This window comes from Hippoglossus stenolepis, chromosome 19 (assembly GCF_022539355.2).
Source record: "Hippoglossus stenolepis isolate QCI-W04-F060 chromosome 19, HSTE1.2, whole genome shotgun sequence".
In the NCBI taxonomy this organism is placed as follows: domain Eukaryota; kingdom Metazoa; phylum Chordata; class Actinopteri; order Pleuronectiformes; family Pleuronectidae; genus Hippoglossus; species Hippoglossus stenolepis.
In genome coordinates this window covers 13,311,610-13,383,698 of record NC_061501.1, presented here as the reverse complement: position 1 = coordinate 13,383,698, position 72,089 = coordinate 13,311,610, and the positions used below count along the sequence as shown (strand labels likewise).

At 43.1% G+C, this 72,089-nt stretch overlaps 2 protein-coding genes across 4 annotated transcripts; one reads left to right on the top strand and one right to left on the bottom strand.

Annotated features, from left to right (window-relative positions):
- Positions 1-30,923: 30,923 nt before the first annotated feature.
- Positions 30,924-35,723, bottom strand: zic4 (zic family member 4). Of its 2 annotated transcripts, XM_035142975.2 has the most exons (3): positions 34,398-35,723; positions 33,663-34,289; positions 30,924-31,492 (listed from the first exon to the last, which is right to left on the bottom strand). In XM_035142975.2, exons 1-3 carry the CDS (start codon positions 34,822-34,824, stop codon positions 31,053-31,055), a joined length of 1,494 nt encoding a protein of 497 aa, XP_034998866.1. In that variant the 5' UTR covers positions 34,825-35,723; the 3' UTR covers positions 30,924-31,052. The 2 variants fall into 2 exon arrangements, with proteins under 2 accessions (XP_034998866.1, XP_034998865.1); XM_035142974.2 differs by having other exon boundaries at positions 33,663-35,723.
- Positions 35,724-38,516: 2,793 nt separating this feature from the next.
- zic1 (zic family member 1 (odd-paired homolog, Drosophila)) lies at positions 38,517-42,147 on the top strand. Of its 2 annotated transcripts, none has more exons than XM_035142976.1 (3): positions 38,517-39,923; positions 40,379-40,542; positions 40,977-42,147. In XM_035142976.1, exons 1-3 carry the CDS (start codon positions 38,963-38,965, stop codon positions 41,178-41,180), a joined length of 1,329 nt encoding a protein of 442 aa, XP_034998867.1. In that variant the 5' UTR covers positions 38,517-38,962; the 3' UTR covers positions 41,181-42,147. The 2 variants fall into 2 exon arrangements, with proteins under 2 accessions (XP_034998867.1, XP_034998868.1); XM_035142977.2 differs by having other exon boundaries at positions 38,536-39,923; positions 40,980-42,147.
- The last annotated feature ends 29,942 nt before the right edge of the window (positions 42,148-72,089 follow it).

Sequence of the window (72,089 nt, the reverse complement as noted above, 5' to 3'; positions counted from 1 at the left end):
ATCCCTGGATCGTGCGTTGCTACGGGCCTCCTTCCCTCATTAATTCTGCTGATTCCACCAGATGGGAAACAAAATATTAATTTTATTCAGCCCTAGGCACATGGCTCTCTGTTAAGGTGTTCACTAAATCACCAGGGTTTCGTCCGGGATGCTCTGATACTGCAGCCCGGCTGTAAAATTGCCGGGGCCGGTGGGTGGGACAAAGGTTCAAATTGTCATAAATGTAATTAATTGTATGGCGAGAATGATTAATTTATCAGAAATGGAGGAGCGGACGTGACGAGCCAGGACGCCTAGCCATGCCTTCAAAGTGGCAGTACATGCTCGTTTGAATTATGCAAATTAATTGACTCTTTCAATGTGGCATAAAATGCTAGTGCAACTACATTGCATGGTACATTAGTCTGTTCATCCAATAAAACTGCATTCTTTACAAGTGAATCCTTGACTCAGAGGGCTCTGGGATACAATTCATTTTCGGCACAGATGTGAGAGTCTGGCAGCATTTGGCAGAAGGTTTCAGGCGGAAAGTGAGAGGGGTGGGTGGGTGGGTGGGCGGAGTAGGGGGTTGGGGAGGGGACTCAGAGGAAGATGTACTGTGCGGATGTATGTGTATGAACGTTTGGCCGCTGACCCCACTGGAGCCACACTGGCATGAAACCCTTTGCACGTTTGGAGATGTAATCTTTATAGCTTCGGTGCACCGTGCTTTTCTTTTTTTTAACTTTCCCTCCGTCACCCCTTTTGTTTCAGACCGAGATGACAACTCAGTTTGTTGGTCACATCTAAAGAACCATGGATCATTGATTTCATTGCAATGTTGCAGCGCTGCCCTCCCACCCACCGAGCCATAGTGGAAACTGGCAGTGACGAGGCATGTGCTCAAATGCACAGCACACAAGAACGCACATGCACAACACACACACACTCACACTCACACACACATGCAAACACAGTCCTCATTATAAGCACCGCTTTGCTACAGTCAAACTCCACCGAAGGGTGATGATTTTCCTGAAAAGCAGAAAATACACACAAATAGATTGTAGGATGTGTCAGTGAAATAAAAACCAAGATAATCAGGAGCAAATTTTCACATCATGACAATAAATCCTGACCAGGTTGGTGCAGGAATTGCATCATCAATTGCATCAATTGCACAGCATCCTCCTGCTTTCTACCATTCGGCTTCCACACCAGCACCATCCCTCTCTTTTCATTCTTATCTGCACCTCACTGCTTTACTGCAGAATAAATATCTTCATCTTCTTTGATGCTACACCTGCCGTTCACTTAGCGGCGAGCTGGACGGAGAGGAGGAGGAGGAGGAGGAGGAGGAGGAGGAGCGTTACCTCGCCACCGAATGAAAGCCCGGCTATACCACTCTTCCTCCACTGCCCTCCGCCTCCCGCACACCCCCACCTCCTCTGACAAAGCAACCTCCTCACCCCTCCAGCCGCTCTCCCCCACCCCCACTTTGATATACATGTGTCAAGGCAAAGTGACAAATAGCACATATTAATTAGGCACTAGGCCGGGCGAGATTGCTGTTATTAACGGTGGAAAAAGGGGTAAGGTTGGATTTAATTGCCTGTGACATCAAAGTCAAGTGACTGGTATTTCAAGCATCATTTAAAATGTTTGATATTGAGGCCATTGTGCTCACATAAAGAACATCTAAAAATATAAAGGAGACTGATGGGGAGGAAAATACCTACCTGCTTTTGCTGCAGCTATCTCGGAGCTAATAACATCTCTCTGCTGATAAATTGACTAGATCCTGATGGAAAGTATATTGTGGTCGCCCCTGGCTGACTATCGCTCCCTCTCTCCGATTTGCCATCTACTCTCACGTTCTTCATTCGCCTTTTATATCACTTGTTCTGTGTGAGAGAGAGAGAAAGAGAGAGAGAGAGAGAGAGAGAGAGAGAAAATCATTTCAACATCAGTACAGACGTGGAGTAAATTTGCTTGGTTGGTTTGCAAAGCAAATGTAATGGTGTTTTTATTACAGAGTGCATCTGCTAAAACTAAATGAAAAAAGACAAATGGGTGAAGCTGTCGTCCTATTACTTTGTGAGAGTGTGTGAGTGCTAAATAATAGGAGCTTTTTTGTGCAGGACGTGAAGATGAAGATGAGCCCGAAGAACGAAGGATGAAAAATGCATTAAATGTATTAAACGTGTGGAACATCACATGCGGAACAGAGTTGTAGAAATAAAATGAAATGTTTAACAGGTCAAAAATCGTGGATTTAACTCTTACCTAGATTTTCCAATGTCGAAGAGAAAAGACTATAATTGGCTGTGTGGCTGGGGCCCCTATCAGACTGTAGACAGTGCTTTTAGCTGTTAACTGTTGCCATGGCGATTCTGTTCTCCTGTTGGGCGTTCTGCTAACCCTGAAATTAGTGCCGAGGTGTGGCGCCACCCCAAACTGCGCTGCGCTCCTTAGCCGAGCCTGCCTTGATTTGCTGTCCGCGGCAACCCAAGACCTGTTGAAAAGATAAGCCCCTGACGCTCCCTTGGAGGCGGTTGCCGGCTAGACGCCCCCGCACGCCATGCGAGGCAGGTGAAAGTGATAAACGGCAGATAGACTCCAATAATCAGGACCATAACCATCACCCACCGTAGCCCTTTTAAAGGTTTTAAAGCTTTCCTCGGTTATGGGACAGTTCTAGATGCTTCTAACATCTGCATGTCACAGCCATTTCAATTTTACCATCAGGCCCGGGCTCTCTGAAACAAGCCCCACTGGGGTCCCTCCAGCAGTCCATTCAGACCACTGCTGTCACGCTCCTGTCTACATTAATCTGAGGCCCTGCTCAGTGGAGAGCTTATAAAAGCCCAACGCTGGTCATTACAGGTCATGGTGGCCATGTTGAAAGCGCCACTTCCTCTTTATCTCACCCCGGCTCCGGTCTCTCGTTTCGCAAGACGCAGCCACTTCATCCCACCTTCATCTGAACGGCGTCAGTACTTCCGCTCTGCATGGGAATAACCAAACCCGGTAGATGGGTTTGATGCCGTTTTCTCGGCACTTGTGCGCGCAATAAGACACACCAGGTGCGCTCGGTCTCAAATTAGCCGATCAACAGGGAGGCGACACTGGCATTCTGATGATCCCTGGCACCAGCATGGCACATCATTTAGAAAATGGCCTATTATTTTTGTGCGAGCATTAAAAATAATTTACTGTCTTTAAAGTCTTTGATTTCCCCGAAGACGTGAAAAAAACAAAGAACGTACAACAACTTGACATCGGGTTTATTTTGTTGGAGAAAAACAAACTAAAAGGAAACACTGGAGAGGAAAACACCTACGAGTGTGGAAGATGATGAGATGGGAATTTAATATCGCATGTGTTGGTGGAACTTGTTACTGGGAGCTGCTACTTAATAGCCAAACAACGCATAGGCTACACTTTTAATTGTATATCTATTGCAATATTGTTATTTATATGCAGATTAAAAGACACTTTTAAACTTTCTACTTTAACTAAATCTACATGCATGTTTCCTATCGTGTATATAGTACATAATATATAGGGGTTAATTCCTGTATTTTTTAATGTGCCGAACCAGTATTAAACATAATATTAGAGTAGTTCACTCCTCCATAATCCATTGGCATCACATATTAACCCTGTGTGAGAGTTTCAAGGTAAAAAATAGAAGTAAATATCACAAAATATGCTCCTTTCCCATTTGTGGTTATTGAACTATGTGCACAATTCAATCCTCCATACATTCTGTGTCTATATTACCACTCGTCTTTCAGGTTTGCATCATGTTTCTTCTGCGGATGAGTTGGATCCTAATTGTGATTATAACAATGAATAACTTTATTTAAAAGAGCCGAAGACGCAGAGCGAGACAGTGAGAGAGGCTGGTTTGCCACAGTGCCGTCAGGGGCCACTTGGAAAGGTGAAGAAGGGGCGAAATACATATTGATAAGATGTGGTGGTATAGGCCCCTGTAGTCCCTTTCCCAAGACAGGCCACAGACTGGAATTATAATGAGTGGGATTAACACTCCCTACCAGTGCTGCTTCCAACTCATCAGCCCCCCTGCCCTCCCCTCAAAACCCACACACACACGCACGTACACACACATTTGTTCCTCGCGAGCACTTCCACTCCACGGTCTGCCCCGCGCGCGCAGGACAGGAAGCCAAGTGCCAGCGAGAAACATACTGACGTTAATTAACAACATCTGACACAGATGCCACGCTTGTACTCGCTCGAGAGGTGGTCCAGCACATTATTTCATTTTGGTTATTTCCTTTCATTTTTTTTTTTTCTCCCCTTTTTCCTCTCCTTGCTTGATTCCCTCCTTAATCTCGTTGACATGCTGTCCTCTCTTTGCGTTGGGGATGCGAGCTCTGAACTGGCTCTGAATGCAATTAACTTTCCACTTGTCAGCCACTTTTGTTTCATTTTTTGAATAAGGCCTTTGTTATAATAATAAGGAAGCTATAAAAATCTGGTGGCGTAGATACACGTGGTGATATTCACACTTTGCTTTGCTCTAATCTAGTTGCTTTCCCCGACACCCCCAAATATTGTGACACCAGACACAACACAGAGGGCCCCCGAACTGCAGCTCTGTGGCCCCTGCGCGCCACCCAGGAGCACTTTGACAAAGAGGAGCCGCTTCACAACGCGGCTCGGGAGGCAAAAGTCAAGCTCTCAATCAAAAGGTGGTGGAAGAAAAGGCCGTCAGACGTTTGGTAATTAGCCGCAGCGTCGACTGTGCTGGAGTTGCACCATGCCAACACAAAGAGTGCAAGTGACACGTATGCTCAATCCTGTATCTGCACCACTAATCAGCCGACCTCAAACTAAAATAGACGTGTGACTTGCCAACTTGTCTGCAGGCGTGTTGATAAGTGGCACATATGTCAAACTATTATTTGTGATGCAACTCAGGGAGAGAGAGAGAGAGAGAACGAGCAAAGTGCTGCAGCCGCACACTCTCCAGGAACAAAGAGCAGAGGTGAGGATGGGTAATAATCCCCTCGCTGTCTTGAGGGACCATTCACCCATCAGGGGCCCCCTGCGTGCGGCCCTGCAGAAGACACGAGGAGAGATGTGGCATTTTCTAAACCGGCCCGACACTTTGTGCCTCCTCCACCGTCTCTCTTCAGTGGCGAGAATGACCCCGGACTCCCTCCTGACCTGCCTCCGGTAATGACCGTCGTACATCATGTCTTAAGTGCCGCAGTCCTCGTCGGCTGATGTCGCTGGCCTGTCCGCCGCTCATTTCCATCTGACCCAGCGAGTCCTGGACTGGGGCCACGGCAGGGAAATTAAAAATGCATCGCGTGATTCATCTTCTGAATGACTCCCGGCTCATGAGGGGACCTGGCCACCGCGGATAAGTCGTCACAAAGGACCTTGATGGCTGCTCCACGTCTGTCCAGGTGTCAACCAGAGATGCTTGGTTTTGATTTGTTTTACGAGCCCCCCCCCCAAAAAAACCATATTATTGTGAAAGTAGACATGTGATGAAAAGGACTTCTCACATGATGGGGATCTTTACTGACTGGAGACAGTGCAGGAGTTTGAATAATCAGCTCAGACCTGAGAGAACACACACGCAGGAGCAGCTTTGAATTCCCCCTCGTCGGTGATCGATGAGATTATATTTGCTGAAATGTTGACAGTTTTAATTTCTCCGTGAGCTGCAGGATGAAAACACCTGTCAATATTATACCAGAGAGGTCCACGGCCCAGAGGCTGGAGGGGTGGGGCCGCTCAAACGTTATGCTGCCGCCACCTGCTGGTAAGCAGCTTTTGAAGCCTCCCCCACCTCCTCCTCCTCCACCTCCCCTCCCTTCCTCCCCCTTTTCTGCCATTCAAACTCACCACCCCCTCCCCCCCTCCCCTCGGAGTAACCGACAGTAAAAGCCTCTCCTGCCTCATGCTTCACTTTACAAATCCCAAAGCCGGATAAGTGTTTATTTTTTCAGCCCGTAAAAAATATTTCCTTTCACCTTTTAAAAACCTCGTCTCCGTGTTTCCACATAATTCGAGGGGGGAAATAGGGGCCCGTGTAATTCTAGCACGGGTGCAGACAGGGTTACAGATATGAAGGTCAGTGCTCAGTTTGCATGCAGGTTAATTATTCAATAAGGAAACACATGGCACCTGATGAGGAGGACACTGTCTCCTGCACAAAGGCCACGTGTTTTCCCTTAAATAAGATAAGATAATCCTTTATTAGTCCCACAGTGGGGAAATTTGCAATATTACAGCAGCAAGAGTCAAACTAGGCACCAGTAAGTAATAAGTAACATTTAATACTTAAGTGTAAATCTCTCTGCAGTGGGCCTGAGTCCAGCAACAGACAAAGACACCTCTCAGCCATTCATCTTAAAGAAAAAAACATTTCCTTTCTCCTTTTAAAAAAACTGCATGTCTCCACATAGGTAGAAATGAGGGCCTGTGTAGTTCTGGGTGCACACAGGGTTGCACATATGCAGATAAATACTCAAGTTTGCATGCAAGTTCTGCAACGTTAATTATTCTATAATGCAACTGATGGCACCTGATGAGGGGGACATTGTTTCCTGCACAAAGGCCACGTGTTTTTCACATATTGCAGATATGAAGGTCAGTGCAGACACATGGTCAGTTAAAGATGGAGCATATCTGCTTATGCAAGGTTAATTATTCTCTAAGCAGAGTGATGGCCCCTGATGAGGAGGAGGACGTTGTCTCCACATGTTTTTCCCTTGAATCTTAAATCACATGTGCATCAGGCCTGAGTCCAGCAACAAAGACACCTCTCAGCCATTCATCTTAAAACATGTGAAGGTGCCTCCACCACATTACTCTGCAAACACGGTCTTTTCAATCGAATGAAATAAATTCTAGTGCTTCTCACTAATGGTCACATCGAACACTGACCACGGGAGGTAAGTCTAACAAAATTAGTATGCAGAGGAACCTGCCCTCGCGAGGCCTATAATTTCCCCCTGCAAATGATTTGAGGATGAAACGAAAAAAAAAAAAAAGAAAGAAAACCAGACAATGGCACTTTTGAGCGTGCACGTGCAGCATCCTCACGCACAGGCTGCATTTAAATAACTTAACCCCACGACAGCAGGTGGGAGGTGGTGGAAATAAGGTAAAAATGCAGAGTGGAGAGACCCCGACTCTCTGCATCTTTGATATTTAGCTGATAGGCTTTGGCGTGACGCCCCGACGGTGCGAGCCGGGGACAAAAACAAGCGCCTCGGAGAGCGTCGGCCATAAGAAAAGGCCCCGCGCTGCTCCTGAGGGCCACATTATGTGCCGCGGGCCAGGCTGCCTGTGCCATGCTGTGACATCTTTCTCAGGAGTTAACTTAATTAAACCTATATCCGCCTCGCATTGTTTTGCCCAGACAGACTTTAACTTACACATAAAGGCCTTTGAGGAGGGAAACACTTCGCAGGGGAACAAGCCACCATTTGAAGCAGCAGCAGCAGCAGCAGCAAAGTTGTTATAATGATCATAATAATAATTATTATTATTTTAACTAACTCCATTAAAGTATATCGTTTGCAGGGCTGCACGGGGCATATACGAGCTCCATGCTGCATTTATTCAGAGTCTATGAATGTTAATTGCACCGTTTCCGAATCATAAATACCGACATAAATCACCGGACTATACAATATTATGCTCCACTTTTTATGTCCCCTACGTGGTCCGCAGGAGCACATCCCCGTCCCCATAAATCACGTCCCTGCAGCCTCCACCACTGATGCTGTGCCCGCGCACTCTCCGCAGCTCCGAGACCGTTTCATGGTATTAATTTGAATGTACATAAAAGATGGAGCTGCGGGCAGCTTCACATGTTCGATGCCCGTGTTCAGTAATCAATCAGGATTTATAACGGAGCCCGCATAACGCGATATTAAAATCCGGCCTGGGTTCATGTAATTTCCCTGAGAAGTCACTGGAATAAAGGATGGAGGGGTTCGTTAGTAATAAAACAAAGAAAATGAAATTATTATTACTATAATTATTGTTGTTATTATTATTAATATTATTATTATTGTTATTCGTGTTATTATTATTTATAATAATAACTAGTATAATTCCCATTCTGAAAATGTTTTTTTAATATCAGATTTTAAAAACTGACTATTTATTTAATATAAAAGCATTTAACAATTTGTCCCAAAAAATTAACAAGGATTAAAACTGGCATAGTATTAAATGTTAGATATGTTCAAAATTACAGATGGATTTGTTCAAATCCAAATACTCTCTCTTGCTTAGTGTCCTACATTTGAGTTTTTGTTATTTCTTTTAAATTATTGAAAAGTATTAAAACCAATTTCACTTTTTAAATTTTGGAGTAATCATTTATTAATTCTTCTTCAAGCCAAGCTTGAACAAGAAATGTATTGAACCTGTTTTTACCTTTTAAGACACAATGTCTTATGCTTATAATGTAAGACACACCATGTGCATTCTATCAATCACAATAACCATCTTTCTAATGATTAAACATTTACCTTTAATGTGAAAATTACTTTTTTTTTAAAATACAAAGGAGAAAGCAGATTTTAAAGATGTCAATACAACAACAATTTACATCTATTTTAATTTCAAAACAAACATTTATTGTTGCATTGTGACTTCAACATTCAACCAAACTCCAGTTTAAGTTTGAGCTGTTTTTTAAGTCCCCTTGCACACAACAGCAGTGAGTGGGCGCCTGGATCCTCCAGTGTGCACCGTCTCTCTGTGTGTCTGTGTCATAACCTCCATCAGGGTTTCATATTTCCCTCTTCCCTCATCTGTCCCAGCATGGAGGCCTTAATATGCATGTCTCCGCACCGACACGCTCTGACTAAATGGCCACATTTGCACATCTTCTTTTTTTTTAAAAAGCCTATATGTCCAATCCCCTTGCTCAGTTAATGCGAGTTAATTTCTTCCCCTCCAAAATAATACTTTGGCAAATCATTCTCACAAAGTGCTACATCATTTATTCTGAGGACTTCGTGAACTTCTTTGAAAAATTAATGCCTTTAATTTTGGTTGATGGCAACATCAGTGCAGCTCTGTAAATTGCACTTTAATGAGATTTTGCTACAGGGGATAATCTGCAACTGACAGAAAAAACATCTTGAAAACATCTGTAGACCTATGATTTCACTCTGACGATGCTACCCCCCGTAAATCTCGGAGCGGAGGGATGAACAGAAAAATGGTCACAACTTTATGATCCAAACTGCTTAGAGTTGAATGAGAAGTGAACTTGGGAGTGTGAGTTATTACTAGTTGGAATGTGTAAATAAGACAGGGGGAGGAGAGGATTTTTGCTCAATAAGATGATTAAAAGAAGGGGCTTAATGGAGCCTGAGGAAAGTGAAAATAATCATTATCGACTTCTGTCCACCATAAAATGCTTGAATAAGCATAACTGACAAATCGTAAAGTTTAAAAACATCCGACGCAGCAAGAAGTGGTTTGCAAATTAAGTGCAAAATCATAAAAAGAGCAGAAACACTCCAGTCTGATGTGGAAATTAAAGGATTTCTCAAGAGTGTGAGGACAACTTTTGCATCGGATGACTGAAATAGAAGTTCCACATTGACATTTAACATTTGATCATAAGAAAATCACATCGATCCACGTTTGCAGCCGATCCAAATTGAGCCCATCTGAAGCTCTGTGGTGTAGATTGCCCTCCTCGGGGTGTCTGGACCCAGTCCCACGTCCCACTAACTCTTCCAAGGAGACAGATTTGGACGTCGCCCAGCAGCAGTATGAACCGGGTCATCTGCAGCCCCAGCTCAGCCAAAGTCCCCCAAATTAAAGCTGACACTTCCAATCTCATCAACATGGTGCTGTGTGTGTTTTTATGTGTTTTTCTCACACTGTCACCTGATCTCTTTACAGCACCATGACACTATGATAATCTCATTTCTTTTAAAGGTTTTTTCCTCTTTCTCTGCAGCTTTGACCCCACTGTTCTCCATTCAGAGGAGCGGCACACAAGCCCAAAAACTTCCCACCTGGTCTGTGTTTCCCTCAATCTCACTTTATTCCTCCGTCTATGTTTTGTCTGCCTCTTGCCTGCTCCTGTCGTCATGGAAACAATGGCTTGCTTGAGCTAATTTACAGAGCAGACAGCAACAAATGCAAGGTGGGGATGTGGCGAGGAATGCTCGTAATGAACCTGACGCCGGATTGGAGGTAAGTGATGGAGTCCCGCCCTGATCCGTCTGATCTCTGCTTTCTGAAATTCCTGACATTTAGTGGCCCGTCCTTATTCAATGTGTAAAGGGTTTAATGTTTTCCACGTGCAACCTCATAACCCTGCGGAGGGAGAAGACGTGTTCCTGAATGTTTCATGGTGAGGACGTGTCTCCTATGGAAGCAGCTCCTCCACTCAGAGTCCCCTGATAACAAAACATTTACACGCCCTATGATTGCAATTGCAAAAATGAAAAAAATACTCACTACAGGAGGCTGAGGGCAGATTTTGGGGATTGTATTGAACGAAAAAAAAAAAAAAGGGTAACACTGCTTGGTTTCATGTGGGCGAGCAATCATGCCTTTCACTTCTGTTTCCATCAACTTCTTTTTTCCCCCAAGAGTGACACAATTAAATCAGCTCCAGTGATTGGTGCTGCTGGCCGGTGCCAAGTCGGGATCACGCTCCCAGCACGGTCCTGGGCCTTCTGCGGTTTGAGCAGACAACTCTTGTCTGGTCGGTGGCCGAGCCGCGCTGTCGGGATGGCAGCACCTGTCAGAGCCGGGCCCATCATGCCAGCGACTCACTAGGAGCCCCTGAACCCAAAAAGAAATGACAGCCTTGTGGTGCATGAATGTGGCACGTCTCCTCACCGCAGACGCCCCGACCAAGATGCACTGAGCCCAGCCACAACCAGTACAGTGTGTGTGTGTGTGTGTGTGTGTGTGTGTGTGTGTGTGTGTGTGTGTGTGTGTGTGTGTGTGTGTGTGTGTGTGTGTGTGTGTGTGTGTGTGTGTGTGTGTGTTTCTTTCTCCATCTCTCGCATGATTTCCCTGACTCGGGCTCCCCGGGGGTCAGTCATCTTGGTCATCAGCTCCACTCGCAGGTCAATTGTAGCAGCAAGTGGTCGGCCAAACAATGCAGAAAAAAAGAGGGGGGGAGTGGGGGGGGTAGAAAAAAAAAAAAGTTATCGCCATGATCCACCACCGCGCTCGTGTCACTGGTGCATGAGGAGATCAGAGCAGCAATGTTGGCCCTAAACACGTCGATGAGAGGAGTGAGAGATTTGTTGAAGCACTCAGAATGAAGAGGAGGAGAAATAACATGCTATATACTGTAGATTTGCATCCAGTGGGTCTTTGTGCATCTCTGAGTGACTGAGCCGGCCTTTTTTTCCCCCCAGCTGATCTCCAGTAGGGGAAACAGTCCTGCCGGGGCAAATTAACCAGAGAGCCTCTGCACACAGGCCCCGTACACTAATGAAGAGGCCCAGAGGATATTTGCAGGGTCACACAAAGAGGTGGTATAGATGCTGGATGGAAATTGGGCATTAAGTAAGATGCCATGGGTGGCTCCAAACTACTGCAGGCCTCGCTTCCAGGGAACCATCACTGGGGGAAGGAGAAAAAAAAAGGAATCGCTTCTCTATCTTTTATTTATTAAATTACTTTCAAGAAATGAGATGATTATTCACAGAGTATCTGCATGTTTAGCAGAGGAACTGTCATCATCCCTCTTATACCCTGCAGACCCACAAAAAGAAAAATTAACATTTACTCAGGGCCACAGGACTTTTATTGGCTCCATACGCAGGCTGCAAACCCACAGGAAATTTCAATTTGGAGCCACTTAACTTCAACACGACTGCACTCATCTCCAACAATGAGCCGTTTATAGGTTTTAAGTATGGAGAGGGAATCCCAGAATGCAAGTGTCACCGCGCTGCGTTCCAGTCGAGGCATCACTGCGAACGCCGGCTTCCACTGATGTTTTACAGCGCCGCTACTTGCAGAGGGCGTCCAACTGCTTCTCCCAATATGAGGTATAAGTGAATTAATAACTCGGACCATACATTTTCTGCCAAGTCCCACGCGGAGATTCAGAAACCTGGGGTGTAACATTGCAGCAGAAGTTGATTTACTGTATTTGAGGGTTATAATAATATTCAAATCCTATTCATTTCCCCTCTTTTCATCTATATAATAAATAGCTATATACCCTTTTAGCTACAATCTTGTTTACGGTTAAGTTTCCTACCTCGAATGTGCTGCGTTGCCATTTTCCAGCGGAGCTATATTTTAATTGTTCATCTGATTTTTACACCTCTGCTTCTTTGCTCAGCCGCAATTACAGAATCCAACTATCCGTTTCCTTGATGAATTCTTTTTTCCACCTCGTTGTTTGATAAATAAGGAAATTCGTCAAACGCCTGCACTATTTATAGTAATTAAAGTGAAAAATACTGTCACAATGTAAATCCTTAATTGGACTCCCAGAGAGATATTGAAAATTTGTCTTTAATAATAGGTGATGACTGGGGACAGAAAAACAAAGCGTGTTGAAATGTGGCTCTGGAAGCTCCATCCATCACAACACGGAAAACAAGCAATTTAGCATTAGCTCATTCAGGGAATCACCAGGCCCAGGTAATGCACTTTTAATCATCCTGCTTAAGCATCGCACAGTAAAACAACAGTAAAACAGAGACAACTCTCACACACTCTGGGAGGATAATGTTTCTCTGGGTGCTGCAAAATGTTCCCGCATAATGGGACGCAATTAATAAGGAGCCCGTGAGAGGTCTGTCGTCCTGACTACACCAGTGTGACATTTGTAGAGCCACACCGATTTGGTTAAGAGCATTTCACACACATATCAGTATCAGCGTTCAGGTTTGCAGATGTGAAAACTTTTATTTTAGGGAATAAACTATGCAGAAGAGATGTGCATTCATGTTCACATCTTGTTCACTAAATTGAGAAATCTCTACGTGTCTGTATGTGGCTCGCATAGCTCAAGATCCGTTCATCTTATCGTCTTCACACTTGGCGTGTGTGTTGTTAAGGGCCCAAGGAAGTGTAGTGTCGGATTTTTAGCGATTCGGACACGCGATACATTAGCGACGGCGGCGGCGGCTGGGACTCATCAGTGTCAGTGACGTTGATTCTCCAGCTCGAGTTTCACTGAACTCCAAATAAACAGGTGAACGGCTCTTTGTGCAGATTCAAGGTTCGGCAGGCTGAGTCGGTCTTTACTTGCTGTGGCTCAACTACTGCAGGTCACTGGTACAGTTTTTAGAAAGAAAGCTGCAACCGGAGTTAACACAGATCAGGAAAACAGCTCATTCCGAAGAGAAGTGTTTAGAACGGTCACTGCAGCAGGCAAACATCAAGACACGATTTTGTTTCTTTATCATGCGGATTTGAAATCAACATCTATAAATATCGCCTCATGTATCGTATCGTACATTTTAAAAGTTAAAAAGCTGGTGAACACCTGAACATTGTAAATTCTCAGAGTACATTGTGTGTCAGTGAGTCCATAAACTGTGCCGGAGCAGCTCATGACCGGGACCTTATAAGCAGGGGTCAGTCAAATCAGATGTGTGAACTGACCTGACGTTCCGCCGCTTTGACGAGTGAAGAGCTGCGCACTCGGTAAAAACAATCTCACATCAGAGATGAAAGTTTTCTGCTGTTTACTATTCTCTCATTAACAACGCTGCCAGCCATCTGTGAAGTGCCGAAAACACACCTGCCTCACCCTGGGCCCGTAATGGCTTTTCTCAATGTGTGTGTGGGTCTCCGACTATCTCAAGGAGAGAGGGCTGTTATAGACCTGTCATTCCGAGATCATCAAGCAGACGCACAGCACCTTGTACTCCGCTCGCATAATTATGGATATTGTAAAGCTTTGAAAATGATCAATTTAGCCGCCTCTGTTACCGGAGGAGTTATTAAGGCACTTTGTGTTGATTTCAATGTTCATAATGTGGAGTATTAAAGCACACCCAACTGTGTCAATTTTGCAGTTGTGTTGCAGAGCGTGGACTCGTTCAGCTCGAGGCAGACGAAGTGAGTGTGTTTGCAAGGAGTCGTTTTTCCGCGAAAGCCATTTTGTTTGGGCCGAGTCCAGAATCTGTTTAAAAAAAACACATCAGTGGCTCCATCTCATCACAGAAAATCCATTACGTGATGAGGAGGAGAACAAAATTAGAAGGAGCTGGGAAAGCTAATGAGGAATATCTGAAAATAGGTCTTTGTTCAATACTAACACACTGAATGATCCTCAGGGTGGGAACATTACAGAGGCGATGGTTTGTTACTGGATGATTCATTTCGAACGGGAGCTCTCAGAGATGTTGGCACCTTTGAAGTCTCTCACTTAAACCTGAAATGCCTGACAAAACAAGAGGCGCTGAACCACATCAGGTGCTGAGATGAATGAACACCAGCAAATGAACTTTGGCGAGACCCCGTTGGATCCTTTGAACTTGCTATCAGGTCTGTTTCTGGTCTGTCAGGGGTACGCGCTGCGCCGTGGTCACTCTGTGGTATGGTCATCAGGCTCCTGGCCCCTCCGCTCCTCTCTGCCAGTGTATCTGTTTCCACATGGGACTGACGCAGGCCTGAGACGTACCCTGCTGAGGTCCTCTGAAACCAGAGACCCTTGAAGTGGACGTGTGCCTGTGTCAGGTCTGCTCCTAGAAACCCTTTCAGATGCGAGGGCTCCAAATGTGGCCCGCTGCATCGAGACATTTTGGACACCGCCTGGTCAGTTGGGTATATCCCTGCCCCCAAAGCCTTGGACCCTCTGCACACCACCACCTCTACCATGCTAACCACCAGCAGCCTCTTGCAGACCGGGGAGCAGACCACCCTGGGCTGGTCAGCAACCCCTGCTTACACCTGCCATAAAACTTAAAAGCTACAGTCTCATCCCCCAGCTTTGAAGTGTTCAAAGCATAGCTTAGTGACCTTTGATGCGACTTTGGCCGCAACACATGTTTTGCACCCATGTATAAACGCAGGCCTCTCAGCAGACAAGGCGGGATTGTTTACCTACATGTGCGAAACGTAAGGGCCAATGCATGGCAGCCATGCATGGAACCTTTATTCCCACATGTCAACTTCTCAACGGTGGGAAACAGACGTAAGTCGAAGCGGACGCTGCTTTGAGCCAACATTTTCACCTGCCATGTGTTCAGCATTATTTAAAACCACTTTCTCTATGTCCTCACATTATACACCAGGGCCACAGTCGCTCTAAGATGTGGATCGACGCAGCAGTCGGGTCACATTGCAAATCCAGAGATAAAAAGAAATGAAAACACATTTGGTTGTGTTGTCTTTCTTGATGCCATCCAAAATATCTGTGGCTCAGAATGCGACAGCTGCCTGTCCGGTTCTTAACTGACTCTCCAGCTGGATACACACAGCTCTGAATCAGTTTCACCCTGATACACACCACTTTATTGAGGGTCTAGTGTGCTGCTTGTGTTTAGACACCATATAAACAGATCCACAAAGTAAAAGTCCTGCATTAAAAATCTAGTATAAGTACAAGTATGAGAGTATTTTCTGAAAATTGCACCCAAAGTATGAAAATCTTCAAGCAGAATAGAAGTACTCAATCAATAATGATATATGTTTTTTAATACTTTACATATTATATTGTTGGTGTGTTAATGTGTAAGCAGCATTTTACCATTGTGAGGGGGGTGGGGGTGGGGGGGTCCTTTTCTAATCATATACTGTTGAGTGGTTTTATCTGTGCATAGTATTTCTTAAACCTATCATATGTTTTCAGTGTAAAATTTGGATTTGTCAAGCTGTCAAATAAACGTAGCGCCGTAAAGCAGTAAAAGGTATTTCGAAGTAGAAATGTAGTAAAAGAAATTTGACAATGTTTTATGTTTTTTAAATGAATAAAGGATTTATAACACTTTAAATAGAGGCTAAATTGTAAAACATTGTTTTGGTATTAGTAAAGAAAGTCGCTTCTCATATCGATACCGTGTCCAACAGTACTGCGCTTCTTCATTTGCAATGTAGATGTACTTCAATTTAGTATTTTCATTTTGTGCAACTTATACCTATAATATAATTTGAGGGAAAACTATTGTACTTTTAACTCGATATCTGCACAAGTGGTTACACAACCAATAAAAATGACACAAAGACATTTGATAAGCTTGTAAAACACAAATCATTCTGTTGGACTAACGTAACCCAAGTTTGTCAGGAAGCCGTAGTTCCACCTGATCAGATACAACATTATAACAGGAAGGAACCACAATAAAACTTTGAGGCTTTCACTTGTTATTACTTCTGAGTTTTCTTAATTAAAGGAAAATGCATGTAAGTTTAAAAACTCCTTCCTGCCTCCTGTGAAATGCAGCTCCCTTCCGTTCTGAGTCCCATAATATATGGCTGTTGGTTTTTCGCAGTCCAAACTCAAGTGCGATGAGTTACTGGTGTCTGCTGGCATCTCAAGCTTGTAACTCATAATCATGTTTACTGTGCACATGTCGGGGATCAGACCTCTTCCTCTCTCCGCAGATAACACGCCACCGTTCACTGTACATTATAAATAGCTGAGTGTTTCACGAGGCATTAAATATTTGACAGAACGTAAGCTCATAATTACACGAGGCCTCGGCTGTGTGTAAATGTCAAACAAAGCAGGCTGATATATAGGCGGCCGCGCGGTTTACATGCTTCACATGCTAGTGTCTGAATGGCAAGACTCGAGATGATGTAATTACAACACGAGCGACTTTATAAGTGTGTGCACCGTCACCGTGTGTACACCGAGCTGAAATAACACACACTTGAGTCTTGGAAGCAAAACACAGGAGTCCCTTCTGATTCATATGATGTGTGTAAGACCTGATGTGTGTCGAGCATACAATCGAGCCTAATTACAGTTAACAGTGCTTGTGGATTAGGTTGAAACACAATCAGGCAGCGGTGCTTCCTGATTTCTGCTGTTTTACTTCCTCGTCCTTCCCTCCACCAATTGAGGCCCCGTCCGTGCTGATGTCAGTCGTGTCTCCCACTCAGTGGAGCCGGAGGAGCTGTCCTTTTGCTAACTATAGACCGAGAAATCCCGAGCGTGTTTCTTTTTGGCCTGAGGGGGTGACTGCGTGGCCCACACAAATGTTGCCGGGGATGAAACGGCCCGTCTGTGTGGTGTCTGCACTGTGACCTATGGAATGTGCCTTCAAAGAGGATTCTAACGCTGCGTGAATTTCTCAGAGGATCTCGGTCCTGTGGCACAATGTTAAACCAGCATTTGCTCTCCCGGGTTTTACCCTGCAATTTATAGCACGAGGCTCTGGTTGTGGATGGTGCGACGTGAAATGCCATACCTGGGTCTGTGCTGCTTGCTCAAACGGATCCAAACATCCCTGGTTTGTGCCAGTCATCCTTCACGGAGCCCGGTGCCTGAAAAGAAGCAGATATTCCAACTATTTATTTGGCAAAATGTTGTAAACTTTCACACAGGTGATGCACGATGACCAACACATAAACTGTAAGGTTATTTAGCCCAGAATACCAGGACATGGACAGTGTGTCAGACAGCCAAGCCATAACCACCAACATTAAAACAGTATGAGCCGGGAGCTGTCAAGTGTGGCTGTCAACACCTCTATTTCAGCAGACATGACGGGCCCTTTAAACCTTGATGGATATAAATCAGGAGGCTATTTTGAAACAACAGGGTCATATTCAATCCCTGTTGAAAGTGTGTGTGTGTGTCCACATAAACCCTGCCAGCATGGGACTCCCCCGAGGGCACACGCACGGGCCTCCGACTCGCATCTCTGCCAGGCAACACATTGAATATCTGATTCTTCTCATTGTGGAAAATAATCCCTCATTACTGTTAATTAAAATGGTCGGCCTTTTGAATTTCTTTCTGCTGATTTCGTTTAAGTGTGAGGAATTGGTTTTTTGGGGACTGGAGAATTTATTCAAATCTGACTCAAGAGGGAAAAATGGAGGAAAAATACTGTATTTTAAATCCAGGTGAGAAGATTTTGCCTTTTACAACAAAATAAAGACAAGTTATATTTTTTATTAAAAATGATGCCTGTTGCACGACACAGAAACCATGAGTCGCCTGTGGGGTTTTCTTAATTCCAGTGATACAAACAAGCATATGGCAAATGATGAAATAATAACAATGAAGTAGTAACTTAGCCCCAAACACACAATCAGTGTGTCTGTACCAGGCTAATCAGGGGAACAAATTCTTTTCTGCTTATTAATTTGTAAGTAAACTGGCTTTAAGTGGGTTTATCCATCCACTCCATCCCTAGTTAGGAAGGGAAATCAAGCACAACAACAAAACTTCCGCTCTTTCTCTAAATCTTCCGACCCTCTTTCAGAAATTTCCAGCCCCTTCATTCCTTTCACTCCATTGGGACTCTACGGAGAGCCTTTGTACTCCGCAGATCAGGCTGTGTCCACTACTCCCACTCCTTTCAATGGAGAGCAAGAGGACCGCTAAGGGCTGGAACGACAGTGTTACCCATGCAAGCAGAACATCCCTCTCTTTTTGTGCAGTGGGTTGGTGAGGGGGCAGTGGGAAGGATGCGGTCAGTCTGCTCCGGGATAATAGAGGGCTGGGCAGCTGCCTCCGCCACAACAAAGGGACTAGTCTCCTGTTAGTCCTGTTTACTTTAGTGTTGCCTCCGTGCCGCCTGCGTGTCAGGCAGAAGGCGTTCGGATAAAAATGTCCGTGGGCCTTAAAATTGAGACATTTCAGCCATCAGCTTCCTCGGGCCTGGCGCGTCGGGTTTATTATAGCAGAGAAATAAAATACTGCTCCAGGAAGTTTGACGTGACTTTGTCTCTGTTCTGGTTTGATGAGGTTGCTTTAAAACGATGGGGTTTGCGCAAATAAAAAGAAAACCGCGAGTGAGAATCTGTGCGTAATTGCGCAGCATTGATATCTGACTCTCTGTCCTTTACGGTGTGATCCTGTCTATTTGTATCAAAAATGATTTGCTCTTACTGTTTTGTGCCCTTGGAAAAAACGTGGATGAGCAAAGAAAACACACAAATAAATTACTGGGGAAAAAAGAAATTTCCAAAGCCTGGCACAGCTGTAACTTTGATAGAAACTCTGGTGCAAAATGCTTTATGGGTTTACTTTTACAGACACAACCCAACGCTTAAAGTCAGCATCGTCCATCTTTTCAGCCTCCTTGAGCCGAGTCTTTGATGTCTTTGGTTGCCCCCCCTCCTGCTTTATCCTGCGCCAGATCTGTTATGAGCTAAAATTCTTTGGTTTTCCATAGAAACGCGTCTTTTCCGCGGGGATATTGATGTTTTTTTCCTCGCAGGGGTTATGATATGGTGAATCAGAATTTCAAAGCCCGGGAACAATAGTTGCATTCACGCCTGTTTTCTTTGTCCGGTTTTGTCTCGTTGTTCAAACTCCTCATTTCTCAAATGAATACAAATATTGATTCTGCGAGTGTCTGAGCTCCAGTCACTTCGGATGCTTTTCAACTGTTAAAGAGTCTTTGTCGCAGCAGCAGGTTGCTGCGCAAAGACGAGTCTGTCTCACTCCCTTTGCATCCACACAAATGACTTTACGCACCTGTTACGCATTTTTTTTATTCAGTTTTAGTCACATCACCTCATGGCAAAGTTTGTGCATTAACCAGAAAGTCACCAAATATCTCACTCTGGCGCGCAACGAGCTTGGAGACGTTTCAATCAGCCAGTTCTTCTTGGATCTGCAAAAAATATGAATATTTGACTCTCTCATGTCCACCCCCCCATTCCCCCCCAGCCCATGGAGCACAGATGCTCACTGGAAGAAGAATACTGAGGAGAAACCAACTTGGCCACAGCTAAAAAAAAAAAAAAAGCCTGAAATTCCTCCAGTTGGGGTATTAAATCGACACCCCGGCCTTTGTCAGCCTCTCCTCCCTCTCCTTTCTGCGGCCTGACATGTCTGATAGACCACGCTTTCTCTCCGCATTGTCGCCCTGTCACCTCAACAATGTTCATCTTCGGGACACCAATTTTAGAGGCTTTTGATCTGCGGACCGAGAGGAACAAAGTTATGGAGACGAGGAGATGATATGGAGCAGGACTTTGTGTCTGACCCCCTCCTCGTTCCAGTTTGAGGGAGGAAAAAAAGCCGAAGGGCACAATCATCGGTGCAGCTCATACTGCAATGAATACGACATTTGCAGTGACTCCGCACAGTCAACCCTCATGAGAAACACCTACAATCATTGTTATGGGGAATTATTATATCCCACATATGGGATTTATTAAAAAACATAAGCATCCTGCAGCTACATGAGAAAATAGTTTTGTCAACAAAAGCAGGAGACACTACTTACTGTAAAGTCACTATTGAGTCCAACAGCACATTTGTACACGTGTTCCTCTTTTTACAGGAGAAATAAGAGAGTGAAGCTTGTTATTAGTGTGCAAAGAGAGGAAATACAGCAGAGCAAGAGTGAGACTTGAGCAGTGGCTCTGTTTCCAGGTCTTTCTGCAGAGTATGATGAATTCCAAACATTTCCTTTGTGCCCTGCAGGCAGCCACAGTCTGTGTTACATTTTAAATCTGCCCTCAACATTAATTATGATTTTTTGCTGTGTGTCTCTGGAGAGCCTGCACATCGTGTCACACAGTCAAATGGTTAATCCTTGTTTCACTCTCACATCTTCACCTCTGTACAACAATACAGAAGTGAATATTGTGAAGGGTGTGATAGCTCCTCTTTGGGGTAACACCCCCCACACACCCTGGATGTGACTGCCACATGCTGTAGTAGAGCTCAGGTTGGTGTGTGTGTGTGTGTGTGTTTATTAGTGACACTTTACTGGTGCACTTATATTTCCAGTTCACCTTTTGAAGGCACCGCAAGTGAATGCAGAAATTGATTATGATGGCTTCTTATTACTTGATTTGTTTCATACGTTCATTTGTGAGGAGGTTTTTGTGTGTAACTGTCTCTTCAATGCATTTTGAACTGTATCATATACATATACTACTTCTGGTTATAGTCACTCTGATGAAGGCCAGTGTGCTACAACGCATAGGTGAATTTTTTATTTTTTCAATCTTCGCCACATTAGCCACACTAATAAAGGTTTTTTCAATTTTGTCCACATCAAGAGTGTCTTGGTTTATTTCTATTTTTGTAGCAGAGAATTTGATGCTTGCAGTTGTACTTTGCAGCACAAATCCCTTAAGGTCATGAGTTAAAACAAGAGTAAAGATGACTTACTGGAGTTAAGTTTTTGTTTTTAAAGATGGAAAATAAAGCTTTGATAATACTCAAATGTTTTCTTGGGTGTCAGAGATTGTATTTCTGTTTTACTTGGTGTTTTTAACGCACGTTTTATGATGGTGACCTTAAAGGATAGGGCAATTTTTTTGAGTGCCACATGCTTTTGTCTGCATTCCCAAGTTGAATGAGTCCTGTTCTTGCAGTGGAATATATACTTCTTCCAATTCCCAAAAATACAATAACATATTATGTGCTTAAACACCAGGATTATGTAAATTTATATATGAGCAAAACCATATCAAAAAGGTAAATACTGGCAATAACACTCTGCAGTGTAATTATCATCATATCTGGAGTCGTTTGAAGAAGCATTAGGAGGAAGAAAATGGCCTCTGCTGTCTCTGTGGGTTTTTTTTTTTTGTCATCTCACACTCGTGATGAATGAACACGTCGCTGCTGCTCTATAGGCTGCGGCGCGTCCCTCCTGTCATAAACAGCAGCCGTTTACTGGGCTCCGCTTGTGGTTCTATCGCTCCCAAGTAACTTTCCCGCAGTTTACTGAGCAACGGCGGAGCAACTGCGGCCGGGCTGCGGCGCGGAGAATGAAGACACCGAGAAAAACTGACAGGGAGAGTGTTACAACGTGTCGAGAGCCTGCTGGAAAAGAGAGAGAGAGAGAGAGAGAGAGAGAGAGAGAGAGAGAGAGAGAGAGAGAGGTTCAGAGCCGATGTTCGCTGCTGCAGGATGTTTCCGAGGACTCGTCCTGTGCTGCGCATGGCTTCGTGCATATTCCCCGTTTTTATGCCGAGTTTACGCGTGAACATTATTAGGTTTTAATCACGTTGTGGGGTAAAGTTTAAAAAGTCCAACCGCTGAAATTCAAAACACACGCACAGATTTGTCAAACTGGATGATTGACACACTTTGCATAACCAAAATAAATCAATGTTATTAACGTTTTGTTTTTTAACGTTTATACATTATAAAAAAATTAAATGACAAACCTTGTGGGTCAATATTTAAACTGTGTAAAGGCTAGAGGAATAAATACTGATTTACATTAAGTGAAGAATAAATCGATGATTACGCATTTAAAGTGACTTCTAACAAAATGACTCACTTGGAAAAATACACGACTCAGAAGGATGTTGAGATTATTACATTTTGATATTTGGGGTTTTACAATGTTGGATATAATTTTCATTTCAGTTTTCGTTTTGAAATGATCAGTTTATTTTAAAGAGAAACCAATAAAAGTTGCACGTGTTTTTATTTTCATTTTTCTTTTCTAATTTGCACGGTACATCCACCTTAGTGGAAATTAGCACATCGGTCAGTGTTTGTTTGCAGCCAAATAATGAGAGCGCACAGTAACAGAAACCTGGAGGAATCCCACCTCCGACAGCTCCACTGACCCGTGCGTCCATCCAGCAGAGACGCAGGTAGACCTGCGCGCTGACATGAGCGGTAACAAGTTCATCCCTCCCGCAACGTGGACGCTCATGCTCTCTTGGAGCTTCGCATGGGGTCCGTGCGTGCGTTTTAAAGGGTGTTTACAGACACAGGAGCGAGGAATTAATTACACATGGAAACAAGGATTTTTTGTTTTTGCTGGGTCACTTTTTATCCTCTGTGCCAAAAAAAAAAAGTTTCCAAACACCTTTACGCGCCAGCGGCGTCCTCTCCCTCTCTCTCCCCGTCTGACTGCGAACACCCATCCGCTGAATGGGACGCGTCACGGCAGCGCATGTCCCCTCACAAAAGACAATTGTGATTTAGACAAACATTTGGGGTGGGGGTGGTGGCGGGACATAAAGGCAAAGGTCAAGTCCTCTTTCAGTTCAAGTGTGCTGCGATTCACCTACAACACAACGGGGACAAAAGAGTGGCACCGTCTCCGTGAAGGGGATGTGACTAACTGCAGGAGGAGGAGGAGGAGGAGGGGGAGGAAGATGCTGATTCTCTACCTGCTTCACAGGAAAATAAGAGGAAGAGCACTCTTCACAAATCAGCAGCAGATTCTTCGGTGCTCCACGAAGGCAACTCCCCCCCTCTCCCCTCCTCACCAACACACACTTACAAGAAATAGAGGATAGTGAGAGGAAATCTACGTTAGCACACAAAATAAACAGACTATTATTATTATTATTATTATTCTAATCATCATGCGCGGAAATATAGCGCGAGTGATTTTCTACAATGGCCCGTGCGTATTTCTTTCCTCTTTTTTGGGGTGTTATTATTATTATTATTATCGCAACTCCAATTATTTCTAGAACAGAGGGATTAGACGAATAAGTAGTGTTAATTGCGCGGCAGGTATAACGAGCAGGTCTAATCCTTCTCCCCCCTCTTTGTATTGAGTTTCTGTGGCCTTAATGAGTGGCAGGTAGGGCTGCTTCCTGCTTTCTCACATGCTCAAATAGGCCTCTCACCGCTTGCAGTCCTGGACCCTGGCTGTGTACAGGAAACAATTGATTCTGAGCATAAAGTTAATTATGCCGAGAAATTAGACAGCCTTAACGCCGGGTAAGGACTCGGAGAGGCTGATTTCCTGACAGCTCTTAACACACTCATACACATACCACTCATGTGCACTGGTTTTTTTTGTCTTCTTCTTTTTACTATGGATTGTGCCATAGTGTGAGGGGGAACGACACTTACCTTGTCTGCTGCTGCACTGGTTATTTTTTGGTAGCCCTTCAATAGAATAACGAAAAATAAAAGAAACCGTCTCTCTACTTGTGGTCATTTCTTCAATCCAGCCTTAATGGACGAATTTTGGAGAAATAAATGGAGGAGGAAGAAAAAGAAAATCCCTCTGGGCTTTTTTTGGTGCTGCTCTGGTCTGAGGAGTTTCCTAGGCTACACAAATCAGTATTATGAAGATAGAGCAGGCTCGAAGAATGTCGCAGTGGTCGACTTAGCAAAAAAAAATCGTATTGAAACTTTTTCTTTTGATGAATTAACTCATGGACAGAGAGGATAAGCCTCGCGTAGCGTTCGAGAAAAGGGGAACAAATAAATCCTGCTTTGGACAGAATCAAGTGCCATTTGGAGACTTTAAAATAAAACGTACTATTAATATTTATTTTGTAGTGAGTGTGTGAGTATATAAAGTTTTCAGGGACAGATAAAGACCCCTGACCTGTGCGTCTGGGAGCCAGTCGCCGCTTACATATGGTTTTACGCGTCAAAGTGAAATTGCCAGCTGCTGAGAAGAAGCTTTTTTTTTTCATTCTTCTTCTTCTTCTTCTTTAATTCTATTACCGGACGTGGGACTCGCTTTGTTTCAATACAGTCGCATCAAGATGATTGACAAAGTAATAAACGCGTCATGCTGCTGCATCTGATTATGGCACGGTATTTGCATTGGACACTGAGGCGAGGGGGGGGGAGGGGGAGGGAGAATATGACAACCTTGACACGCTGGGGATTTTCTCTGTCAAATAATCACGTCTCCGAGGATCTATATTGTCGCAGTGACACAAAAAAGCCCAGCAACCTCCCATTCATTGCATTTTAAAGTGTTGTCCCATGAGTTCGTGTTTGTGGTTTTTTTTTAAAGTGTGAAGCGTTGGGAAAGGTTAGAAATAAAAATATTATAATAATAACAATAATAACAACACGAACGAATTATTGAATTATTGAATGAATAAATAAATACTCGGCCTGACACTCTTCCATAATTAATATCTCTCCCCTCCTCTTCCTCTTCCTCCCTTTTCTTCGTTGCACAGGTTCAGTCCAAGTGGCTCTTGACGTTGTGATCACACACACTGCAACAACAAAAAAAGATACATTTTAACAAATCATGCATTAAAACTTATTGATTTTAAAGGAGGAAGTATAAAAATTATTCTGTGATATTTTTTCTCCTCCTCCTCCTCCTCCTTGGGAAACGTATTCAGATTTTTGTGGCACTGATAAATGCGTAAAACCAAGTATTTCTTTTTACATTTAAAAATATTTAAGATATTCTGGAGAGATTTTCGTGCAGTGTGCTCCTCTAAAATTCACTTTCATATATATATATATATATTAATCTCAGTTAAATGTAATACTTTTATACAGGCTACTGGCATTATGGATGGAGGCCATTTATATCCCATGGCGTGCCCACCTCCAGCAGGTGATCCCGGTGTCGTAACGTGTCAGCGGTGGCCTGACATAAGTATAATAATAGTTAATAGAGCGTGATGGAGCGAATGGTATTAAACCTGACAAAGATGTGTCAGAAAGCAAGGAAAAGTCTATGTCTTCATTAGCTCCATCTCCAAGGACCGTCGAACATTTCATTAGTTTGTAATTTATGAATGTTTGACAAATACTAAAGAGTATGTAAATATGAGAGGGGGTAATGTGTTTTCCTGCGGGAGATGGCGAAATGACCCAAAGTCTTTGGGATCCTGCTACACTGATCACATGCATTATGTTGCTTCTCAAACTGTGTCTGTTTGGAACATATCTCCCCACATCTGACGTGTGAAATAGTGCAGATAAACCAATGATTCATAATGTCGAGAGCATTTGCATCTCCTCACACTCTGGGTTATTTTGATATATGATGATATACTGTCTCTTTTATCGAGTGGAGAAACGCACTTTTGCCATTATGGCTTTGGCTAAACCAGTAGGAGGGTTTTTTTTATTCTAAAACGGTCCATTTACTTGTGTGTGTGGACCCCTTCTTCTCATATCTCACTTTATTTATTTATTTTCATTCCTGCATCACTGACTGTCTCCACTTTTTCCACCGGAGAATTGTCTTGAAAACTTAAGAGCTGAGGCCTCTTGGAGCTTTTAACATTTCAGATTTTGCTTTTCTCAAAGTATAATTTAGTGCATTTCTTGTGCAGAATTTCCACGGACCCTAACACACCTGTTCGCCATGACTGCTGCTGGGAGATCACGGAGAGGTCAGCAGAGGATGATCAATTCAAGTTATGATCCACTGCTGAACGTCAGATCGACGTGCTCGTCAAAGGGCAAGTCCCATGGATTCGGAATGCTTTATTCTGCGTGATGCATGGCCCGGTTTCATGGATGTGGAGTGTTGGGTCATGTGGAGCCAATACACGACACTGCATATAGCGCTCAGCCCCTAAACTTGGATTGTTAAGTCTGGCAATAATTTTCTTTTCCTGCTGAACAAATGTTAGAAATAGAGATATCTGCAGAAATGAGCAGAAAAGAATCCGTGCGCCATCAGGGTGGTGTTTATATTTTTCTGCACGTTTCTACTTCCCCATATTTTCCTCCCTCTCCTGAATAGACTCCAAAAATATTTAGATCCATGTGTTTGCTCGCGTTGCAGCAACAAGTTCCTCTGCGCTATATAGCCTCCATACATGCAACCACTCCACTCGCACTATGATAAAAGAAGTCATCAGAGCTCTCGTTAACTAGACCGTCTGCAGGCGAGGCTTCGACTTCAAGCGAGAGAAGGAGACCTCGGATCAAAAGAGGAGCCAAATGAGCGGGGTCGCTGATTCATTCATGCAGCTGCATTGAGACCAAGGCCAACAGGCGTATCATACACTGAAAGAGGGCTGCTATTCAGAGCGCAGGTGTGAACTATGTGGCACATTCCGCCATATAATGCGGAGGTTGTTAGAAATCCGTGTTCGGGCCTATACGGGTTACTAGGGGGCTGATTGGCATTGGAGGGCGCGCACTCATCCATGGAAGTAAAATAACTTAGTTTCCTGAAATATGTGCATGGCGGTAATCCATGGAGAAGGAGGAGGAGGGTCGCTGATTTTGTTTTTTCCAGGGTCTAGGATAGTGGGGTTCACATGTGTGCCTGCACAAAAGCTACAGCAGGGGTGTCACCTGGATTACAGTTCATTTAGCTTGAGAGGTTGTCATTAATCTTTACGACGGAACCTCGTGGTACAGCCAAATTCGAGTAAAAATATTCAATATTCATGACAAGCTTGATGGCTGCATTTAACTTGTGGGTGTGCGTAATTTGCCTTCTGACCTCCCTCCCTGCGCACGCCATGGAAGTCTAATAAACAAAGTGGTGTTCTCCTTCAAGAAGGAAAAATGCAATAAGAAAATATAGATAATAAAATGGTAAAGGGGTGAAATTCCTGTGTTTATCTGTAGACCTTATAATAAAGGATTCAAAAAAATGAATGACCCATGCTTGTGTTCAGTGTTTCCAGAGGTCTGCTCCTGCCTGGTGGCTCTGTATATTGCACCTGTCCCCCCAGCCCTCTCCTCTTTATCCTCCATGCCAATTTCGGCCACTTCATTCCTGATAATTATGACCTGGTTGGTGGTGGAGGTGCTGATGGTGGTGTCGGAGCGTGGGGTGAGCGTGGAGGAAAAGAAGGGGGAGGTGGGAGGCAGGGAAGGAGGGTGAGTGAGGCTTTTACTCCTAGACTGCTAATCCCCCTATTAAAAGGGCTTTGTTCAATAATGCCGGACAATTTCCGGAAGTAGGATTACCGCCTCCATTATTTTTTTTACAAAGAAATGATATTTCACACTCAAATGAGCCTCAGGATGCAGCGGTGGCGGCGGTGAGAGGCCGAGCAAGAGCTGAAATGGATTCATTTTCTTTTTGTTGCACTTTGGCAGCTCAAGCCCTCCCCCTTCCTTCTCGCTTTCTTTAGTTTTATTTTTCTTTCTTTAAAGCATCTCTTCTGTAATTAAAGTGAATATGTATTTCCTGCGCAAATCCGCCATCACCTTCCTGTGTGGGGCTTTTGGAGTGGACATGGCATCCGTGCAGTGCAGCTCTCTCTCCCTCCTCCTCCCCCTCTGTCTTTACGCACACGCACCCACACACCTTTTCTTGATTCTTGACCCCACGGCTGATATCAGATCAGACGCTGTCACGTTGTCACTCAGCTGAAGGCAGGGGGAGGCCCCGAGGAGTGAACCCACCGGGATCGGTTGTTAAAAAGATCCCCTCTTACGCTGCTATAACTGCAGCCTGCGGTATCCAGTGTCTGCGCGCCGGGGATTGAACTTTTACAATCAAGCAAACAGTCGTCACATTTTATCTGCTGCGGTAAAAGCTCGCCTGTTCCCTCAGCACTTTATGTACTAAAGTCGTTTGGATCCAACCAAACCCCTTCTAATCCCGCTCGTGCCAGTTCGGTTTCTGACTGAAGACTGCGTGTTTATATTTGGTCAAAGTCATAAATTACTGTGCGCAAAGGTCACTAAGCTTCTGCAGCTCCGGAGCATTTTTTTTCCTTTTCCTCCAAATGAATTCACGACCACTTTTGTTTTACTTCCTGGCTGCGGTAAAGATCAAATTCAGAAATACTTTGGCTTAAAAAATGCAGTGTGCGCCATTCCTAATTGACGCACACTGCGGACCTTTCTGTTTTAACGCTCTCCCCCCTCACTCTTTTCTTTTTCTTTCTTTCTTCTTCTTCTGACGAAACAACGCTTTAAGTGTTGCTTATCCTTCACTCTCAGCGCTGAATGGAAAATGTTTTTACGCGACTCAGTTAGTTCTTGTCCATTTTGACGGCTGGAACTAAAAGCTTTAGACGGCCCAATAGAGAGGAGCCCAACAAATCGGTGACAAAAGGCTTTCCGTGTCATCAACGTTGTTCAGACGACCCAGAAGAATCCCTCTGATATTAACTTCCACTTCAAAGACTCCCACTTTCAATTGAGATCCAACTATCTTGTTGTTTTCCTTCTTCCTTTCTCTCCTCCTTTCCCCCCTTTTACGCACAAGAGCTGGTGCCAAAAGAGGCATCATCATCTTCTTCTATTTGGCTGCTTTAGTGTTTATTCTCTGCTTTCAGCTGGGCCTCTTCCACAGAGCAAACTGTCATGCACTTAACCAAACTCTATAAACGCACGGGAAGAGTTGTAGCCTTGTTGTTTCCACCCACTTTCTGCCTCAGTGTGCGCCGGTGTGGAGTCAAATCCACCTCTCAGGCGAAAGTTTTCCAAGTACAACAAAGCTCTTAAGCTTTTCTTTAAAAAATGATTTAGCTGTTTATTAAAAGTAGCACATTTTATTTAAATTTAAACTCCTGAAAAAAATATATCTGCACGTTCAAAGCTGAAATAATTAATGCACGCGTCTATTGCTGGAATGTGCACTAATCATGATATACAGCTTGGTTCCACAGGACATGTTTCATGTATTGAGGCTAAAATATGATTATTGTTAATTTTATCCATTGAGCAGCTCGGGCCCTGTTGCAATGCGAGTCTATTATGGTGTGGGACAACTGCGTTTCAGGGGCTTCCCCTTTGATTGTCGTAAAGTAGGCCCGGAGCAAAAGAATATATTTTTCTTCTTTATACTGCCCTCGTCTCCAGTATAAAGGACGTAGATTACCGTTTCCGACCCCATGGGAAGCAAATATTACATTCTTTAGAGCGCGCTTTTCAGTCCGCGGACTTGGCCCCATATCATTTGAGTTTGACTTGGCTATTGCTATAGAAATCTTAATTCACCATGAGGATTCACCGTCGTGAAAAAAAAATGGCTCTTTGTGCGCGACGCTCTTTGAAGTCTGGATCAGAATATTGTTGCCTTTCATCAACCTCTGCCCACGTCTGCATCAAACCCCAGCTCAGCAGAGAAAGTAAGACTTTACACAAACGGAGCACGATTTAAAACACACAACCCCTTATTTTTTATTCAACCACGAAACACTTTGTAAAGTAAAAAAAGTTTAAATGTTATATTTAAAGACCTGTTACCGAATATATTTCTTTGGATTTTAGCGGTTTTATCTGCACCTGGAAAACTGATTTTTTTACTGGAATTTTCCTGCGCGTAAAAAGAAGCAACAGTTCCTTTTTTCTTTTTTTCTTTTTATGGAAATAATATTTGTAAAGCCATGCCCCTTTAAAGTGACATACGAGACATATTGCACATCTTCCCAATTTTTTACGATACTTAAATTTTATGAACCCCAAATGGCTCAGCAGCGTTCTCACGTTTTTGTCATACAAGATTTATTCAAAATACTCACAAATTACAAGGCAATTCGGTGCGCATTTTGAGTGCCACTCGATTTGAGATATTCAAAAGAGGAACAAAAACAAAACAAAAAAGTTGACGACAATGATACAAAAATCACAAAATGCCCACTTTGATAAAACATTTAGAATTTCACGGTTGTATATCAAATACTGCAGGCGTATGAAACAGTTGAGCCTCTGCACAGACGGGGGAGGGGAAATGCTGTAAACATAAAACGTTTGTACAAATAACTGCAGAAAGACACTGCTCTGAAACAGACCCTTACAAAAAGACTATCAACATCAACACATCGAAACTTACAAAATTTACAAATGTACAGGTTTTTTTGCCCGAATTGAAACATGCACTTTGGTTCGATAATACAAAAAAATTCCCTCGATATCGGATTGAAAAATAAATAAAAGCATATTGAAGTCAGAAACTCGAATTTACAAAATAATTTTACACCAACATGCCTAGCCTACAATAAAGTACCACATAGTCTAACGGATTTACACGACTCCCCCCTCCACAAGTGGACCAGTGGGCCGGCAGGGCGTAATAGCTGAGGTTTGAAAATATATTCTTTTACTGTGCCTGGAAATTAGCACGTCTTTAACGTTTACACATTTTCCTTCCAATGTGGTTAAAATGCGTCTCTTGGCTCTGGGTGTCTGTTTGGTGGTTCATCCAGAAATCAAAGGGAGGGGTGGGAGGGGGGACCAGTGGGCCTTCAACAGGCGTACAGGCACCGAAGCCAAACCATTTACAATAGTTAAGCTTGTGAAAATGTGTTCTTGTCACCTCTGCAGCGGTGGTTTAGGAGTCCGAGGTGCGTTAAAACGCGTCCCTGGGTTCTGGGTTCCTGTAAGGTGGCTCGTCTGTGGGGTCGGGTGTGGAGGGCCCGCTGGGTGGTGTCTGGGCGCCGCTGGCACCTGAGCTGTGGCACACGTACCATTCGCTTAAATTCGCCGGTTGGGAAGCCCCCACCGGCTCCGACAGCACCGAGGAGCCTCCTGGCTCCCGGCCCAGGTCTGAGGAGGGGGAGACCAGGGACGGGGTGGACGACTCGTAGCCCGAGCTGGGAGGGGGGGACTTGCAGTGCACCTTCATGTGTTTCCTCAGGGAGCTGGGGTGCGTGTAGGACTTATCGCAGCCTCTCACTTTGCAGTTGTAGGGCTTATCGCTGGTGTGGACGTGGGAGTGCTTTTTCCGGTCGCTGCTGTTGGCGAAGCGTCTGTCGCAGCCGTCAAACTCACATTTGAAGGGCTTTTCACCTGTTAACAGTGATGGTGACACAATGAGATGCAAATCAACGAATTAAAAAAATTAAAAACGTTGCCATTCGTGCTCATTATAATGCATGATTTGAGGTATTCATTTTATTGTCCTCACCATTTCTAGCAGCCTCAGTACTTTATATAAATCTATAATGTTTTAACACACTTACAATGTGTGTGACCTCAATTTATGTGCTTGGAATAAACTGAGCAACACGTATCCAAGTATCTGCCACTAAAAAAATAAAAGGTATATATAAAAAATACTGCAAAAATATATTTTACGCATGCGCAATTACAGCCACTGTGAGGAGCCCTTTTTTCTCGATTTCTCACATTTAATCTTGAAAACACACACGTTGTGTGTATTTACAGTAAACACACACTCGTGCACTTGCACTTTTTAAAAGTCTGCCTCCTCGGACAGACCCTGACACGAGCCTCAGTCTGGTGTAAACATGGTTGAACCCCCACCGCCCTGGGTCTGTACCTGGCGTCTGCACGCATCAAGACATACGTCAAAACAGACGAGCCATGAGCACTGCAGGCAGAGGAGGCCGGAACCCAACTGAAAATAATGCTAAATGAAAGTATCGCCACAGACAGGCTTCACCCCACTGTGTGCTAACGCAGCCTGTCTGCTGTTGGACTCACGCATGTGGACTGGCTCTAATTCTGTGTCTTAATAACAAGTATTTCTACCTGATTATGACAAGGCAGAAAAGAAAAAAAAAGACAATCTGAATAAATTACACGGGAAATCATCCACTGCTGATTTTTTTTTTTTTTCTCCTGCGATTAAAGCTTTTGAGAATATGTAATTGCCTCTGTCTAATTACACTTGCTGGTTGAATATCAATTTGACCTTCAGCTGTTGGGCTGAGAGAGCCAATCAAGGATATTAGTGTAGTACAAGAAACCGTCGAGGAGCAGACCCCAGGGGCAGCCCCAGTCATAACCACACTTTCGGATAGGTTTTAAACATGATACCAAAGGACCAGGCCCCTTGGGAGTCAACACACAGAAATAATTTAACAGATTTGTACTTAGGTAATGTGAGCAAATTATATGAATAATACATAGGGTGCAGAAATGGAGTGGAGGGGGGGAGTGACATGCAGCCACATAGGGGAAAAGGAACAGGGGAACGCATCATTGTGTTAATTTACAAGTCTGACTCGACATTTCGAGGCCTTTCTCTTTCCCTCCCCTATCTCCACAGCGCGTCACTGCAGGGTCACAGAGCCAAGCGGCCATATTGCGCCGTTCTATGTTGTTTTTTTTAATGCCAAATCAGCTGCATGATTCCAGCTGCATTGTCCACACGTCAGTCACGACAGAGGCGCAGGCAGCTCAGCCAACCTGCTGCTGAATTATCAGAACCGTCTGCACTTGTCAACTTGTTGCAGGGGTTAAACAAAAACAAGTGCTGCCATAATAATGCTTTTGGAAAATGAAGTCAATACAAGAATCCAAAATGTTTGATTACACTTTTTGGAAAACAAAACAATCCAAATCCTTGCAGCTTTGAAGCAATAAACCCAAACAAATACTGTCATTAATATAAATATCAGTATTGCTGCTGCTACAATAGAGGAACATACACAGAAGTACTGACCACAAAGAGCAACAAGTGGCTGGAATAAGTGCAAAAATAAAAACATCACCACCACATCATCATTAACAGTTAATGGATGTGAAGATGCACCACTCCAACTTTGCTGCCAGTCACGTCTGGCATGCACTGAGCTACTTGGACAAGAGGCTGACGTGGGCCTCAGTCTTTGTGCTGTGGTGTGGACAAGCGGTCGAACCGTCAAAACGCCTGAGTGAGCCGTACCGTAATCCCCCCAAAACCTCCACCTCAGGGAAACTTGCGAGACCTGATGCAGCTCACAACAAACAGGTGGCCGCGTTATAGCTGTTGCGCCCTCATCTACCAGCAGGCACGGATTGATTAATTGCTCATCAGAGGACATTTTTAATGCGTAAAACCATTAAAAAAACCAGTAAAAGATCATATTTTTAGATAATCTGAAAAAATATGCTTACTATTTCTCACTTATCTGGACAGTGTGGCTGAATGGTTTGATTTCAACATGCAATTTAAATATTTTTCTATCAAGGTGCATTCACAACATTTCATTCTGTAAATTCAACTACTGACCTGTGTGCGTCCTTTTGTGGATCTTTAGATTCTCGGACCTCGCGAACACTTTCCCACAGCCAGGGAACGGGCATGGAAACGGTTTCTCCCCGGTGTGCACTCGAATGTGATTTACAAGTTTGTACTTGGCTTTAAATGGTTTGCCTTCCCTCGGACACTCTTCCCAAAAACATATATGGTTCGCCTGCTCCGGTCCTCCGACGTGCTCCACCGTCACATGCGTTACGAGTTCGTGCATGGTGCTGTAAGTTTTCGAGCAAAGTTTCTTCGGCGCGTGCTCTGGCTCCAGCCACTTGCAGATCAGCTCTTGCTTTATCGGCTGCCTCATGTAGCGGAAAAAGGCACCGGCTCCGTGGTGGTGGTGGTGGTGAGCGCTCAGATTCATGTTCAGATTCAGACCACCGTAGCCATGCAACGGCGAGGCGGAGAACGGATCAGCCCTGGAGCTTGCCACTTGACTCAAGTGATCAGACCTAACGTACATTTCTCCAGGTAGTCCTAACCTTATTTGTCCACTCAACGCTTGGCCACCCGGTGATCCGCTAGAAGACTGGTCGTGGTGGAGTCCGGAGAAGAGGGTATGGTTCCCAGCGTCAGGGTGATGACCATAGTGTCCGGGATAGCTACCTGTTGTTGAGACAAACATTCCGTGGTGAGACGCTGAACCAGCAGTCTGGTCGGTCAGCACTGGCATGGCTTGAGCCGTCAGATCTCTCCGGATGAGGAAATCCCTACCTGCGGATAAAGCCTGGGCCGTGTGAGACATAGAATAAGGGACCGATGTCGCCTGAACCGGGCCAAAAGCTCCCGTTTGACTGGAGACCACTTCACTGTGGCCTGCCATATGATGATTGTGGTGGTGGTGATGGTGGTGGGGATAATGATGGGCTGGGCTGATTTTGAGGGCCGCGGAGTGCCCCATGTGTTCTGGCCCGAATGGACTCGGCCCCAGGCGGGGTTCCGCAGTAATCTCCCCAGGGTGCGAGTGAGCCATTGAGTGTGGATGGCTGCTGAACCCCGGGAAGCCTGTCACGCTCTGAGGGGTATGGTGGTGATGATGGTGATGGTGGTGAGCCCCTGCCAAGTCAACTAATCTCAGCGCCGTGTTCCGTTTGGAAAACGTAGGGTCCATCACGGGGCTTCCCAAAGCATCCACGCTCATTACTTCCTAATTTTAGAATAACTTGACAGCAGGCAAAATAATAATGATGATGACAAATATATTTTAATCGCAATGAAAAATAAAGAAAAAAAAAAAACTTTATGAAGTTAATTCTATCTGCAGACTACATGGAATCCCATTCGGTTGAGAGGCAGCAGCAGGACGCTTTGATACTGAATAGAGATTCATGGTAGGCGCTGCAGCCCGTGGAGCTAAACAATCACCCTGCGCTCTAATTGGTCAGAGCTTGGTGATTGACGTCACCAGTGACAGTTTCCAACGTGAAGAAAAATGTCTTAGTGACAGCAAGCAGCCAGCGCGCCTGCGCAGTGCCTCGGGCAACGCTTGAGAAAAATAGTTGTTATGCAAAGGTTATTGTACGATAAAACTCGTAAAAAGTTGATCCAGAAATATAGTCCTCTCTCCTTTGTTGCAGCGAACAAAGAGTGCGCGGCTATGAAACAGCAATTTCCCCACTTTGATTATGCGATCACAAAACAGACTGTCTCGCAGGAGTATGCATATTGTCCCTATAAGAGTTGTAAGGATCATAAATAAAGCGGTGATATCTTAATTCTGCCCCGCAACGTATGCAGATCAACTTTACGCACAGATTACGCACAGCTTTACGCACGCTAAAGATCGGCGTGAGCGGAGAAAAGCTTGTCAACTTAAGCAAAGGAAAAGTCCACGTGGGACTTAACAATAGTCCGGAGTATATCGCATTAATATGCGCTTTGATAAATACCCACATTTACATATCCAGCCGTTTGCCCTTCAGCGCGTGCTACAGTATCGACTCCGTGCTCTGCTCGATAGCATCCGTGTGTGTGGGAAGAGGGAGTCGGTCCGAGCTGCTTCCATTGTCGCGAGGAAAAAATGTAATGGACGGGACCTGTTGTTATGATCCGGGGTAATTTTGCTTTAGACCCAGGACGGCAGCACATGAGGGTCAAAGGAGGTGGTGCCGTTGCAGACTAAAGTCCAAAATAAAAGCGTGTGTACTGTAAGTATCGGTTACTACCATCTTATCCTTAAAAAGTATAAAACGTAACCTGAGCGATTGTGTTCGGCTTTTATGTGAATGCTTAGGAGGTGGATTTGAATAGTTATCCATTATAACCACATGCCGTACATTTTTATAAATCATCCACTACTCACTGATGGTTATTTTTACTGTTGACTTTGCCTTTTTTTAAACAATTAACAGACTAACTGGAATATTTAAAAAAAAATCTAATATGTTGTCATTAAAATGTTGAGTAGTGTTTTAGGATGTTACAGTAAATGTAAATGTAGTCTGCAGCAACGTGGACACTGTCTCTGCTACAACATGCATGACTGCAATTTACTTGTATATCACATTTAAGTAGTTTTAAATATGTTTCCAGTGTAATCCTGGTAATAATCTGATAATTATTAGGTATTACTTTATTATTTGAATTTTTTTAGGTGTGTCACGTGTACTGAAACTAAACTGTGACCCAGAAAGTCATATATATATTTTTTCTGAATGTGTGGTTTAAGCGCCTAATCCTTAAAAATACAAATATTTAGTGCTTGTAGTTACCATAGAGAAGTTCCTTTTCAGAGCTGATCACTTTATTAAGTGTTTAATTAGTGTTATCTGACTTCTGCAGCGAGTATAAGTAATTAATGAAGGCTGTAAGACAACAGTCTAAATTTATTGTGACAGTCGCTCGTCAGTGTTTGACCCCATTCACACGTTTTAAAATTCATTGATAGAAAATCAACAACATGTCAACTTGTGTTTCTTTTTTATTAAATGTGCACTTTTCAGATATAACAAAAACAATTCTCTGAAAATGCTGAATTAAAGACACTTTGGGACTTTGCTAAATATTAGTTTCTATCACAGAATAGTTAGACGTGCATTCCTCTTTGGCTCTTTCTCTAAATTAATTCGTCAAAATCTCTGCTGACAGCGTCATATCGAGCACGTTAGAAATTGAGTCAATATTTTGAAACATGACGGGTCCAAAAGATGTTTATTAAATAGCCTTTACGCTTGGGCTCCGCGAGGCTCACAGCTGTAGCCTTCAGAGGCACCACAGCACCGGCGTAATGCAAAACTTTGAAGAGCTATTTCTGGTCCAAGTTATGCGCACTCACTCTTGGAGACATGTAAGCAGTGGGACTGTAAGATATGAAACAAGAAAAAAGCTGAATGTTGCAGGAAGGTCTCGTAAAACGCTGCTTTTGCTGCCTTGGCTCGGTTTCCTTTCACTGTAAATCCCAAATAGCTCCTGGTAGCCATTTTAAATTTTACAGTACGACTCCAACACATTAGAGTCATGGCACTAAACTGTTATTGGCCCTTTAATTAGAACGCATCTTTTAAGCATCAGAATTAAATATGTTACAGTCATTTTGAGGCACACGAGAAACTTAAAGTGCGTTTGTAAAGTTATGTCTTGTTCCAGAAAATATTTTTCTTGGCACAGTTTCTAATTTCACCTTGATGGTTGCAAGTCTGACTTTATGATCCTCCCCAGTCCTGACTCTCCCTTCTTGGAATGATATACTTACCGTTTTCCACCTGTTGAAAGATCCCTCCAGATTTTGTAAAGCAGAGTGGTGGGCGACCTAAAACTTCGGATCAACTTGTGGGTCTACTTGTTAAGTTGAGAACAACAAAACTTCCTCCCTCTCCCTGGACTCCCCAGACTGACTTGGGGAATGCCTCGCAGAAACTAGCCTAGTAGCCAAGAAGATATTTTAATGGTTCGCATGGCACGTCTGTGCATGTGGCTTTGAACTCCAGCAGCCGGAGGTTCCTGCAGAGAGCGCCGCAAATCCCACTTGATAACTTCGACAACCCACAACGTTTTACACACAGGCTATACATCACTGGCCTGCAAAAATGAGTAAGTTGCACAAGCGCACAGGCCAAACCGTGATGGATACATTAGAATAGTGGAGGCTCCAACTCAAATACTGGCCTATATGTATCCAAGGTAGCCTTTATGATGGGGTTCTGGTGAGCAAAATTATGTGGAAAATCTAAAGCGCAGATGTTGCACCGCGGTGAGCGCCAGTGGATGCAGGGACAGTGTTGTGTTGGAGGGAGGCAGGACCGCAAAACACGCAAAATGCGCACAAGAGTCAGGCGACAGAAAAACCATGTGGATTCCTATGGAAGTGAAAGGGGGGTGGGGGGGAGTTGGTAATAGCAGGCTTTTAAAGAGAGAGGGATGAGAGTGGACTCAGTTAATGTCAAACATCAGGGCTTCACATGGGCTTGAAAATATGTCAAAATCTACCTGAATACCTGTAACTGATATGTGATGGATACATACATACATAGATGTATGAGATTATGAGATTATGAGATATTAGATAGATAGATAGATAGATAGATAGATAGATAGATAGATAGATAGATAGATAGATAGATAGATAGATAGATAGATAGATAGATAGATAGATAGATAGATAGATAGATAGATAGATAGATAGATAGATAGGGGACAATTTGACACGTGTGGTTTTATAAACTCGCCGCGGTACACGGCTGCAGAACGTGCTCCGACTTCCTACGAGCCCAACTGTTGTGCTGTGTTCCTCGACTTTTGTTTTTGCGGTTATTCAGCCTTTTAACCAAATTCCCAGTCAGCAATCTCACAATATCTGGGATTGATGATGCGCAGAGGCCAATAGAAGCGTGGGCCCTGCACCGTGGATTGTTATTTGGTGAGTGCATGTTATTGGGGGGAAAGGCGCTCCGCCAATGGGAGCGCATCTCCGCGGCCACATGACTACCCCCCTCCTCTCCCATTCATCAGGGCTGGACTGTGTTGTCTTTTCAATTCATTTATCTGCAGGAATGATTGCGACTATCAGTCTAGAGCTCACCGCCTGACTGAGGAGGTGAAAGTTGCGCCACAGGAAGATAAACCGCAAAAGACAATATTGCATGCATACATGATTTTGCGTGTGCATCGGATGAGCGGTATAGGGGAATTCCTCGCGTCGTAGAAAGTAAACAGGAAAGCGGTGGATTTGAGAGTTTGCTCAGTCGAGTGAGGTCCAAGAGATAGAGAGAGGGGGAGGAAGAATATCTGCGCGTGATTTTTTTACTTCTGCTCTCAGTCGTCTCGGCGAGTCTAGACTGAAGATGCTCTTGGACGCAGGACCGCAGTATCCCACCATAGGAGTCACTACTTTCGGCTCCTCACGGCATCACTCAACAGGCGAAGTCACAGAGAGAGAAGTGGCGTTGGGGATAAATCCGTTCGCGGATGGGATGGGCGCCTTCAAAATAAACCACAGCTCCCACGATATCGGCTCCGGACAGACGGCGTTTTCCACCCAGGCGCCCGGCTACGCTGCAGCCGCCCTGGGACACCATCACCACCCGACCCACGTTGGCTCTTACTCCACGGCGGCGTACAACTCCACCAGGGACTTTCTCTTCAGAAATCGGGGTTTCGGGGACGCCGCCGGGGCGCAGCACAGTTTGTTCGCCTCTGGAAGTTTCGCAGGGCCACATGGACACTCAGATGCGGCGGGGCACCTGCTCTTCCCGGGGCTCCACGAGCAGGCGGCGAGCCATGCGTCCTCCAACGTGGTCAACAGCCAGATGCGGCTGGGCTTCTCGGGGGACATGTACGGACGCGCCGACCAGTACGGCCACGTTACGAGCCCGCGGTCCGACCACTACGCCTCCACCCAGCTGCACGGCTACGGCCCCATGAACATGAATATGGCCGCGCACCACGGAGCCGGGGCCTTCTTTCGATACATGAGGCAGCCGATCAAGCAAGAGCTCATCTGCAAGTGGATCGAGCCGGAGCAGCTGACGAACCCCAAAAAGTCGTGCAACAAAACTTTTAGCACGATGCACGAGCTGGTGACCCATCTGACCGTGGAGCATGTGGGGGGACCCGAGCAGACCAACCACATCTGCTTCTGGGAGGACTGTCCAAGAGAGGGGAAGCCGTTCAAAGCCAAATACAAACTTGTGAATCATATCAGAGTACACACGGGAGAAAAGCCTTTCCCCTGTCCGTTCCCCGGCTGTGGCAAAGTATTTGCCCGATCGGAAAATCTAAAAATTCACAAAAGGACTCACACCGGTAAGATCCGTGCAGATCCGGTCGTTTTTGTTTTACTGCTCAAATCCATGCTGACAATATCCCGGACTAAAGTATGCATGCGATCCGGGTTATTATTTAGTGGGCAGCTGGAGTCCCTTCACTGGCATGTGATTCAGTGCAGGTGTCGACAGAAAATATTTCATAGGCTTTATTTTTATAGTCTTTTTATTCTGTGCGTAAAATCTGATTTGTGTAAAATATTGTGGTTGAATTACCTGAATTTACTCGTAAGCATAAGTGGGTAAAGTCAAATTAATTACAGAAGAATATTTATTTAAATGAAGCAAAATGTCAAATTGAAAAGCTGTCTATATATTTTATCTTAATATTGTTAATTTCCTATTTTAAAATGTTAAAATGTGTAACCAAAATAATGTGTATTATTGAGTTTTTTTTTAACCAGTCTAACGGTGCAATGTTGTGTTTTCCTTCAGGGGAGAAGCCTTTTAAGTGTGAGTTTGAGGGCTGCGACAGGAGATTTGCAAACAGCAGTGACCGCAAGAAACACATGCACGTCCACACGTCGGACAAACCGTATCTGTGCAAAATGTGCGACAAGTCCTACACACACCCCAGCTCCCTCCGAAAACACATGAAGGTAAAAAAAATAATCCCTCCATTCCTTTTTTAATTATTCCCACTCTTCTCCTGTTTGAGTAACATTCTGAAATGTATTATTTAATATGTGAAATGTGCAGATATTGTAATTATTTATATTGTGGTGGAGCCGTAGTAGAAGAGATTGCATGTTTTGTTTTTTTTTGTTTCCTTTTTAAAGAAATAGAGAAGGATAAGTTAATTTGCTTTGACACTTTCTTTCTGTCTTGTCCTCCAACCGACAAATCAGATTAAGATCTTAATGAGAATAATGTTTTGGTTGAGCTTTGTTGCCGTCAGATTAGGAGTTTTAATTTGTTTTGATGAATTTCCCATGTCTCGTGTTTGCACCAGACGGCATGGTTTACCCTTTTTCCCTTTTTCCTTCTTTCCCTCTTTCTTTCTTTCTCCTAAACAACGTGTTTCTCATTACTGAAGGTCCACGAATCCACCAATCCGGCCTCGCAGCCGTCTCCAGCGGCCAGCTCGGGCTACGAGTCGTCCACACCTCCCACCATCGTCTCCCCGTCCACAGAGAACCAGAGCAGCAGCAGCTCCATATCACCAGCAGCCTCGGCAGTGCACCACACAGCCAGCCACAGCGCGCTGTCGTCAAATTTCAATGAATGGTACGTGTAAATATTTTTGAGAAACACAGAAAAGAAAGGAAAAGAGGGAGAGAGAAACTGCAGAATTTTAAAAAAGAAAAATGAGAAAAACTGCTTGGAATCAAAGTCAGCCAGTGAAACGTGGACTGAGAAGAGGCCCAGACGATCAATTTAAAGGCAGTGACAGAATGCATGGACTAAAGAGGAGGCATGGACAGCCACCAAGTTTTACTTCTTTCCTCTCCCCCACACACACACAAAACCCACAGTATTTCTTTTGAGTCTTTTATTTTTTACCGAGAGACTGCTCACACAAGCATGCGATCTGCGAGGCCTGAATTTTTCTTTTTTGTACATAAAAGGATTTCACCAAGTTTTGGGGGAAATGAAAATGTTAATATTTTATTTTGTAAATAGTTCTATCACAGTTTAAGGGAAATTTGTGAAGAAGAGAAAGAAAAAAAAATGTGGTCCCTTGATATATTGGAGAAATGAGATGGCTCTAAGAATATTTGCGATGAATAGACTTCATTGAAGAGAATGTTATAGTTGTGTACCAAATGTGAATTATCCAGTATTACTACAGTCTACACGTCGACCTTAACCGACTCTTAGTATTAATGTGCTTTTGTAGCCTATCCAGTGCAACATTTTCGTCCAAGGTCCAGTTTGAGTAGCACAGTATCATTGTTGTTATTTAATGTCATGTCGATAAATCGTGTAGTGAAAGCCTGAAAACTCCGTGTCAATCTGTTTATGTACGTGATAAATATACAAAAAAAAAAAATCTCTGTCAATTTATTTGTCTGAAAGGAAGTATTATTACATGTAAGTAGCTCAATTTTCCATATTTATCCGCATGTAAAGGACCGGTTAACATGTTAGAAAAATGGTCGGTATTTATGGAGAAATGCGCTCGTATGTAAAATTTAGTTTACAAAAAAAATGTTTGGATACATTTCGTACTATATTAAAGAATTAAAAAAAATACCAGAATGCAATGCGTTGGGAGGTTATTGGTTTCATTAGCGTTGGAGCTTGGTGTCAACATGAGTGTGGAAACATACTGGTTTCTTCTTTATGCATAGGATGAAATAGGATAACGTGCTGCAGAGTAAAACTCCTCAGCATTTGGCGCAGTTTAGATGGAACACGCGGTGCACGTTGGATTGCACAAATCATTTTGGGATGTTTGCAGAGTGTGTGCATGCTTTTGCAAGTGTGTGTGTGTGAGGCTGCAGGTCGTTTAAAGCGACCACATAGAAGGTTGCCTGTTCCAAACGCACGGTCACAACTTTCCTGACAGTCGTAACGAGTAAATCCCCCCCACCCCACCCCCTTCCCTGCTCCATGCTGCATCTTCTGTTTATTCAAAATTAACATCCAACACTTTGCCCTCCAGTGATGTGCAAATTAAATCGATTAATCACGGGCGTTTGTTTCCTGGGTGTAAAACCAGAGTTTAGATTACTTAATTGTTCGGGAATCTAATTTTCAAATCTAATTTATTTTAACTCCGTAGTTTATTTTTGAATTTTTTTTTTTTTTTCGGGGGGCGGTGGGATTTCTGTAGATTTGTGCAGAGCTGAGCAGTCAGTGTGGCCCCCTCATTGTTCCTGGGCTGCAGCTTGCTTGACCGCCCCATTAGGCAGAGATCACATCAGCAGCCGCCAGTGATCATGGTTAACACTGCCAGTGTGCACGGAGCCACGATCTGTCAGTCTGCAGCTTTGTCACCACACACACACACACACACACACACACACACAGAGACACACATGCATACATACACACACATACACACAAGCAACTTTAATCTTAAAAACAAAACACACGCAGAAGCAGCAGATGAGAGGAGTGTGTGTGTGTGTGTGTGTGTGTGTGTGTGTGTGTGTGTGTGTGTGTGTGTGTGTGTGTGTGTGTGTGTGTGTGTGTGTGTGTGTGTGGCTGCGCGTGCAAGTGTGCGCTTTTATCAGCCCAAAATAAAAACATCCACGACTCCCATCATCCTAGATGATTTGCCGGAATGTATTGAAATGTATTCATATTTTCTTTTCACGGACTATTAAATTTGGAGATAAATGGAGGATGGTAATAAAATGACTTTTTCGACTCTATTTAACACTATCTATCTAGGTTCCAGTCTCACTGATGCACTGCTAGCGATGGGAAAAAAGGGGTAAAAAAAAAACACACCGTTGTGAACTCGTTTCAAGAAAGTCACTTTGCAGCTTTATAGAAAAATGTTCACATGTAACTGGAAATATAAATAGTTTAAAGTGGCTGCGTAAAAAACCCAGCTCATGTGGTTTCTATGCTGGCGGGATATTGCACACATGCACCATATTTAAATACAAAGCTGATGCCAGATTGACAGATGCAGAAATGGAGGGTGGTGGAGAGAGTGAGCCTAAAACTGGTGTATTCGTCAGCTGACCTTGGAGACCTATTCCTAAACGTAAAAACCATGTCTGACACTCGGGGAAATACAGTTTTTGGAATATATTCGCGTTTTGTTTGGGATGTATAGAGATTTGCCTCATTATCCCCGCAGATTTGACTTCATAATTTATCCTCCTATTTATTTCCATGCACGTGCTGATTAGAGCAAGAACAACATTTGAGCCAGGAAGAGAGAAAACAGCCAAACTCTGCGCCTTTTACGCGCCAGGCACAACTGAATGCAGAGCATGAGCCTCGGCTATGCTGTTTAATTTCCACCCCGGGCTTCTGTCGTATTAGTTTACACTGAACCTACACGCGGCGTCGAAAATAAAATGCTCGTAAACAGAGAGTCGACGACAGGCTGCGGCGCGTCTCCACACACCCTGGCGGCCCGTGCGGTGCATGGTGACTCCGGATCAAATAGGAGCGCAGGGAAAACATCCACTTTAAATATATTTACGCTCGAGTCTGGAAATGACAAACACTCAGATATCGGGAAAGCGCAGGCGCCGGCATCATGAATATTTATCACCCAGCACTTGTGGCCAGTAAACCGAGCCCGACGTTTGTGTTACCAAGGTAGAGAGTGCAGCTCATCTGCTCGTCGAATATCAGGCGCTCCAGCCCCTTCTCCTCGGGTTGTTTTCACCATTTTAAAACCCAGGAATGTCTCTTTTCTCCTCTGCAAACAACATGGGTGTTCAGCACATGGCTACAGAGGCTGTAATGGAAAAAGTAAAAGCACAGTTGTTTTTTCATGCAACAGTGGCTGCACTTTGTAAGATCTGGTGACTCTTAATGACTTTTTGGACCTTGCTGGCATTTTTTGTGGTCTGAGCTCGCTCTTTACAGACAAATTGAATGTGGATGTGTTGTTTTCAAGCATTGCAAACATACAAATACGTTGTTTCTTCTCTGCAAAGGACTGTTTTCCCCCCAGAACTTGCAGCTACTGACACATGGAGTGTAGTCCAAGATTAGAGGAAAACTATAATCGTGCCCCTTGATGGAAGGTGGCCATGCCTGTGCCAGCATGTCTCAGCTTCACGCACAGCTGCCGTCACTCAATGAAAACTAAATCGATATGTTAAACATTTGCAGTTGCAGTTTAACTATTAGGTTTCCAGCTAAAAGATCCAGTGTGTACGAGAGAAAGAGAGCAGGGGAGTGCATGCTTTATCTATTTTTAACTGCTCCAAAGTTAAAGAACTAAGCAGAGGCCATGCACCCCAAGTTGCAAGTCATGAAATACTCTGCAAGAAAAAAAGGGGGCATGCTACAGTCTGCATCTGCTGAGCTGGAGAGTCCTAATACAGAGAGGTCAAATTCAAGTCAAGGCCACTTTAGTTTATTGGCATGCAGACATTTGCAAAAACGCCTCCAAGAAACCCTGTCCTATTTGCAGCCATAAAACCACTTCACATCGCCAGAGTCTGGCTAATGGAGCAATCCATCCCACAGTGAACGTCTGAGTTTGCATGATAATCCACACACTGGCTTTTCTCTTCTTATACAGAAAATGATTTATAATATTCACGCATGTAAGTGAGTGCAGTTGGTGAAATTTTTTGGGATTGGACATGTTTTTTTTATATTGTTTTATTTTTTGTTTACAAAATTTACAAAATGAAAATAATGTATTAATGCAATAATTTTTTTTAACAATGTAATTCTTTACAGTCTTACATTATGTTTAACTGCTTTGAATAAATTGTAAATAATTCAATTTGATTTAACACAAATTCTTATTCATATAACTAAATTAGGATCCATTATTTAACTCTGATTTTTAATCTTTACTGTTTGCAAACAGCACATTCGAGTTGGCCACATTGAGTTGGAGCGACCTGCGGTTTTAGCTGCTTATAACAGAGTTTATCCACCTTTAGAAACCAAATGTCAAAACTCGAATTCCAATGTTTTGGTCGCCTCATAACAATCCCGCCTGCGTCATATACTTCACAGCTTTTTTTTTTTAACCACATCACTGATTGGGACATTAATCTCGGCGGTGCCATTCGCCACAGCCCCGGTGCCGCGCTCGGAGAGGCTTCGTTAGAGTGACACATAGGCTCCGGTGACCCCCGCCGCATCAGTTGTGGTGTGTGACACGCTATTAGGTTTGGACCGTGGAGGAGAGGAGGAGATTTGTGGAGGCGCACGTCGCGTCCCCTTTGACGTGTTGCTAAATGAGGGCCACTCCAATTAGGTCCCTGCGTCAGGGTGAGACTGCTGCGCAACACGTCTGCGCAAAAAAAAAAAACTGTGCGTCACAGCCGCACTTACCCGGTGAGGAGGGCAGGTGAACGCGAGGCACACGCGGTTCTTCCCAAACATGATCTATTTAGTCACTGTGGAGATGTGGGGGAGTTAGGTGCCTTGCTCAAGGGAGGTTAAATCCAGGAAATGAAAGTGACAACCAACGAGCTTCCGGTTTTATTTAACCCTTTTGCAGCCATAGCCCAGTGCGCCTGATCCATTAAAGGACCAATCCAGATTTTTTTGTTTGTTTGTTTAGTTAAACGTTATTAGTTTTTATTATTACTATGTTATTACAATAATTTACCGATGAAATATGAAAAACCTTCTCAAAATTCAAAAACATGTGGATATAATTCTTCCCCCAATGTTGTGGCAAGCATCAGAAAAGAGCCGAAAAGAGTTTAACTGAAAAACCTCCATTAGTTTGTGTATATAGTGAGATCTGTGATTCAGATTTACGGAGCTGGCCGTGTCCAGTCTCCTGTTGCTAATTCTGGCCTGTTGCCTTTTGTTTACAACTGGACCGTGTGCACGAGCGGCTGATTTATTATAAAAAGGCACAAGCTAAACTCGAGCTGCCTTTAATAAATTCATCAGCCCACATCTTGATTTTATGAGGTAAAGAAAAAAGAAACAAAAGCGTTATACATATGGTGCGCTAATGTACTGTTCAATGGAGAGGGGTCTTCTCGCTCGTGGAGCAGCTTGTCGACATCTGCTTATCTGATGAGTCTGATAATGATGCCTTATTTCGCAACCGGGATGACCAATGCCAAAGATAATCACTGACAGATTCCCACTGATCCATTCGTCATTGTGGCGTCTCCGTCAACGTGCGTCACGAGGTGGCCTGGAGGGGAAACATGGCCGAGGTTGTGTTAACGCTGAGGATTTAATGTTTGTCGGTGACATTGAGAGGGATATGGAATAATGTCGGGGTTGCATGATCCCAAGAATGAAACAATGAGTCTCCACCAACTTATTTACTATTGTTTATGTGTAGCATATGTGGTTTTAAATTCCCTACACAAGACAACTACGTCCTTGGTCATATATCTGGTGAGAATCGGATTAGAAGTTTGTCAGCAAAACAAATGTTTTCTAAAACAAACCACTAATCAACCTACACTATCTGCTTTTTTACTATAATTTCTATATATTTTTCTGTAACTGTATATTGGACTTTAGGTATTTTGAAGCTTAGGTTATGGTTTACATTGTTTTCACAGCTAAATAAAAAAAATAATGAAATTTCCAAACCCAGGTCAGTGGCTGAATATTTTACCGTGTGCACATTATCACCATGCACATCCACTAAACCTCCTCTGCACAACCACGTCATCTCTGAGTCGCCTGAAATTCACTGTTGTTGTTCTGCGGCGGTTGCTGCCCAAAAGCTTCGAATATCTTTCAGAGGCAAGGGGCAATAAATACAGGTTGTTTTGTTCGCCCGGAGAGCAGATATTTTAAACAGAAATGGATTAAATTTTTTCCTACCTCGCCTCTCCTGAGTAAACCATTCCTGTTGAAAAAATGTGTGCAGTGAAACAAAGTGGAATCATAATTCCCCTGCTCGGTTGGCATGTGCACGCAGAATCACAGCTATTTTCAGTGCTGTTAATGTCAACATGTTTTTTTTTTTTTTCAAACGTGTGGTGCTTTGTAATTGTTTTTGGCTCAGTGTCGTTCAGGTTTCTGATAATCAAACATCCATCATTAGGGTCCAGTGTGCACCGGAGCAGTGTCCGCCATGCGAGCGTTTGCCTCTGTAGATTCATCACATTCCTCATTGAAGGTTTTCTGACATCAAGCCTATTCCGAATGGAATAAAACTGTGGAGGTGTCATCAAGCCAAAGCCCTAAACCCTGCAGTAAAATGTTATGACTCAAAGGAAGCACATCGATTCATAGAAACATATATTTCCCCCCGACCTGCAAACCATTCTGACATCTTGCAACAAGTGCACACTTAGATACCAACTTCACATTTCAGTTCAACAACAAATGAAGGGCGGCCCTTTGGGATTGTACCGACCAACGCAATGCTTCCATCAGACCTGACGTGTTCCCACCTGTCTGTGGTGCATCCGTTTTAACATTATACTGGCAACGCAGAAAGAGAAGTGATTAAAAAGTGGAATTTGGCAAACGCAACATGGTATGTAAGGTATCATCATAACAGTACAGCTTGGCACAGGATGTTTTTTCACCAGCTGCATCAGCGGGACACAGGTGGGAATGTAACTTGACTGGCGATGGGAGCCAAGAAAGAGCTAGAAGCTGAATGTGTGTGTGGTCGAAGGACTGGGCACTGCCAGCGCCGAACTTTAATAAGCAAAGAGTATCAGCTACACAGTACCTAATGTTGCCAGAGGAGAAATCTTAAAGAACTGCATTATCTGTGAGGTGGAGAACAGAGAGAACTGGCAGCATGTGTGATCGGAGTTAAACGCCATGTTTTTGTAAATAAAATCAGCTTAATAATGATCAGCTAAGTGAGATGCACAAAACCCTAACAGCTCCCCGATGTACAGCACACGGTCCAACCTGCGTGCAGCAGCTGTCTCCGGTAAGTATCTCACACTTTGATTTTACGTCTATTTCCTGGGATCACAGCTAAACCGAGTGACACGGTGTGGTGTAGGTGAGAATAGACGGAAATCTGCGATGTAACAGGGTCACATCACATCCAGCATCTGCAGTGACCTCCACGCCTCTTCGACGGGAACGTGAGGAAACTGTGTGAGAGCAACATTAAACACATGCCAGGGTGGGTTTGAGATTACAGAGTTCAATATGAACATGCATGTGTATATAAACATGCAGGGTGATGTAAAAATAAACACACTAACATGCTTATGTCCAAGGAGGCTGAGTAAAGGTCTATTTTGTAAAATGTCAAAATGTGAAAACATGCAACACACTGGTTTGGTCACATTTCCCTGCATGGCTAATGCACTGCTTTATGTAAACAGCCCGGCGGGCATGAAATCCATCTATTTTAAAATGAGTGAGTAACCCCTTTGACAGTTACTACTGCGATCATTCAATTTGCTTGCTGATAATAATTCCTAAATAAAATGTCAAACGTTTTCCGACAATGTGAGGCCCGTGTATCCCATTAATTCCAATTGTGCGTTGCTCACTCACGGTTTGATTGATAGCGACTGGCCCGGATCTGCCCGGTCCAGGTGTTTGCTGTTTATTATTTTTCCACCGCCTTCAATTAATCACTAATTGTTGTTTCCACCTGCAACGGAAATTATACCAACAACAGCGGCCAAAAACCTCACACTGCCAATTTCTGCAGAAAACGTATGAAATATTTATTTATTTAAAAACTCATCACAAATTTAACATTTAATTTTGTGTACAGATACTTTTTTTTATTTTATTACAATTTCATATGTATTTCTCATTGTATTCATGCAGCAGCAGTATTTGTTGTGTCAGTGCTGCATTCACAGCGTGACACAGTCAAGTGCTGAAGGATTCGGAAATTAACGACAACAACAAAGCCTCTTTCATGTCAGGGGATTATGCTGAGGTAAGGTCATTGTGTAGGAGGAGACGTGACGAGATATTTGACGTCTGCATATGGAAACACATTGTTGTCGGAGTGAAATGTGTCTGAATGATGCTGCATTAATAAAGACTTTCACCACAAAACATATTGTGCCGTTTGATTCATTTTCTTTTGAATATCATGTGTTGCCAGAAGTAATCCGGCTCAGTATAAGATGCTCTCTATCCAGTAACATGACCACTTGTGGTGCATGAACACTATGCAGACTCCTGCTTTGCTGAGTTGTGGTAAAAACCACTGTACTCCACTGAAAGGGCAAATAAAATGTTAGCACTCATAAAAGGTCAAGTCTCCCCAGAGGATCAGGTGCTGGAAAACAGCAACGCTTTAACCTTCTAATAACAGCTCATCTGGTTTGCAAAAAAAAATGGAGGAAATGCATCTGATAGAGATGAGTCTTTTTTTTTTTTTTGTAGAGCAACATCACATTGCACAAGTCATGTTGCACTGGTGATTTAGGGCCTTTACTGGGAACTTGTCAGCAACTTTTACAACCTGAAAATTAATGTTGAGAGTCTGCAAATGTTCAACATGGATCTTCCACGGCAAGAATTAAAATGTAATTAAAATGAATCTGTTTACTCATAACAAAGTCAAATTACATTTGTTACATGATTTGTCTGCCACCACTCGTTTGTTTCTCTATTTTTTTTAAATTTACGACCGCCCCACCATCCCGCACGGCTTCCACTCTCAAGTGTCGATAAGTGGTTAAAAAGAGCATCCAGCTGAACTTGTCACTGACGGCTGTTTCCAAACTTTGGTGACGCAAGGACCCGTCTGTCATCGCTTCACAGGGAAGTGCGGCCACCGCCATCGTCAAAACAGGAAAATGGCGGCACAATGCTGCCTAAGGGCGAGCGGAATGACGTATTGAAAGTGTTTTTTTCTGAAAATTGTTTTGATATTTGAAAATAAAACATCCATCCTGCACTGGTTTGTTCTTTCTTTTGCTAAAAACCCCACTCTGCATAGTCTCACTGTTGAAACCGCACCACCGGCTTTGTTTATATGTGGATTTATGTTTTTCTCAATGTGCAAAATGAAGGGAATGTTAAATGTTAAATGTTTTGGAGGTTGCACACCTTTTTCTACATTTTGGTTTTGCAAGAATAATTTGGGTTTTCGAGTTGAATAAACAAATCCCTTGCTGGTTGCAGTCACTAAATCACAGTCATATAAAAAATTCACGTTTACTTCATCACAGAAGTCATAAGAATTCTGATATTGTGTATTAAACTGATTATATAAAATGGAGCATTAACACAAAAGGTACAAAGACAGCATCCTCTGTTTCCATCTTTGTGTTTTACACGGGAAGCGAGAAGGAGCAGGAGGAAACACATCTTTTCAATGCAAGTGAATTAAAACCAAAGTGTGTGTGTCGTGTTTTGATCCGTCGCCCTTGTTAAACAAAATGGTGAGATTATGTAAGATTTGAACAGTTTCTCCCTCTGGGTGAAAGGTCGATACTTCATATAGAGAGTTCCATATCAATAAACAGAGAATGCAAAAGTCGTACGTTATTCTTTCAAAATCAAAAGGACAAACTTCGCCCAATGTTCAGAAACGTAGGCCAACATCGGAGAAGAACATGCAGCACAAAGGTTTTGGACTATTCATTTGAGCGTCTGAGTGATGATCTGTTGCTTACTCGTAAACAGTTTTTAAAAGTTCCATCGCTCTGCGGCTTGACGCTGCGTCTGCTACAAACCAACCCGACCTCAAGGCCACGTGCGGCGTTTCAATAAATCACTCGTTCCTGACACGTTTGCTGATGTTTGTTTGCCTAAAATCTCAAACAATCCATTAAAACATCTTATGAAAGAGAAACATTTAAAGTTAAAAGTATCACTCTTTGTGTTTTCTTATCCTTAAATGTGTTTTTTTTCTCCCTTCTTGTGCAATTAAGCTCATTCAAGTTGAGGATTGTTGCATGTGCACATGGTTTGGAGAAGCATCAATCTCTGTCAGCGGTGTAATAATGCAGACATTCCATACTGGGACACTTCATGAGCGGAGGAGGCACATGAGAGGGGGAGTTCCCCCATATCAAATAAAGGCTTGTGTTCTGGCTGGAGTCTGAGAACCAGCACCCCGGTGAGGATGCAGTGGGAATGAAATTACACGCAGCCCCCCCCCGGTTCCACTGTCTGCAATTTCATACATTACAGTTACAGAGATTCTGTTAAGGCTTATCAAATAAAGTTCAAATGCTACATGCAATAAAACGTTAATCATGGTGACATGAAAGACTGAGCGGTATGAGAATCGTTCCATTGAAATACCGAGGTGGGGTTATTGTTATTGAAACGACCCGTGGGATGTGTGTTGTTTTTTCGAAACCTCGCCACTCGCTCTCGCACAAACATTAAACTACATCTCTATTTAAACCATTTCCCTCCGCTGCCTGGCACCGTCCCCTACAGTGATCTTTCATCCGCTGAACAATCCCAACATGTTTTCCAAGGCCATAAAACGCTGGCAGCACTTCTGTTTCAACCCCTGACGTCGGGCCCTGGCTTGACGTCGACATCACATGCAGAAAAATTCTTGGGCACACGCTGGAGTAACACATGGAAAGTATTGGGGCTGCGGGGAGACATGGGATGGAGAATGATAAGACTGGATGCCCTTCATCTTTCTCTCTGAATGCAGGCCTAAGTCAATTTTACTCCCAGCGTGAGACTTTCTCCAGCCCAAGTTTTGAGTAAATCCAATCAGCTGTCCGCAGGATTGAGATGTAGTGTGTCACTGATGACAGAGTTCGCTGTATGGCAAGATGCGGTCCAGCATATTTAATAAGACACAGCACTATAAGCTCCTCTTAAGGCACTCTATTACCATTTAAAGGGAATTAAGACTTAACGTACATCAATAAATGATCAAGATTAGTTCTATATTAATTTGACTTAATTTACCACACACAGTTGGTTATAAATTCCCACTCTGAATAGCATTAACACTCCAATATATAGAAAGAAATCAGCAAATTAACCCAAACTCTTTGTGATTCATGCACCAAACAACATTCCCCTTCAAATTATCCAACACGTGTTTAGATTTAATACAATCACACAAGAAAAACCAAAAAAGAATAGAAATAGTAATGGGCCCTCTGTTGTGTTCGTGTGTGCGAAATAAGCTGCGAGATCGATGCGGCGTTGTTTGGCATCGTGGCATAGCATGAAGTCCCACAGTCTGCCAGGTGCGAGCTCCCAAATCATACTTCCCCAAATGTGCATCAACAGTTTTGACAGGCGGACTGTACAGTGCTAGTCTGAAATCACACAACAGAGCCGCTGTTCCAAGAAGACACATCACATATGCACACAGCCCACCCCACACGCTCTACTTGATTTTTTTTTTGTCGTTTGTTTTTTGGGCACCTTCCCATCTCCGCCCTCTTGCGTACCCCTCTCTCGTTTTTTTGATTGGCTTGATTCCACGCTCATTAGCATGTCCCATTATCTTCTGGAATATTCAGGGGGAATGCTTCCAGTTGCTGCCATTCCAATTATTATAATACCCAACATGGTTCATGACTTTCAAGTTTCTGGAAGTGCTTCAGCTTTTTTGTCAAGGTTCTCGGTCGCATGTGAGGGCGGCAGATTATTTCAAGGGCATCTGCTCCGAGCCCCGGCCCAGGAGAGAGACACCGAGAAGGGGTTGGAGGGAGTTGTGGGGAGGGGGGGTGGGGGAGGCGGCGGTGGTGGAGCAAGCTGGAATGATCCACCTTGAATTTGTTGAATCAAATCCTTGCACCTGGATGTAATTGTCCTGCCGCTGTGCTGGGAGTTGCCGCTGCCACAACGCGACCAAATTACTGGCCCGAAAATGGCGACCTGTCAAGACACGCAGCCTCACCTGGTATCATATTTTACCAAGACAAAAAACGCTTCCCTTGCATCGCCGGTTAATGATTATTTTGTTTACGGGGCTCGGGCAAACTCTGAATTGCTGAGATGATGGGCCTGGGAAAAAAAAGAAATCAAACTCCACAGCCCTTAAACAATCCAGCGACGTGTAATCGCTTCTGGAAGAGCTAAATGAATCGTTTACATGTGAAGGAAATCAAATGCAAATGGTTCTGCGTCTTATTTAAACCCCCTTTTTCTCTTTTGTGTCGATTTATGGATTTTGAATCATGTGCTTTTCTTTTTTTTAAAGGGAAGCTGAAGAAGTCAACATCTGCTTTGGTATTGGAACTATGCACGTTTGTAGTTCACCATATGGTAAACTACAAAGATAAGGCCATACATGATAAGCGAAGGATTTACATAAATACCCCATCATCCAAAGGAATTAACATGTAGTAATGGTAATATCTATCAGACTCTAATCGCTCCGTGTGGAAGATCAATGGAGTCATTTCATCTCTTAATTTTTCAAATCTATAACTTAAACACACAAAGCGATTACAAGTGCAAACCTGCTCATGGAGGAACGTGCGCGTGTGCGGCTGTTTGGGGTGAGTCTGGAGTCTGGCTGATAGCGTGGAGAAAACAGAATTACGTCCTGTTAACTAAATAATGTAGTTTACAGAGATGGCAAGGATAAAGAATTACAACCATGGGGGGGTCCGGACAACTAACACTGATGAATCTTGTGGGAGATAACTCCAGGCCTAAGCATTCCTCTAAGAATATTAATGGAATACCCTCCATTTATGTTCAGCCATAAATTTAAGCTGTTTTTAAAGTTTATGGTGACAAATTACTATTGTTACATCGCAAAAAATTATTATCATTTGTGTTTTTATAAATTTAATTTAAGTTATTGTAAGTTCCCGGTAGAAAAGTATAGCCCCTCTCTATAAAATAACCACCTTGCAGTCTGCGTCTCGTGAAATATTACGGAGCTTCGAAATGAAAATGCTTCTTCACATTGTAATTAAAGTGAGATTTTGAATTCAAACCGCTTATGGTATCCAGTTTTATGGAGTGGAAGAGGAGTTTTATTTTCCGTTTCCCTGAAACCTTCACTGGAGTGTTATTTTGGGTTGGTCCTGGCAGGGTGTTGAAACGATGTGGTCACAGTACGGTCGAGTGTACAGTGGTTGCTGGGTGAAGCCATGTAAGCAATGTGGCGGCTTCGTGACCTCCGAGCGTTTTCAGAGGGAGAAGGAAACGTGTGTTCTTTAAACTCGGGGAACAGTGGAGTCAGGAGTGGCTCTTAGTCAGCAAACACACTAGTTTTTTTATGATACTGCTCGTGTCTTTGCCTTATTGTCTTCACACGAAAACATCCAAGTTAAGTTCTTCAAGTTTTATGTCTTCAGTTGTGTCATTTTGGTCTTAATTACATTTATGTCTATTTCCCAAGAACTGAAAGTATGTGATATGATGATAAAGTGTTAAATGTACTTTGACGCTGTGGAAGTTTCTTCAGTCTTGCCCTTTTTGGAACTATTCAAATTGTTTGGGATTGGAAACAAAACTTTTCAGAACTTAGTTCCCTTTCCAATGACTTTCACAATGATCAAATGATCAATGATCAAATTCTAAATCCTGACATAATGTTTCAGGGCTGTTACAGTGGCCTCATTTGACTTCAGTCCATGCTTTCTAGTTGCAAACTCTCCGAGAACCATTTATATTCGCAACGTAAACACCAGCGTTTCCAGTAATGCATGGAAAACATGCAGTTGTCCAGTTGTCTTGTTTACACACGATAAAAGAGGTTTTTTGAAATATGCAATTGCTAAATTTGGAGTAATCCATCAGGGGTTCTTCCGTCTCTGCACCTGCACATGAGCGACATCCTCGGGGGACTGGGGGCTACAGACAGTGTGGTGCGTCGTCTAATGGGTGAATCAGGTGGCAGGTGTGCCCCAGAAGTTTCCCCGCCACCTGCACACTGGACTGGTCCGTAAATGGTGTAACTGCTGTATTGCTTAGCTGGACAGACACACACACCTGGGCCGGGCTGAATTAAATGCTTAATGGGTCTGTCGTCCTGTGCTCGAGAGAGAGAAAAACAAAACATCACGTGAATCCGTGGAGTCTCCTCCCGTTGTTCAAGTCTCAGTCGGACGTGGAGGAAGATCCAGTGAAAGGAAAGGAGCTCTTTTAAGTTCATGTGATTAAATTATTATTTGTTAATATCCAGTTTGTGTTTCAGTCACAAACTTTCTTAATAGAACTGCAGTAATTCAGCGAGAAGAGAAAATGACTAAGAAGTTTAGTCTGACTGATTTATGGGCTGACTAATAATATCTGCCATATGAGCATTCAGAAAAATATTGTTATCAATGTTTGTTTGCATTTACAGAATGAGTAATGAAAAATGTATTTTGATATTTTATGTAAAAAACATTTTCTTTATTAACATTCCATTTATTTGGTGATGTTTTCAGTCTTACTTCCACTAAGGGGGTTATTTTTTTCACCCCTGTCCGTTTGTTTGTTTGCTTGTTTGTTTGTTTGTTTGTTTGATAACAGCTCTGGAATAATTGCTAAAAATGTTAAATATATATATTGGCAAATATATCAGTATTTGAAAGTGTTTATATTGTATTATAAGTATCAGCCCCCAAAAATCGGGCTCTGCTAAGAGGAAGCTTGATAACATCTGGAACATCCTCTAACTGTGAACCTGCTATTAACCTGACAGTCAAGATGACACATTTCAGTTTTGATCAATCATCCCATCAGATTGTTGAGGGTGTCTAATGATCCTCGAGGATCCTCGATGGCAAACCAGGATGTGAACAGTGTAGAAGTCAAATGTCATATTAGAATTTCCCATCTAATGACGCACCACGTGGACCGAACAACAATCTAAGTGGCTTTGAGCTAACAATGATAGAGACGAGCAAAAAGCTCAGAAACACCAATATTTTCTTTTAAGTCAGAATAAATTGACCCCTCTCCTCCTCCAGAGACTGGCTGTGGAGCTTGCATGGCCATTAGTGCCATCATAAAACAAATGAATCCTGCACAAGATCCTGGAAAGCTGATGCTAATTTCCAACAACAAGAATTCAAAGTAAGCAATTACCAGAGGAAAGCTGGGGATAGTTATATAGTCCCTCAGCTGGTGTTGTTTGTGATTTCTTTTGAAGATGGTGAACATTTCATTCAAATGTGACACTAATCGGGTATCTCTGATTTTCTTTTAGGTTTTTAATAAATCAAACGGACATTGTTATAATAATTTATCAGAACCAGTATTGTTCAGGGGACCGTTTCTTAAAAATGTGGACTTTTAATGAAACTCTTTTCCTTTTGTGCCCTCACATCTTTGCATGCTTTTATTCTGAAAGGCTAGTAAGGACAAATGTTTAAAGCAGCACATGCACATGATCAAGTGAATGAGAATTTCAATGAAGATGCAAACTGAAAGATTAAAGAATGTAATAATTCCTTGAGTTAACAATTTACAACAAAGATCTCAAGGTGGACAACAACCACAGACGCTGAAATCTCGTTGCCAATTAAAAGTAAACTCTCTCAAATAACTGAACGAGGGAATTTGAAAATGCAGAAGCGTGAGGACGAACAAGCCACGTTCACTGGATTGAATAGAGTAAAATGTTGGGTCCTAATACATTTACGATATGTTCCTAATAGGTTTATTGTTAACAGGATAGCAGAGCGGTCAAATCAAATCTCATTCATGCGTAATATGACACCTTGTAAATGATTTAAGTTTACGTTCCATTCTCCACAACTCGCTTCGTGAACATACCTCCACACACCTGAATACTAATTCAGTACTTACAATAATTACTATATAATAATTGCGGCAATTACAATTCATCATAAAGACGACGTTATTGTAATTTGTTCTCCATTTTCAACTCCACTGCCTCATCACGCAAATTCAACCCCGTCAACCGAACTTCCTGCGGTTGAAACTACGAAGGTGTTTTCTTTTTAGTTCATCTCCTCAGTAAAGTGATAAATATGCATTACATGTCACAGCTGTTTGTTTTCATAATGTCAATTATGATGTTTTGACGCTACTTTTTACAAATTATTCAATAATAGCAAGATCATTAATTTGATCATCTTTCAAACTCACTGACATGTTGGCACCTGTCTTGTATCTAAATGATGCATCTCCGTGTTATTAATGCTGCGTGAATAATTTGTCATTGTCACAAGATGTGCGATTTTAAGACAGAAGGGGCAGTGAGACTCTGAGGCAGATTTACAAACCACTACATAAAATGATATGATGATTATTACCCCCAATGGGATCAGATACAACTGCTCGAGTTGATTTTTGAACTGGATACAAATAGAAACACGGCTCTTGCTTTCCGCACAGAGCTCCCGTGACAGCCGCAGCTCCCAAGTGTATCCTCCCTGCGTGGGCCAACTCCGTCTGTGGCGCATTAGTTTCTAGTTCCTGAGATTTAAACTGTGGCAGCAACACATAGTGTAACAGCTCCCCGGAGAGAACCAGTGATTGCACTCCAGTGCATGAGGTGATATTATGTTTAATGTGTTGGTTTATTCCTTGAGGGGTTCCCAACATCTGGTGCGCCTTTAATTCTTCCAACGATGTCTTTCACTTCTCCAAGTATCACTAACTGCGCGGGTCTGGGTCATGTTTGCAGTTGTTAAAGTAGTTGTTATTATCAGGAGCAGGAACCTATTTCCTGTTGTATTTTCCCAGTTAACTTCATCATTTTGATGATTTCTGGGCCGGACAAAGTCGCATATGACATCTGTCAATACAAACAACATTTGCAGGGGGCTTTTTTTAAGATCGTCTTAAGCTGCAGTGCTACCTGATGTCACAGGTACCAGCTCCCTGCAGGCCCCCACCTCTTAGTCAGCCGTCACATATTAGAGGCCAGCTCCCTGCAGTAAAAGAGCCTGCCGGAAACTGGGTTTGATTTGTTGATGTGAGTGCGCTGAGGGCAGAGTGGGGGCCAAGCATAAATGGGATCGAGACAATAGGCCATCACTAATCAGAGACCTCAAGGTTGCCATGAGGTTAATTGTAATGCAGGTGGTACAAGGGGAGGGGGCGAATAAGAAATGTCGACTCCTTTACTGCCTCGGCGGCCATTGTGTTCTAACATTAAGCCCCGGGGCTAGGATTTGGCTTTCTCTCTCTCTCTCTCTCGCTCTTTTCCCCCCGTGTCCTCTTTACCTTTTAATTTCTTATTATCCGCCGATTCCCATTCAACCTTGGTGGGTTAAAGAAAACCTTTCGCCACATGTCAAAAGGAAATGTTAATATTGAGCCCGTCCTGGCTGTTGTGATGCGTGGGTGAACCATTGTGGGGGGGCTCCACTGGCGATTCAACAGTGCATTTCACATTCGCTGGAAGCACTCCTTTTTTGCATCATTGTTATTTGTTTAAACTGACCGAAGCAGCAGAGCCTGTTTGCTTTTGTGTGGGTGAAAGGCCATCTCCAAACGAGAGCCTGGTCATGAATACACAATGGGCCAGTGTCTCTTAGAAAAGCATTTGTTTTAGCTGTTGTTGTTTCCTGTGACCATTTTACCAGGAGACTGGACTGAGCCGCATTTACCATCCAAGAGATTTCCTTTCAGTCTTTGAAATGTGGAGCTTACAGAGAGGGACGCATCGCAGAAACTCTGAGTCTCACAAATGTAATACATGTGTGTCTGTATGCAGTATTGAGTGAGGTCTCCTCAACCTTATCTCTTAGAAATTAAACACATATGCTTTAAAAGGAAATCTGACGTTGCTCTCATGCAGTTTATAAAAACGTAATGACATTTTTAATGAGTTGTTTTAGAGGTTTTCCCACGATGTCTGCTCAAAGCAACTTAAGCATGATTAAACTTTATTATGGTTATTTTAAGGCACTCACAGCACTTTGTTAAGGTTATTGGGAAAGTGAACGATCTTACTTAAAATGCTTACTTAAAAAGTCCAGACATTTTCCGGAACTTCTCCCGAAAGCTCCCGAGTGAAGCTCCGGAGTGGACATGTCAATTATATTTCTAACACGCGATGGAGGCGAAACTGGAAAAACACAAATATCTCAGGATGAAATCAGTTGCCATACACGTATGAGACGCTGACGAGGATGTCAACTTGAAAAGACAACAATGTTTTTGGCGATAACGGCCGACGATGGTGTCAATGTGATATTAACACTTTCGTCCTGCTGTATAGACGCCAACCCTGCCTGAATGTTCTGGAATTGTTCCTGTTGTTGTGAACTTATCTGACCTGGACAATCTCCTGCTGCATTGTCCTCATGTAAAAGGCAAATGTAATCTCATAAAACAGCTTTAAATAATAAGTAGGTGAATAGAGACTTGATGCATGAGACATGATGTGTTTCAGATTTCTTCTCCGAGCTGAGAAATAGGCCAGCAAAGGATACCCCCCTGTTTTTTTAGCGATTGCCACGTAACTTAATATAGCTTCAGACTCCAGGAAGTTACAGATCCTTGCCAGACCAGTAAATAACCTCCAGTAAAATTGTTGTTTCCAAACAGATTTAACGAGATAATTTTTTTAAAAACACCTAAGATTGGTCAGTTTAGAAGAACTGGTTGGCAGATTTTCTTTGTCTAAGCCGACACTGAGCCGGGGTAAATGACAGTGCTATCAATCTTCTTGTCTACCTCTTCATCAGAAAGTGAGTAATATAAAAATAATGATGATATGTGGAAATAATCCTTTAACCAAAGTACCCGTGTTGCACAAAGCCAACCATGTGGGACTCAGGGTTTCAACACAGTATTTTGTTCCCTGTAAAAACTGAACTTGATCCCACTGAACATGATCCAGGCATCAATTCAATTTCCTCCAACATCTAACTGACAAAACAAATTAGTAGTATATACACGTAATTTCTCCAAGACGGGGTTGGGGCGACTATAACTATAATATATTTGATGACCCGACCATAATCAAACATCAGGATTCTCTACAGATGTGTAATTGGTTAATTAGCCTGCGTATCAATATTTACTTTTTGTTTTAATCTGTGTCTCGGTTTGCAGAGTGGATTTGTCATCATCGTGATTAATCTTTCAGAACCAACTAGCTCATCCTATTTGAGTTGATCCCTTTGATATAAGGTCCACAGGACTTTTTTCTCTCCTGTCGACCAAGTTCCTCCTCAACCGCAGCAGCTCTGTTTTACATGAGATCGGAGTGAGCCGCGCACTCAGGAGCTCGTGCCTCCTCTCTCTCTCCTCACCTTTGCGTCTGAGAGAGAAGGGGTCAGCTGGAGTAAAGGGAGGGAGGTGGATCGCCTTGAAAGACAAACATCTCTGTGTCTGCCAACCTGCAAATGGCCCTTGTGTTTATTCAGCTGAGGATTGGACAGCAGCCAGAGCATCGCCGTGGCAGGCTCCTTCTTCCACAGCATATGTGAGGGCAATACGTTGAAGTTTTGCGTTTGATACATGACAAATGAGACGGCGTTGAACAGCGGGGGTGCTGGTAAGGCATGGCTGAATGACGTGCAGCCAGTATGGTCGAGGGTAAGAGGAGGCACGGGGGTACCTTGTTTCTGCCAAGACCCTTCATCACATTATGTTCAGGGAACTAATAAATTAAAACTGTGGTATGAGGTAAAAAATTCTATTCTATCACTATCTTCATTATAACACAATCTGAGAAAACTACTGACCAAAGGCTGGATATATACACTCCGATCCCCTGTGTGTAAAAAATGCTAATTAGCCTCAAAGCAGCCATCTCTCGTTTAGAAAGCTTTTACATTTCACATGGAAGAAACACGCATCTCGCATCTCAGCTTTATTTTTAATCCAAGAGTTTCAAACCTGCACCATCCAAATAGCATTAACCCGGTGATTAGTGCACTGGCTTCAAAAACGACAAATGTTCCGTACACCTCTCATCTCTCACCCGCTTCACGTGACCAAGACCTCGGTCTGACAAAAGCAGATAAAAGTGGCATTATTCCAACTATGGTGCTGATATTTACCACGTTCATCCGGATATGTGACATTGAGAGGGACAAGCAGAACCAGCGGGGCGATTAAGGCCCCATTATCACCTGTGCCTCCGAGACATCCGTGACTTCGCCACGCATCCAACACGGGGAGGAAAATCTGTCGAGCCGCAGACTCGCGGTGACTTTGAAATCAACCTCTCGCAACGTAAAGCACTTTTGAGTAGCAAGATGGTGCTTACCTGAGCAGATCATCTGTTGTCACAACACGTCTTTGGGAGGGAGTGGGGGTAGGGTTGGTCGATCACATCCGTCAAAGTGTTTAGGAGGTTACGTATCAAGCGGAACATTCTTTCATCTTGCTTAAGGAGGAGCGTGGCGTTCACGCCTCCAGCTAAGCTCTGAACTGACACCTCCGTCCTCGTCGCTAGGCCTTAACTGGGGATTGATCAGCAGCCCTCAAATTCAATCAGAGTGGAACCTTGTGTCAGTGTCGGAGCAGCATTTTTAATCCGAACACTTTTTTACAACTTCACGTCTTAGTGATGTTCCTTCAAATTTAGGGCCTTATTGCAAAAATCTGGTGCAGCTGAAGAAATTAGCCTGGGACTGTGTTTTTGTGGGTTTCTGATTGGTCGGTCACATGATAATACTGTTCTTTCCTTTTAAGAGCTACAAACTATGCCAACGCCATGTTTTTACTGTAAACAAGTGATACTAATTCCATCTCCTTGGCATGGGATAGAAATCGTAATAAATACATGATGACTTTGGACCTTGATTTTAAAATCGACTTCTAATGAGAACATGGAATATATAAGTGCCTCGTTATGCTGCGCTTGATGTGGAATTTTGCTCAAAAAGCGGTTTGATGTGGAAGCAAAACATAAAACTGACATAACTGGTGGTTTTGCAGAATCTGTGAGTGATCTAGATTAAATGGTCGCAGCTAGCTTTCCATGTCCATCGATAAAACATAAAACGCACATTTATTGACCAATATTCACGTAACCTTTTTATCGTCTAAAGGCCCAATCGCTGTCAGGTCTGGTGCAACAAGTTTTGATGCAGTCCTGATTACTGAGCTCTGAGGAGGGTCTTTAAAAACGCCATCACATGCTCTTATCTTCACTTGCATTTGTCACCTACTGAGAGGTGTGGACTGTCTTAAGTGAGAATGTGAAGGCTCAGTGATGGAAAACGTGTTTAAATTCCCAACTTGACACCCAGCCGCCGCCACCTCTGCTACTGTGGGATCCAGTGTCTTTGGGTGAAGGGGGGTGTCACAGGTTACGAACCGACTTCCGCGCGTAACTACTTGAGCATAAACGCAGAGAGCGCCTTCATTAGGAGATTTCCTCTCGAAGCTATGTCAGTTGACTAATACACATGATCAACTGCCCCCTTGTAGCATTAATTGTAGAGTGTTTAAATACGAGGGGAATGTAGTAGGTGGATAATTGTGCTCTTAAATGAAGTTGTAAAAGCCATCTGGTACATTTTATTGTAAAATTAAGGAGTATGGAGGTTTTATTTGTGTCACTATTTACCTGAAGCTGTGTTGAAATACGTTCAGGTTGTTTGCTCTGCAGCAAAAAATACATCTTACTTATTTAGCTCTTTTTTCATTACGTCTGTTTACATTAAGTGCGGCAGTGAATTAAACTATATAAATGGCCCTATGAGAGAGGAAAAAAACTCCCTGCCTTCTCTCCACGACCCAACCGACGGGGATGGGTTTTAATGCCACAACATGATTTGTATTTTTACATTTACTTTACATATGATTATGTTATTACATATTTTCAGTTTGCAATCACAATCAGGCTGCATTACAGGGTTAGATGTAATCCCAAAGTAATACAAATTCAGCTCACAGCTAATGATATTCATGAGGTGCTGCGTGCCCCAGTGCTCTGCCTGTAGCTTGTACCTATTGTTAAGCCTCCCTATCTTCCCCTGAGGTGCAGGCCAGTGGTAACATTTAAGGAAAATGACATAATCTACACATATGCACAGTTTATAAAAGCCATCACTGACACGGAAAGTATTTATATTTTTAAAAAAAACACGTTATTACATCAAATATCCTGGGAATACACTTTAACTCTTAATATATGATTCGCAGGCTTGTTAGAAGTCCTCCAATAAAAGGTTAAAAACTTCGACTTATGCTTCAGATTATATATAAAAAATAAAAAAAAACTACTTATGAAATATGACAAGTGTTCCCTTTTTTTCTTTTGAAACATCAAAGTGGCTCAGGCTGCTGTTATCCGTCATGTCATTATAAAGAGCTTTTCTAAAGGACATGACAACTTGCTGCCCTCGCCTGTGTCGCTGCCTGCCATCCAGCGTAAGACAATAACCTCCTCGAGTACGAGGCTCAGTCTCAGTTCTGACTGCATTAGGGCACAAAAAAAGCCTTGTGTAATTAGTCGTGCACTATAAATCAAGTGGTGTGAATCTATTTCGCCATGGCCTAATTGAAAACGCTCTCTCTCCCTTTTTTCGCAGAGCTGTAGTCGGACACGGCGCTCCATCGGATGGTGATAGATGTGGAATCCAGCACAAACAGTTTGAACCAGTCAGGCTGTGATTGATCAGTACCCTCTGGGATGTCGGGTGGATCTTTCTCCTCCGAGCACAAGATAAAAGCCTTAACGACTCTCCAGTCTTGTTGTACCTCCCAATTGTGTGTTTGTGTGTGTGTCTCTCTGTGTGTCAGTGTTTTATTATTTCGCAGTGTTTGACCTTGAAGGTTCTGTGTGCATTTGGGGTGTGATGTCTCAATGATTTCTCTTTTAAGTGCCAAAATGCGCCTTTTATGCACCATTGATGCTGCTATACACACACTACATAAATGCCCCATGGAGGAGGCCATTTGCATGAAAATTTAGTTGATTTATTACTGGATTCTAAAGCATTTTATATAATCACCCTGCACATTTTTGCAGGGGCTTAGTAGTGGCCGTAGTGATGCCACAGTACAGTGCTGTAACCCAACTTCAAAGAGCGTTTTGTTCACACGCACCCTCACAAAAACACAGGGTGACTTCACTGGCTTCCAGTGGCAAAGGTGGACCAGCTGGGTTGTTTTGTTCTCCACTTGTGTTTTTTTTTTTCCTGTCTTTCTGTTCCCCCCCTTCGCTTCATCGTCCACTGTTCTTCTACGATCTATTTTTTTTTTTTTTGTAAGCATTTGCTCCGGAGATTTACACTTGCTGCTGTTGATAGAATGAGAAAAAAAAAAAACCTGCAAGAAGGAGAGCGGGGTGATGCTGGGGCTTCAGGTTCGGTGTGTGGTATTTGAACACAAGCTGATTGTCCTATAGCGGCGATAGATGTGGTTTTTAGAAGCCGAGTTGCATCGGAGGGGATCACTCGGCATCTGGCCCAACACTCTTGTGTCACCGTGACCCTCCTGTGGGGGAGGCAGCAAGGGCCACAGTAGGGGGTCCCACTGAAAAGCAACATAAATTTCAGAGGGAGAATCAATAGACTGTGAGAATTGTAAGAGATGCATTGGTTTGGACTCGCTGACTGTGACCCTGGTACTTTACTATATGAAAGTCTGCACCTACGACGCTCAACAACAGCGGCGAAAAATAACAACATAAAACAACAGCGTGAAGCGTTTTGTGCATCTTTTCGATTAGCACGTCAACTCGCTGCTGTGGCACGGCGGAGTTCTGGGGACGGTCTCACAGACAAGGAGAAGGAAAAAGGGGGAAAAATCTGTTTCGTGGGGGAAACCTATTCTCCCACAAGATGTATAAATAGCTGCAGCCATGGCTCTCTGTGTCAAAGTTAGGACACTCAGTGGGGTGCAGACTTCAAAGCAACCAGGGAATTCTCCAAAACAACTGCTGGCAATTTCAAATCAGCATTCCCTCTGAAAGCAATGTAACCTTTCACCTGTATTCTGGCATGAGAGGAGAAAATGTCAAATTCAAAAAATACAGTACAGAATATGCCCTAAAATACTGAGTGTTCAGGACCTGAGAACGTTTTTTTTTCAAATCAGATAAATGTCTTTCTGCTTATAAAATACATTTACATATGACGTTGATGCATAATATGTCATTACATGATACATTATGATAAATAAATGTTTCTGGGTTAGATTTGACAGATGTCATCCAGCCCCTCTTAGGGCTTCAAAAGACTCCCCCCCCCCTGCCCCCCCTCCCTCCCTCATTTGCCACTCGAGGGGAAATGAAAATGACCCAGGAGGGTTAAAGGCCAAAAAACATGTGAGGAATTCCCCGGAATATATTTAAAGCAGCAACAGGACAGTAAAGCCTTTAATTGTGATATGGATGAACACACACGTGTGTTGTTTTTAATTGTTTTAGCCTTTAAAACACACTGTTGAATTCAATGTTAGCAAAAAAAAAAGGAAAGAAAGAAAGAATGAAAGAAAGAATGAAATAATGAAAGAAAGAATGAAAGATAGCCTTAAGCCTATTCAATGAAGACATGGGGTGAACATGGTATTGTGTCTTTGATGGAGTCGGCCTGTGGTGCATTGTGGGTAGTGGGGTGCTCTCTGGCCACAGCAGGATACTGGCTGTTCTGTCCAGTTTTCAGGTGCTGCCGCTCTCTCCTCAGTCATATTAATTATGGGATAAAAAAAAAAAAACCTAATCCCTCAGCCTTTGAAGCGCCAGGCCACTTTTCAAGGCTACACTTCAGAATAGACCTAGAATCTCACACACACACACACACACAGGACACAATGTACGCTACTCCAAAATATAAAAGAACACAAGCACATGTATTTATAGGACTATGATTTTGCGTGTTGTAGCGCATGACGATGTCCGTGTGACATTTCACAGCTAATAAAACTATGGATTACAGTGTCCTCTTCATCCAAGCGATCAGGTTTACAGGGTATAATTACCTCCCGGAGGTTAGTTCACCCTGACGCTTCGCTGCTAGTCATCATAGCATTTGGCCTCCGCGAGCAGCTGAACGAAGATAATATCAATGTTTAAGTTGTTTCCAACGGTATCGGGGTGCACTGTGTTCATGTCTCATCGCAGCTGAGTGATCCACAGAGAGCACGAATCATTCACAGAAAGCCAAGCTATGATCATTCCCTGAATTTTACATTTCTCAACTCATTACCCATAATCTCCTCCTCGCTAATCTTCCTCAGAGAGTGACGTCAGCATCGCAGAGGCAGCGTGAGGATGTCTCGTCCCCCCCACCTCTTTTTCCTCCTTTCCCTTATTAATTTGTTAACACTGTTTTGTCGTTACGCCTGAAAACATTTCTGGCGCAGATGGAAAGTCCTCTCCTCCGACATCAAAGCGAGAGTCCCCTGCTGCACGGTTACACAAGAGCGTCACCCCTGTCTCCCCGCAGCAGCCCCGCGGTCCGGTTCAGATCTCGGGGCCTGTGCTTTATGGAGGAAAACAGCCACTGGAGATTGGCAGCGACACAACAGGTTTTTATGGCTGTTGTTTCAGGTGGGAGGCGAGTTAGGGCGGATGGATGAGTGGCAGAGGGATTTTACACTGCCCTCTTGTGCTCTGACACATACTGTACTTCCCTCTCCGCCGTTCATGCTGACTAATTTTTTTTTTTACTGCTGTGGGCGACATCCCTGCAGCTCAGGCTCAGGCACAGCAGCAAACAACATAAGAGGCACCAGTGCAGTTAAATATAATGTATTATTCTAAATGCTGAGGGACTGGTTGTTAGTGCTGTTTATCTGTAGGTTATGGAAACAGAGCTAACCACTGCAACAGTGACGAACAGCCCAGGTTTTAATGAGCTTACTTAGCGCCAATACAAAGGGATTAGTAGCATATTGCTTTTGCACAACAGTTTTAAAGTACTTACACTTTATTTCATTCACGTTTTATTCACATCGTAAAGGAATTGCAACATGTCTCTTTCAGAAAGTATTTACATTTCCTTAAAAAAAAATCCTGTCTTTGAATAAATAAATCAATATTCTTTTTCATTTAACCGATTATGAGAATGGTGGAAATTCTGAGCTGCACTCTTCCTGCTCTGCCACATGTCAGAAGGACAGAGAGGAGGGTGAGGAGGAATAATTGTTTGATCTGTCCTTTTGCCTGTCGCTGCCCTAATCACTCAAGACTGATTCAGAAAATGCAGGCTTGAATGTCAGAGGGCCTCCTGCGGAGAGGTGGAGCATTTCACCAGCTTTGGACAGCCGTGCCCCCGGTAATCACCACTCTCAACCTGGCCGGGCACTCCAGCACTCCGCTGATTGAGCACCTCAATCTAACAAGGTGCTATTGCTGGAGCCCAGAGATCCTGACAAGCCAGCGGATTGTCCCCGATCATCATGGGACATTGGCTTTTACGCAGCTCAGCCATGCATGCCGCAAGCAGCCGTATAGGACGCATAGGGACACCTGTCAGCGCTGTGAACGTGAGCGCTGCATGGGAAATTCAAAATGAGCTCGATGGCTGCCGTCCTTAAAGGAATAAATAATTCCACATTATTTGAGGGATACGGCAGCAGAGATCAGCTCATTTCCTGTCATGCTGCACTCTGGAGCCATTTTGGGGAATTCAGTTTACATTTCCCCTGTGATTTCTGACTGCTACCACGCTTCCTCTGACCTTGTTTCTGTCTGTGACACCAGGGCTTTCCCTCAGGGAATATACATCCCGATCTTAACTAGATAGCAGCATGTTTACAATTACCTTTAACCTTAAGCTTTGACCTCTGGAGACGTAATTGATTACAGTAGCAAACTGCAGGCCTGTCAGTCTGTGAACTGTGATATTTTCCTTAGGTTTAAAGAGCTGTATTTTAGTAGTTATGTATTGATTATTTACCTAATAATTTAATGTGTCACTCATTTTGACAATTGACATTCGATCCATGAAAAAGAAAAAACACAATTACCCAAATGTCTGGATTTGTCCAGTCCAAGTGATGTATTGATATTCAGTTTACAGTGAACATAAGCTCATATATTAGAAGCTGGAACCAGCAGGATTTAGCTTCAAAAGAAAAACGTACATTATTTATTACTTGTCAAAATTGTAATAGAATCGTTTCATTTCTAAAGACAACAGCATGTGCTTTGCTTCTTTGAACATTTCTGCAACTTGCAAAATGAATGCAAATAATGGACAGAAATAACTGTATAGGCCCAGTGATATGAAAACGAGCACTCCTACAGAGCGACACCCAGCAGACAAAAACAAACCACCACTGTACCAAAACACAACAGAATTTACTCTGCAATGTGCAAAAATCAGCCGAGTTGCTCTCCACAGTGTAAAACACCTCATCACTGCGGCATTTTGACACGACTAATATTAGCTTTCAAGGTTTGTATCATTACAAAATGGTCACTCGTACAACAAAATATGTATTTTACTTGAGTCTGGGACAGTCCAATGAATATTTATGCGAGTAAACAACTCTCCAAGCAGCTGTGGATGTAAAACATGAAATGAGTAGCGACTGATTTTACACTCGCGTGACTTTAGAGTTTCAACAGTCAAATGGGTTTTGCCTCGAAAATCTGTTCTGGTTTCTCTGGTGCCAATGTAGTAGTGCACTGTAAAGGACAGTGAGTGGAGCAAGGGTATACATTCAAAAAGTTTGTATATATTAAGAGTGGTAAAGGAAATTGTGTTAAAGTTTAATGATAATTAACACAGGGAAAAGCAACCTTTCTTTAAAAGTAACAAAGACTGCAGTGATTTCTACACATATGACCTTTATAGTTAAATCAGGGCAGTTTATATGGTAATTTCCATTTGATTCAGTTAAGTCCTTCTCGTGACGTTTTCATACATCATAACATACCTGCAGAAAAAAAATAAAAACGTGAGTGCTTTTGAAGGGTTGAAACGTATCTGAGTAACTACCAGTTGTTGGATGTTAGGCATGTACTTTTTTACAAAGCTGGATTTAAAGTGTCATAAATGTCTCCATTCAATGGGAAATAATAACCTTGTGACGAATGAAATTCATTGTCGCCCTGCCTCCTGTTCTTTAACCCCTCATCCGATTCCAGCTTAATATAATATTGTTGATTTATCTGTGATATATCTGGAGCTGCAGGGCCTTTTTTCCCCCCCGCTCTCGTTCTTCGGAAATGAATAGATGGTCTTCAAGGGTGTGGACGGGTGTTTCATTATTCTAGTTGGGTTGACTGTGAATTGTGGCACAAACGTGGCGGCCGCTCCATCAAAAGGAATTATGTTCAGCTTTTCACAAAGACATTTGTCATACAGGACAGGAGGTATTAGAGCAATGAAAGACTCTTAACTCCTGTTAATATCAGCACCTCGGACTTCTGGCTACAGGAGCCGAGGGAAAACTGCCACTTGGTCTCCTGCGCGCCAAGTGGCATTTCCAACGCAGATCCTCATAACTTGATGCCGAAAAGTTGATTAATAGTACATTTAGCACAACTTACAGCCTTCTTCTCCGTAATAAATTAGGGTCATTAATCAATAAAGAGCACAGCGATTCCAGGAGACAGGGGACATGCTGGTTCCTAATAGAAAAAGAGAGGAGTGACGCTCAGGCCTTTCCCACCATTGACCACCCCGGCTGAGGTGTTCATTGTGCACCTGCCTAAATCCAATTAAATCACATAATTAATGAACATCTTTCGCAACAATAATGGGCTTTGCCACTCTGCCAGCCTATTGATTTCTTAGTGACAAACTCTTTAGTATAGCCTGTCACTGTCAACTATTATATTTACTGGGTTTCTGTTTCCTCGTGCATAAAGTGTTACACTAAAACTAACATTTTGGGGTGTTTTTCTAATTAGAACTGACGGATTTCCTCATGAATGAGGAAATGAAGTGCAGATTTTCAGCTGTCGAGATGATAGCAGCAGGGATTTGATGGCTAATGCAGATGGTACCAAGTATAAACAAACCGGTCCGACGGAGAAACTCCAAGGGACTTTTTTATCTTTCATAACATACAAACCACACAAACGTAACCAAAATATGAATTAACTAAGATTAAAGAGCAAAGTGCAGTTAGAGGATACAATTTTTAAAGTAGCAGCAAAACAATTAAGTGCTTGAGCGGTGGATGAATGAGTCCGAGGTTCGCCCTGTTACCTGCAAAAGCTCCTTCCTCATCTAGTGCTGTCCAAAGCTGTCACGTTGCCTCTGCTTCATTCAGCTTGATTAATGATAAGCTGTGGGGCACAGCTAGAAGGTCTAGTCTCAATTATGAAAAAGGCAGTAACTAGTCCATTGTGCTGATGCCTTTATTCCACTGACAGCGCTGAGAAATAGCAATATTTCTAATCAGAGCTGAATCATTTATCACTCATTTATTGGCGTTCTCTGAGTCCCCGTCTCATCCATCCAAACCTGGCCTATCCTTTAAGCCACGGAGCCGTGTGATATACGCCCTCTTCATCCTTTGTGTGGAAACTATTTCACTTTAAATGCTCTACTCAACGGCAGTGCTCCAATAAGAAATGAAATACCATGTTGTGACAGGCTCAGAATTGGCCATTTCCCTCGCTGAGGCATTTGCCAGTGTCAACTTCGCATTGTAAATATATTTGCCTGCAAAGAAAAGAGGCAACTTTCCTTATTTCACCATTAAATCCACAATGCCCAGAGTTTATAGGGGAAGATAAGTGAGTTTAATATGCACTGGAGGGTAAAGAAAATATTCTATTACTGCGTGTAGTGTAGAAATTACCCCATAAAGAAACTAATATGGCAATTTGGGGAGCAATTTTTAATATGATTTTTATGATGCACAGTTCTACTTATGGTAATGAAGTTGTCATTGTACTTGTTCACTGCTGCTAACGCGGAGCCCATCTTTCAATTTGTACGAATTAGACTAAACTGTTAGGAATGAACTTCATTAATGCTGGAATGAGAAAAAACATGTTATTGCATTTCTGGACCAGTGGCTCTGGGATTGTGTGTTTTATATTGTTTTGATCTAATTTTGGAGTTTGAGAGAAAACATTCTCTCTTAGGTATATAGGGCTGCGCTGCAACACAAACAAACAGCGGGGGACTGTTATCTATTCCGAAATGGATACTACACCAAAGTCTCATTGAGAAGAGGGATCGTGTGCTTTACGACTGCTGCCGAGCTAACAGTTAATCTATTCTAATTCTAGTATGTTTAGTGTCACATCAATTGGGTATAACAAGGTGTGGCTCTCATCGTTTCTGAGCCTGCACGAGACTAAATTAAATGCTGTTGTTTCTTATAAATACAAAGGAGAGCAGAGATCAAGAAAAAAATTCAAATCTGATATTATGAAACACTTAGGATGAGTGCATTATATCTCTTTATTGACCAAATGAAAATACTGTCATAAGTAATTGGCTAAATTCTAAATTCACGAGGGAGGTGGCTGAGAGGATGCCTAGGGCGATCATTTCTGTCTGAATCCATCCGTTCCCGAGAGAAAACTAATCAAAGCTGAGCCGAACCTGATGTTTTACCCAACTGCAGTGATGTGCAGTGTAAAGAATCAAGTAGATAGCACAGCCAACGTGACCAAACCCAAATATCATTTAAAAATGTATGTCACAACACAGCCCAACCTGGTTTCCACACTCTACTTGTCAAACTATTATCTGTCAATATTGATAAATACCTCGATAAATGTCACATTGTTATTTTTGTTTAGTTTTAAGACTGATTTGTGTGAACTTTGTGGTTTTAAACTCTTGTTGGGCGGAGAATGACAAACACTTGATAAATGGCAAAACATTTCATAAATCTGAGGTAGATCAATGATGTGTTATACCTTCTCACT

Coding starts and splice junctions, on each gene's coding strand:
- zic1 (XM_035142976.1), top strand. CDS start 38,963: ATGCTCTTGGACGCAGGACCGCAGTATCCCACCATAGGAGTCACTACT. Junction 39,924..40,378: donor TCACAAAAGGACTCACACCG/GTAAGATCCGTG, acceptor GTTTTCCTTCAG/GGGAGAAGCCTTTTAAGTGT. Junction 40,543..40,976: donor CCCTCCGAAAACACATGAAG/GTAAAAAAAATA, acceptor TTCTCATTACTG/AAGGTCCACGAATCCACCAA.
- zic4 (XM_035142974.2), bottom strand. CDS start 34,824: ATGAGCGTGGATGCTTTGGGAAGCCCCGTGATGGACCCTACGTTTTCC. Junction 31,493..33,662: donor CCACAAAAGGACGCACACAG/GTCAGTAGTTGA, acceptor CACTGTTAACAG/GTGAAAAGCCCTTCAAATGT.